The sequence below is a fragment of the Oncorhynchus masou genome, chromosome 17, assembly GCF_036934945.1.
Source record: "Oncorhynchus masou masou isolate Uvic2021 chromosome 17, UVic_Omas_1.1, whole genome shotgun sequence".
Taxonomy (NCBI): domain Eukaryota; kingdom Metazoa; phylum Chordata; class Actinopteri; order Salmoniformes; family Salmonidae; genus Oncorhynchus; species Oncorhynchus masou.
The window spans coordinates 31057927-31130015 of record NC_088228.1 but is presented as its reverse complement, the minus strand read 5'-3'; the positions used below and the strand labels follow the sequence as shown (position 1 = coordinate 31130015).

The window sequence follows — 72089 nt, the reverse complement described above, 5'->3', positions numbered from 1 at the left end:
TCATTGCTCACCAATGGTAGGACCGGTCTGTCGTTGAATGACTGTATTTTGGCCCAATGACCACTGATCATCTTGAAATCTAGCTTGGAAGATAGCCAATGAGCTGAGGTAAATGGCAATATGTAATGGTTATACGTTTGAAGACCAGCCTTTGTCGTAAACTCTGCCGTGAAAGAGGTTCATTCGCCATTGCAAATACTACTTGACGGCGCCACGGGTGTTACGCATAGCATTACATATTCAATAGCATTTTCAACAAGTTTATATGTGTAAAATATGGCGAATAAATCAGGAAAAGTCTAGGTATACAGATTTAACCCAAATTATAGAGGAAATAGATGGATACGTTGTCCGGCGTGTGAAGGATGGTGCCGGGGCATGGACAACAAAAAATGGCCCCATTCCAGCTGAAGGACTACATCAAGAGCATGGGGGGTGTGGACCTGTCAGATGCGCTGATAGGATACTACAATGTTCTCCACAAGACCATGAAATGGTACAAGACATTTTTTGATCATTTCATTGACATTGCTGTGGTGAATGCCTTCATCCTCCAGAAGGAAATGGCTAAGAGCTGTGGACAGCCCCCCATCTCACAGCTAGCCTTCAGGGAGCTGCTCATCCAGGAGCTTGCTAGCTACAGCAAGTCCACTGAAGCGCCTTCTGTCCCTTCTACCTCTGTCCCTTCTGCTCCAACCAGTGGTGATCACCTGCCCAGATTCATATCTGCAGGCATGAATGTGCCTCAGGGCAAAAAGGGCACGTCGTTGTACCCTTTGTAACAGGAAATGCCCCATCACCTGCACCACTTGTTCAGTAAGCCATTGCTTTTACAGCAGAAAGAGACTGCTATGGACCATGGCACCAGCAGCACAATATTGTGTGGAGGACTGAGGGTCTTCACAATATTTTAAATAGAAAATATGTAAATAGTTACCCTTGTTAATTGTTTGTTTTATTATAAGCATTATAAATGTTTATATATATATATAAATATATATATATATATATATATATATATATATATATATTGGGGGGGGGGTGTTAGAATAGCATTTATGTATTTTGTATAGTTACTTCCTTCCAAATGTATCACTGTACCAATTCGGTCACTTGGGTACATTTGTGTGGGACACCTGGGTGACTTCATGATCAATGTTATGTAGCTTGCTCATTTTTTAAGTTATCTGTCCAAACCTTTGCTCAGTTATTCTTGCCATCTTATGCTCTTCATTCTAATCATCCACAGCAGTGTATGTTTGGCTGTTCTTGGTCATTTGAAAGATGATGCAGCAACAATAAAAAACAGAAAACGTTTATTTCCTTGTATTTTCTTCTACCAGATCTATTGTGTTATATTCTCCTACATTCAATTCACATTTCCACAACATTCAGAGTGTTTCCTTTCAAATGTTACCAAGAATATGCATTTCATTGCCTCTGGGCCTGAGCTACAGGCAGTAAGATTAGGGTGTGTCTTTAGGCGGAAATTGAGAAGAAGGGGGGGGGGGGGGGTGCTCCAAAGAAGTTAATATTAGATCCCTCACTTCCAAGGCAGTTATAGTCAATGAACTAATCACTGAGCATAATCTTGATGTGATTGGCCTGACTGAAACATGGCTTAAGTCTGATGAATGTACTGTGTTAAATGAGGCCTCACCTCCTGATTACGTTAGTGACCATATCCCCCGTGCATTCCGCAAAGGCAGAGGTGTTGCTAACATTTATGATAGCAAATTTCAATTTACAACAAAAAAATAAATTTTCGTCTTTTGAGCTTCTAGTCGTGAAATCTATGCAGCCTACTCAATCACTTTTTATAGCTACTGTTTACAGGCCTCCTGTGCCATATACATTGTTCCTCACTGAGTTCCTATCAGACCTTGTAGTCATGGCAGATAATATTCTAAATTTTGGTGACTTTAATATTCACATAGCAAGTCCACAGACACACTCCAAAAGGCTTTCGGAGCCATCATCGACTCAGTGGGTTTTGTCCAACATCTCTCCGGACCTATTCACTGCCACAGTCATACTCTGGACCTAGTTTTGTCCCGTGGAATAAATGTTGTGGATCTTAATGTTTTTCCTCATAATCCTGGACTATCGGACCACCATTTTATTACGTTTGCAATCACAACAAATAATCTGTTCAGACCCAAACCAAGGATCATCATAAGTCATGCTATAAATTCTCAGACAACCCAAAGATTCCTAGATGCCCTTCCAGACTCCCTCAGCCTACTCAAGGACATCAGAGTACAACAATCAGTTAACCACCTACCTGAGGAACTCAACGTAACCTTGCACAATACCCTAGATGCAGTCGCACCCCTAAAAACAAAAAACATTTGTCATAAGAAATTAGCTCCCTGGTATACAGAAAATACCCGAGCTCTGAAGCAAGCTTCCAGAAAATTGGAACGGAAATGGCACTACACCAAACTGGAAGTCTTCCGACTAGCTTGGAAAGACAGTACCGTGCAGTATCGAAGAACCCTCACTGCTGCTCGATCATCCTATTTTTCCAACTTAATTGAGGAAAATAAGAACAATCCAACATTTATTTTTGATGCTGTCGCAAAGCTAACTAAAAAGCAGTATTCCCCAAGAGAGGATGGCTTTCACTTCAGCAGTGATAAATTCATGAACTTCTTTGAGGAAAAGACCATGATCATTAGAAAGCAAATTATGGACTCATCTTTAAATCTGCATATTCCTCTAAAGCTCAGTTGTCCTGAGTCTGCACAACTCTGCCAGGACCTAGGATCAAGGGAGACACTCAAGTGTTTTAGTATTATATCTCTTGACACAATGATGAAAATAATAATGGCCTCTAAACCTTCAAGCTGCATACTGGACCCTATTCCAACTAAACTAGTGAAAGAGCTGCTTCCTGTGCTTGGCCCTTCTATGTTGAACATAATAAATGGCTCTCTATCCACCGGATGTGTACCAAACTCACTAAAAGTGGCAGTAATAAAGCCTCTCTTAAAAAGGCCAAACCTTGACCCAGAGAATTTAAAAAACTATCGGCCTATATCAAATCTCCCATTCCATTCAAAGATTTTAGAAAAGCAGTTGCGCAGCAACTCACTGCCTTCCTGAAGACAAACAATGTATGCGAAACGCTTCAGTCTGGTTTTAGACCCCATCATAGCACTGAGACTGCACTTGTGAAGGTGGTAAATTACCTTTTAATGGCATCAGTCCGAGGCTCTGCATCTGTCCTCGTGCTCCTAGACCTTAGTGCTGCTTTTGATACCATCGATCACCACATTCTTTTGGAGAGATTGGAAACCCAAATTGGTCTACATGGACAAATTCTGGCCTGGTTTAGATCTTATCTGTCGGACAGATATCAGTTTGTCTCTGTGGTGGTTTGTCCTCTGACAAATCAACTGTACATTTCGGTGTTCCTCAGGGTTTTAGGACCTCTATTGTTTTCACTCTGTATTTTACCTCTTAGTGATGTCATTCGGAAACATAATGTTAACTTTCCCTGCCATGCGGATGACACACAGCTGTACATTTCGAGGAAACATGGTGATGCCCCAAAATTGCCCTCGCCGGAAGCCTGGGTTTCAGACATAAGGAAGTAGATGGCTGCAAATGTTCTACTTTTAAACTCGGACAAAACAGAGATGCTTGTTCTAGGTCCCAAAAAACAAAGAGATCTTCTGTTGAATATGACAATTAATCTTGATGTTGTACAGTCATCTCAAATAAAACTGTGAAGGACCTCGGCATTACTCTGGACCCTGATCCCTCTTTTGACGAACATATCAAGACTGTTTCAATGACATCTATGTAACATTGCAAAAATCTGAAACTTTCTGTCGGAAAATGATGCAGAAAAATTAATCCATGCTTTTGTCACTTCTAGGTTAGACTACTGCAATGCTCTACTTTCCAGCTACCTGGATAAAGCACCTAATAAACTTCAGTGCTAAACACGGCTTCTAGAATCTTGACTAGAACCAAAGAATTAGATCATATTACTCCAGTGCTAGCCTCTCTACACTGGTTACCTGTTAAGGCAAGGGCTGATTTCAAGGTTTTACTGCTAACCTACAAAGCATTACATGGGCTTGCTCGTACCTATCTTTCCGATTTGGTCCTGCCGTACATACCTACACGTATGCTACGGTCACAAGACGCAGGCCTCCTTACTGTCCCTAGAATTTCTAAGCAACCAGCTGGAGGCAGGGCTTTCTCCCATAGAGCTCAATTTTTATGGAATGGTCTGCCTACCCATGTGAGAGACGCAGACTCGGTCTCAACCTTTAAGTCTTTATTGAAGACTCATCTCTTTAGTAGGTCCTATGATTGAGCGTAGTCTGGCACAGGAGTGTGAAGGTGAACGGAAAGGCACTGGAGCAACAAACCGCCCTTGCTGTCTCTGCCTGGCCGGTTCCCCTCTCGCCACTGGGATTCTCTGCCTCTAACCCTAAAACAGGGGCTGAGTCACTGGCTTACTGGTGCTCTTCCATGCAGTCCCTAGGAGGGGTGAGTCACTTGAGTGGGTTGAGTCACTGACGTGATCTTCCTGTCTGGGTTGCCCCCCCCCTGGGTTGCCCAACTGCATGGGCTCTGGAAGACTCAGACAGGATGACGGAATTATGGAAAGAGAAGGTTTCGGGTTCCTGGGTAGCAGAGTTCTCCGGCGATGAGGTGGTCGATGGAGATGGACACACGAATCTATGGATTTAAAACCTGAAGGTCACCTCTACAGGCCAGCGCCACCTGAAGTTCCCTGTTGAGCCCTCTTTGGTAGACGGTAAGTAAAGCAGCCTCATTCCATCCACTCCCTGCAGTCATGGTGTGGAACTCGAGGGCATACTCGGCAGCTGAATTGCCAAATATATTGTGTTCGGCCATAGAAATATGCTTGCTGGTGACTCGCAATTAAACTTGTCAATGGATGGGTGCCTGTAGAAGAAGTGAAAAACTAAACTAAACTACTTGGCTTTATGTTGGACTCATTGCTCTGCTGGTCTGATCATATTACATTGTTAATAACATTATTATTAAAATGGGGCGGCAGGGTAGCTTAGTGGTTAGAGCGTTGGACTAGTAACCGAAAGGTTGCAAGTTTGAATCCCCCAGCTGACAAGGTACAAATCTGTCGTTCTGCCCCTGAACAGGCAGTTAACCCACTGTTCCTAGGCCGTCATTGAAAATAAGAATTTGTTCTTAACTGACTTGCCTAGTAAAATGAAGGTAAAATTAAAAAAAAATAATTTATTGTTGAAGTTCTATGCGGAGGTCTCCTATAGGACTACCGGAGGGAGTGTGACCTCGGATCCGAGTTCTGTGCTGTTGGCAGTCCATATTGCATTGGTCCCATCCAGGTCTTTGCCTGTGAGTAGAGACACATTAAAATCCAACCTGCTCTTGTCGGTGGTGAAGTTAGTGGGGTTGTTCTCAATGTATATCAGAAATCCCTTACATTTCCCAGGTGAACCTTCATATTTTCCAGGCATCATTATGAACAAAGGAGGGCTATGGGTTATGATACCTGACATCGGAGGAGTAGGGATAGGCTGTCGGAGAAGATGGCAAATTTCCTCCATAAGCTCCTCTTGCTGGGTTAGGCTCCGCTGAGTCCATTACGTTTTTAGGTGAGGTATTCTGTAATGAATAATTAAGGAGAAAAGGTGTAGATTCACACACAGTGCCAGGCAGATGTTATTTAAGCCTTCGCAGAAAGCAGGAATTGTGGTTACAGGCAATGGTCAAACACGGGTAGGTAGTCATAAACAAACAATACCTCACAACTACACAAACAGAAATAACTGAATCAGGGAGCTGATGAGACTAGGTGAAAAACGAACACAGGTGAAATCAATGAACAAAAATGAAAGACAGGGCTACGTTCCTGAACACAAAGAAACATGGCAATGTTCAAGAACACAAAGAAAAATAACACAAGGCTGACTAAGAAAAGAAAATCAGAACCTTACATATCCGCATGTGGTCAACTATTTCCGCACTGTTTTGCCCTGCTCTGAGACAAGCATAGGGACTGGTCTTGATATAAATCAATTAGATTTTTATTTCACTGTTTCTCTGTTTGGGTGTTGGTTAGCCTACAATTTGGGTGTGGAAATGTTAGGATTATTTTGCTCTTAGTAGCCTACTCCCGACATTGTACAGCGCCATATTTCCCAACAGAAACCCAGAGGGTTTCGTTTTTCATTTTTACAGCAAAAGAAACACCATAATTTGAATCAAATTAATTAAGCTACATTTCTTAAAATCAATCCCATATACTCTGTTCTTACAAAAAAACGGTTTTAAATTCTCTAGTACAGCCAATAGAATACATAATATATAATATAGCACTAACTAGCATTATTGGCAACAATGGCTGACACTTAAATAACGTGCCATAGAATTCTGTGGCAGCTTGCAACGTGTGCTGCAGTGTGACTCAACCTTTACAGGAAGAACCACTGTACGTCCTTAGTACAAATGGCAGATGGTTGGCTAAAAATTGTGGATGACAGGAAGTTAGTGGATGTAGCGTTGTTAGACTTTAGTGCTGCTTTTGATGTACTGTAATTGATCATGAACTACATTAATTGAACTGTATTGATAGGTAAACTCAAGTGTTATGGATTCACATCCACACCTCTATCCTGGATGGAAAGCTATCTATCCAGGAAAAGGCAAAGAGTTTGCTTTAATGAAAGTTTCTCAGACAGTATGTCTAAGCTGTGGTATTCCACAAGGCAGCTCCCTAGGCCCACTCCTCTACAACATTTTTACTGATGATTTACCATCTCTAATTGAAAAAGCACCAGTGGTAATGTATGCTGATGACTCAACAATATATAGTGCCGCATCAGCACATAATGAGTTAACGGTTGTACAGAGCAATGACTTAACAACTGTATCCGAGTGGATTGCTGAGAACAAATTGTTGTTAAACATTTCCAAGGCCAAATATATTGTGTTCGGCCATAGAAATATGCTTGCTGGTGACTTGCAATTAATCTTGTCAATGGATGGGTGCCTGTAGAACAAGTGAAAAAGTAAACTAAACTAAACTACTATGTTGGACTCATTGCTCTGCTGGTCTGATCATATTACATTGTTAATAACATTATTATTAAAATGGGGAAAAGTATAGCTCTGACAATAAAATGCTCAGAGTATTTAACGTTCTCTGCTCTTTGTAAGGTGATTCAATCTTTGGTGCTCTCACACCTAGAGTAGTATCCAGTCATACAGTATGGTTATAAACTTTAGCAAGCTCAAAACAGAGCTGCCAGACTAGCTCTTCACTGCTCTGCAGATGTCAACCGAATACACAATAACCTCTCATGGCCTTCTGTTGAAAGTAAATTATTATCCAGTCTTTAGATTTTTCTCAGAAATGCAATCCTATTAAAAAAAAAACATTATTTCTCAAGAGACAATATCACCAAACAGGCGAGACAGGCTAATTTGTGGCATCGGATATCCCCAGACCTAAAAAAAAACCTCCTCAAATCAACAGTTCTATACAGTACATCGCTGAATGGAACTCCTTACCAACTCATATTTCCCAAGTCAAAAGTGAATTCTTATTCAATAAAACATTAAAAGTACATCTAATAAGACTGGACAGATACTGATCCCTGAATATGTTTTTGAATGTTAAATGTTACCTTTCAGGTTTTTAAAATGTATGGTTTTTAAAAATGTTTTTAAAGTATTTTTGTCTGACCCCAGGAAGACTAGCTGTCATCATGGCAGACAATGTGGATCCTAATTAAATTTAAATTAATTAAAGTACTTTCATAGATACTTTATTGATTGGGGTGTTTTCTTGACTTTTTACAACCTTAGTTATAGGAAGTATCTTCAAGGCATAATATGCTGTCATAAGAAATGGTTTTGGTAGAAGGTACCAGGCTTAAGACATGTCATTTACCTTTTCAATTACAAAGTGAACAGTTTGCACTTTAAAACCATTTAAATTACCTTTCGTCTGACAGTTTTCACATAAAGTTAAAATCACTGTAAAGTGAATGTAAATTCCATTGGAGCCCGTCTCAGTTTTCGCCAAGCTAATCCCCATCACATAATCACCCCTGAGGTTTCCCACTGATCTAACTGTTTGTCGACCTCTGACCTCTCCTGGTTCCCACCAATGCTCTGGGGATTATATAACTTGTCACAACCCTGGGCTGTACACAGAGGGCGCACAAGTACTGCTTTCCTCTACAAATGTTTTTCCCTCTGAAAAACGGTCTAGCTTGTGTTAGCTTGTGGTGGCTAACTGTGGCTAAGTGTTGGTCTTTGTCCAAACCGTTCAGATGCTGCTTTAATTTCCTTAAAATTCAATATGATACAAATTTGACATTAGAGAGACCACCTTAATCCCCCCTATCATTTCCACAGTTTGACCTCTGACTGCCTCATCTACGGGATTAATGTACTGTAGCCATCTACACCTCAGCTTTAAATGTAATGGGAACAAGATTGTCCAAGTTACTTTATTAGGAAGGTCCTCAGTCTCTTCTCCTCTCTTTTCTCATTCTCTCGTCATCTCTTTGCATTGGACTATAGCCCAATTGTTCTCCCAATGCATCATGGGAACATGTCTTTCATCATTGTCATCCTATCAGAATTGTAGGGTCTAGTGTGAGGGTTGTGTGTCTGTAGGGTCATAGAGTAGGCCAAAGATACAAATAGTCCACCCATGTATACTCTCCTCCCACTATTTCTCCTCTGAGACCCGTACAAAGCCCCATCACCCAATAGAGTCTACCTCCATCAGACCAAACCGCAAGAAAGGGAGGAGAATAAACAGTAAAACAAAGTGGCGGATCAGCAGTGGGATCAGTGGTCTAGTGTCAGGAGGACTGACTGGCATTCTAGTTTCCCAGGCAGCCTCCAGCCTGGCCCGGCTCTGCTGGGCTCCGTGCTCAGAGGGGGCAGCTCCAACCAACTCCTGCTGGCTTCTTATGGGCTTAGGCCACTGGACTGGTGGCACCTGTCTCCTCTTCAACGCCAGCCAGGCCGGGGGAGACTGCCCCGCTAGCCCTGATCCCCGCACTAATTACTGCTCAAAGCAGTACGGATTTATTGCGCTCTTCTACAGGCGCCAATGGAGCAGCAGCTCACAGCTCCCCCAGGCAGCCAGGCAGCAGATTTAATTTGCCTCTCTATTTGGCCCGGAGGTGGGCAGACGGATGTGTCAGACATGTGGAGGACACCAGAGAAATGCTTTTGTGCTGTTCATCTTCGATCGTCACTTGGATTTGGATGGTCTGCTATGTCTAGAATATGTGAATGTTGTTCTAATGACAGGACAGAAATACCCTGGTTCATCACACATTTTGAGAGCCCCTTACATGTCATATTCTGATGATACAGTAGCTACATACACATACTTTACCTTTGGAATAAGAATAGCCTGAACGTTAATACCCAATTACACCAATAATAACTGAACAATGATTCAGCTAATACACAATCTTAGTCACGTCACTTTTTTTTAAAACTCCCTTTCCCTGGAAAGAATTACCATAAAGACGATAGCTGTGATACAGGGGCTGGCTAATCAGGCCTTTGAAGGTATTCCAGTAGCCTAATGGGACGGGGAAAATCACATGAAATGCTGTGACAGTTTGTGACTTTTGTAGACATATAAAGATCAGCGTACACCCACACATGCAATACGCATACTTATTTCTCCCCTTCCTTGTCGTACCATTATTACCATACAGTATTAGGGCCAAGTCAATGACACATGACGTATAATCTCTGTGTGTAGAATGACTGACATGCCACGGACCACACATTTAGGTGTAATCCATCCCACTGTAATATGATGATGCACAGGCCGCTATACCCTCACTGACAACACACATGAGCCACACATTTTATCAGATTGTAAATAGGACATGCAAGCAACATCAGATTATATCTCCAGAGGCAAGTAGTGCATTTGATGGATTAATCACGGCCAGGGCTTTGAAAAGTAAGACATAATGTTACTACACTGGCGGACAGGTGGAGGAAAGGCTCCCTGTTCTTCAGAGACTCTTTTACATCCTAACTGGCAAACAGGGCAGCTGAAACATTTTTGTGGACGGTTATAATTATACTAAAATAAGGGGGGAAAACGTGGAATCATCACTTGACTTACTGAGAGAACCTAGTTGGAATAGTGAAAGATGTGTTGACTAAATCAGGTCACTTTCTACTCATGTGATTATCGCTGTGAACCCCAATACAGCAATCACCTGTGGACTGAGACCAAATCTACACAGCAAGTAGATGCTGTCTACAAAACAAACTACGGACAATTTACTGCACTATAGAGGCATCTTCTCTTTGTGGATGTTTCATGGTTTATTGTATTTTTTTTGATTGATATCAATGAACCACTATTACATTTATTTACAGCTGTGTGTATTCTAAGCAAATAAGCACACAGTTCCAGATATACTGTAAATGCTCAAGCCCTACACTCCAACCCGAGCCACCTCTGGTCTCTTGGCTGTTCCACCCCTACAGGGGTTCAGTTCCCAGTCAGCCCAGTCCAAGCTCTTCTCTGTCCTGCCACCCCAATGGTAGAACCACATTCCCCCTGGAGCTATGACAGCTTAGTCCCTGCCCATCTGCAAAAAAAAGACTGACCTTGCTGATGGCTACTTTTTTTTAGGGAAAATGCCCTTCCTACGACCGTGACATGTGGTTTTCTCACCCAGCTATCTCAAGTCCGTCACTTTGCATAAGAGCGTCTGCTAAATGACTAAAATGTCAAATGTACAGTATTTGCCTGATTATAACCAGGTGAAGGATTTGTTCCACTTCCTAGGCAGCTGACCATAAAACACACAGACCCGTGTGCAGTGACCCCTTTCACACAGTAGCCTATTCTCACCAACTCTCTGTTTTGCCCTGAAGTCAGACTAGGTCATTCATTTTACTAGTTCCCTATGGCTTAATACATCCTCTGATGTTTCCAGCACACTGCACTTAACATTCCTGATGTACTTCTGGTCACTTGTGTGTGTTGAAGTGACAAAAAAAGAAGTTATACACCATGTAATGTGCACTTATCCAAAACACCATACAGACAAAAGTTAGAAAAACAAAACTGTCCGTAACTCTTGGCCCTCTGCCATCATATACTGCTGAGATAAGGTCCTTGCTCGATGAAGTCATCGGAATGAGGCAAGCCCTGGGAGGTCAGTGTACTCTTAACCCGGCTGCACTCATGCAACCACATCTACTGAATATAATGGGCCAATTGACACAGGTTCAGGTCTGTGGAATGATAAATATTCCTTCCTTGCCTTTACAATGACAGCACCTGGAGTGGACCATGTGCCTCAGCGGTTCCGAACCTTTTCAAATAAATAACCTGAAAAAAATCATATTGATAACATTGATAGAGAAGTCGGAAGTTTACATACACTTAGGTTGGAGTCATTAAAACTCGTTTTTCAACCACTCCACACATTTCCTGTTAACAAACTATAGTTTTGGTAAGTCGGTTGTGCATGACACAAGTAATTTTACAGCAATTGTTTAAAGACAGATTATTTCACTTATAATTCACTGTAACACAATTCCAGTGGGGCAGAGGTTTACATACATTAACTTGACTGTGCCTTTAAACAGCTTGGAAAATTCCAGAAAACTATATCATGGCTTTAGAAGTTTCTAATAGGCTAATTGACATAATTTGAGTCAGTTGGAGGTGTACCTGTGGATGCATTTCAAGGCCTACCTTCAAACTCAGTGCCTCTTTGCTTGACATCATGGAAAATCAAAAGAAATTAGCCAAGATCTCAGAATTTGTTTTTTAGACCCCCACAAGTCTGGTTCGTCCTTGGGAGCAATTTCCAAACACCTGAAGGTACCGCGTTCATCTGTACAAACAATAATATGCATGTATAAATACCATGGGATCACGTAGCTGTCATACTGCTCAGGAAGGAGACACGTTCTGTCTCCTAGAGATAAACGTACTTTGGTACGAAAAGTGCAAATCAACCTGGTGAAGATGCTGGAGGAAACAGGTACAAAAGTATCTATATCCACAGTAAAATGTGTCCTTTATCGACATAACTTGAAAATCCGCTCAGCAAGGAAGAAACCATTGCTCCAAAACCGCCATAAAAAGCCAAACTATGGTTTGCAACTGCACATGGGGACAAAGATTGTACTTTTTGGAGAAATGTCCTCTGGTCTGATGAAACAAAAATAGAACTATTAGGCCATAATGACCATCGTTATGTTTGGAGGAAAAAGGGGGAGGCTTGCAAGCCTAAGAACATCATCCCAACCGTGAAGCACGGGGATGGCAGCATCATGTTGTGGGGTGCTTTGCTGCAGAAGGGACTGGTGCACAAAAAAAATAGATGGTATCATGAAGATGGAACAATTATGTGGATATATTGGATCAACATCTCAAGACGTCAGTCAGGAAGTTAAAACTTGGTCGCAAATGGGTCTTCCAAATGAACAATGACCCCAAGCATACTTCCAAAGTTGAAATGGCTTAAGGACAACAAAGTCAAGGTATTGGAGTGGCCATCACAAAGTCCTGACCTCAATCCTATAGAAAATCTGTTGGCAGATTGGCAGAACTGAAAAGCGTGTGGGAGCAAGGAGGTCTACAAACCTGACTCAGTTACACCAGCTCTGCCAGGAGGAAGGGGCCAAAATTCACCCAACTTATTGTGGGAAGCTTATGGAAGGCTACCCGAAACGTTTGACCCAAGTTAAACAATTTAAAGGCAACGCTTCCATATACTAATTGAGTGTATGTAAACTTCTGACCCACTGGGAATGTGATGTAAGAAATAAAAGCTGAAATAAATCATTCTCTCTGCTATTATTCTGACATTTCACATTCTTAAAATAAAGTGGTGATCCTAACTGACCTAAGACAGGGAATTTTTGCTATGATTAAATGTCAGGAATTGTGAAAAACAGAGTTTAAATGTAGTTGGCTAAGGTGTATGTAAACTTTCTACTTCAATTGTAAAAGTGAATTGAATAATGTCATGTCATGATTCAAGGGGAAATTCCTTGCTTGATGCATGCATGCAATACATTTCTGTTGCAGCAAGACTCAGCTCACGCCAATTCGTATATATTATCAAGACTTGATTTCTTTTATGTCTACGTAATGAAATATGTGATTTTTTTTCCTCTGTACAGTAAAACGAATGAATTATGTTTCCTATAAAGGTATGCCATTTTTTAAATCAGGTATGGGCCTTGTCACCTCCAGATTTTCATTTCAACATGATATGAGTTGTTTACACTCTACAGATTGGCAGGATGAGAAAGACCAGCTTGTTTCTAATTGACCAACTGGCAGAGGTGATGTAGCTCCTTATTGCTCACAGGTAACAGGCCTTCAAGACATTAACCCAGCATCCCAAAGGGATCCTAGGAAAAACAAACCACAGTGTTTGACCTTTTCAAGAGACTCTTGTACCATCAGGCTCCCCTTACAACTCATATCAGCTTCCATTGAAGTCCAAACAAAGGCTCAGTAATAGTAACCAAATAAGAGACAAGCTCTGAGCAAGAGCCCTGCCACTAGAGCCAAGACACCGAGACATTTTGGGACGTGTGATTGTTGCAATGATGCAGAACCAGCCACCCAGAGCGAACATTTTGCAGTCAGACACAGCCTATACAATAGAATACACTATGTCAATTCAATTGGTGTTCTCATTTTTCATCCTCACACAGTATTCATACACAGACACCACGGTACACTATAGGAGAGAGAGAGCAAGAGTTGTCTTATGTGGATATTATAATTGATTGCTTCTCAGATATACTCAGTTCTGTACTATAAGATTTGCTGGCCAGTATGACAGCCTTAAGAACCTACTTTAACACTATACAATATCAGTGGTCTTTGTGGTATTAAAAGTCTGCTGGATCCTCTCTATTCGTATACATTATATATTGTATTGACACCTAAGGATGGTACTGCCAGGGGAGTAGCCCATTATGACTGATTTTGTAAATATTTAGGCTTAGCCACATTAAGCTGATTTGGGTACTTTACTCTGCTGGTCTGCCATGAACACTTAAGGCTAAATCTCCTTAAATTTGTACTGTGCCACTCCGCGCAAGCTTCACATCCTCCCTGGGACAATATAAATGCCTGATTTGGCAAGTTACATCATCAGGATTTTAAAATATTTAATAGGGGATTTATGGACGGTTTATGATTTTATGTGGCTTTTTAAACTCTCTGCCTTGGCGACAGTGTCAGGGGTATGGCGATTTCTTTTGGAATTGGGTCTGGTGTTTTTGGAGATCATCAGAGGAACGCTTTCTTTCTTTTTTAGAAAGTTGGGAAAAGTCTGGGCAGACCTGCAATAATTGATTTGAGGGGCCAAGGAGCCGAGGGTTTCTGTCTGAGTGTCAATCTACTGGTCTATTTGGTAAACGAGAGGCCCAGTACCAGGTTCTGGTGGCGAGACAGCAGAGATGTTGTGGTGAAGGGCTCGGCTAAGCTCTTTAGGTGAAGTGTAGCTATCCCTGTGGTTAGGCCCTGAAGGAACAATTACTGGAAGCCATAAAAAGGGTTTAGAGAAAACATGATGAGCATTAGGCTAGAAGTTGAAACAGAGATGTTTGTTTTTCCAAAACATTGTCGTCTGTTTTAAATGTTGAGACATTTTTGTGGATCTCAATCAAAACGCGGAATGCAGAAAGAGAAAGAATGCCTGTGGTTGAATCTTTGATCCCTTCTTTCAAGGTGCTACCGCAGACCACAACGTCCAAAATATGGGAAATAGAATTAAATTATGAAGTTATCCTTAAAGGGTTTTGTTTCCTCCAAAACATGAAACAAAACTGACGTTTTGGGGAATACGAGATAAAAAGGGGTTGTCAAAACGTAATCCTGGGAGGGTTTCACCATCCGTGATTTTATTTGCAAAGAACATGGAATATGCAGTAAATGAAAGGGTGACATCAGTGTTCATTTCAATTGTGGTGTCGCCTATCAAAAGCTCTGTCCCCTTCCCATCAACCCCATGTCCAAACATCACGTGTGTAGTGCAACACAAATTAATTGGTTTCTGTGATTCCATCTCCAACGTTAGGAGGGCTGTGTTACCCCAGTAATCCCTGCACTGAATCTTCTATCTCGGGCAAAATTCTTAGCACAAGCCAGCCTGAAGAGCCAATGACAAGCTGGTCACACAAGTATTATGTTTTATGTTTCCCCATTACTGTCTACTGTTTCACATCGAGGTTAGGACCATCAAGCAAACTGCAGCTTACAAAAGAATGGGCCCATTGATTCCCCGAGGAATAATTTTAGTGGAGGGAGAATTTAGCACAGGCCAGCTAAGAGAGGGCTATTAGCTTCTTCTACAGCTCTGTGATCCATGACTGGGGAGCCTCAGTCTCAGTCAGAAGGGAGAAAGGGGACCCCAGCCTGGCACCGATTCATTCCCGTCAGCTCACTCTCCAAGCCAACAGCCAGTGTGTGGGAGTGGTGGTGAAGTCACGTTTAGTGCGGTGTTTGTTTGTTTCATTATCGAGCATACAATGGATATATGGGCTGCCTCCTACCTGGAATTCGATACAAGATAATTCATCAGGGTCTGTTTTCCGATATGCCAAAGATAAGCAATATCTGTGAGATAAATATATATTAAATAGTTAATTTTAAAAAGCTATTATCAGTATTCAGACTGTGGTATTGCATAGGCTATGTATTCACATGCTATAACACTTCCCAGCTGTCCACCTAACAGCTTTATCACACATACAATATACACATACATTACAATCACAATGTGTCCCCTTAACTCTCTCAGTTTGGTCCTGCTGTGTGTCCTAGGTCTCAGAGTCCAATGGAGAGCCCCATCTGCCAGGGTTGGACTGTTAAATTCCTCTTTCTCAGGAGAAATCAAAGTGGTCCATCATTACCTCTCCAGACTCCCCTTTTCCCATTTCAGCACCACACTGAACTGAGATATCAGCTAACACGTTATCCTCTTAGCCCCTGAGACTGATAGCCAGCAAGGGCCTAGAGCCAGGAGTGGCCATAGATGCCGGTGAATAGAGCAGGCGTCACAATCACAGAGACTGTCAATTGGTCACAAATAAGGTTTTCCATTCACACTTACTGGCCAATTGCAATCAATGCATGTTCATATACTGTAGCCCAATAAATCTTACCCATAATGTTATGTCAATTATATATTTTTGTGCATTATTTAAGAGAGTATTTAGTGTACTATTGTGATCCTCACTGTAATTATCACCCAATGGTCAAACAATTTTATGTGACGATGGCTGCATTTACACAGGCAGCCCAATTTTGATCTTTAGCCAGATAATTGGTCTTTTGAACAATCAGGTCAGCTTTTTTGTCAATTATTGGGCAAAAGATCAGAATTGGGCTGCCTGTTTAAATGCAGACTTTGAACGATTATACAATTACTGTGCCATATTAATTATCCCAAAAAATTGGTAATCTATGTATTCATGATGTCACTGAAAAAAGAAACAGACAGGTTGAATGGATTTCCCATATTAATATGAAATGGGGGAGTTTTGCACACATCGGTTAAGTTGTTGAATTCATAAATAACTTCTCTGGCCACCTGTGGTGGATTACGACATTTAGCGGTAACCCATGTATTGCAACACAACACTAACAATGAATAACAAAAAACACCATTAGTATCGTATCGTTACTACAAACCATTACCCCATGGCAATAAATATTGGGTGACATTGTCCCATTAGTTTTGCCTGCCTGGACTACTTTTTCAGGAACATTTGATTGAATACCTTGGCTCACTTCCCCCATGTCAATACAGGAAGCCAAACTCACCAGGTTGTTATGATTAAATGGAGAAATTTGGTGAGGGTCCTATTCCAGACACCTTGCCAAGTCATTTTATATCACTCAAAAGGAGCCAAAGAAGATGGAGAAGAAAAAAACTGTTTACATGTAAAGGACTAACATTAATAGCTTTCAATGTAAAGTCTTCCAATAGCTGTGAGATGTTTTTACAAGTAAATCTGGCGTTTCTCATGTTGCGTTGTCATTCGAACAGGGTTAGCCTAGTTGCGTGAGGTATGTAATAGCTTATCTGAAGCCCAAAAAGTGAGATGTCAAGAAGCAAAAAAAAAACATTACACCAGCCCAAAGTGCTGGCAACTACCCAAGATGCACCTGCACATTCAATTACTCAGAGGGCGAAGGGGGAGGGAGCGAGGGAGCGTTACTCTGTTACTCCTCTCTCTTTCTCTCTGTAATAGTCTAGACACCCAGCACCTGCTACACATTAATCTCTAAAAGCAGCTAGATGCTGGATAACATGACAACATGGACGTCTGATTGACGACACCTTTTCCCTCAGCTCAGTTCCGTCCCTGCAGGGCCGGTGGCATACTCCACAGCTTTCTCTGTGAAGCGTTAGCATGCAGCACCAGCCAGCAGCATGGGTTTAGCCTCCACATCAACTCGGCCGGGCAGGAGGAGGGATGTTTGGGGCTGCTTGGAGGTGTGCTCTTGGGGGAATCTAAAAAGGTGACAGTTATGCTTCTCACGTTCCTGTGCCTGTCATCTTTGCAGGTGCGTTGCCGACTTGTTGGCAGAAGTCAAACAGTGACATATTCTTTACATAAGAAAGGAGTGTGGTTCTGTAAGTTGTCCACCCACTGCAGGGTTGGGGTTGGTTCTCACCAGCCACCTCTTCACCAGCCTGCAGTACCAACATCATTGTTTCTTACAGCCAGAGCAGACCAAGGCACTAGCCCACCCCATTGGAAGTAGTCATTCTCATCTGACCTACTACCAGTTTATGGGACACTGCACTTTTATTTTGAAAGATCTAGCCATGGCTCACACTTGGTCCAGTTGCTCCCTTTTCCTTTGTATATGCACAACATGAAAATGATAAGTGCACTTATAAATGATTCCAATGCATGCTCTATAATTTTCAATTCACATACTTTAATAAACAGTGACACATCGTATGTGTTTAACCCTTTAACCCCCTTGCTGTGTTCTGGTCGAATTGTACCGATTTCCAAGTTTTCTCTCTGACAAATGTAGTTCATTTAATCTGATTGTCATAAGGTTCCATGACTTTGTCCACACAGGGAATCTGAACACACAAAACACCTTTTGATGATTTTCATTACATTTTGGGTGTTTAATTTAACTTTTGTACACCTGTTGTGTTCCCAGTCAAAAATGACCAGTCATTAGAAATTAATGTGTGAGAGTACAATTAGTGTATAAAATTTAGTTCATCATCAGATGGACACACTTCCTCTCCTAGACCCCCACATGCATGTGTGTTTATTATGGATTTATAATCAGCTATAATGGGGCGGTCATTTTGGCCCGGGAACACAGAATTAATTAACAGGAATCGAACATAACAGGAGGGTTCAAATCTACGCCACTTAAACAGCTGCAGATTAGGAGAGCCACTTGTTGTGACACAACTCTGTGACACTCCTGTGAAGCAGGTTGTACTCTAGTGAACTGTCGACACCTGACTAGAGGAAATATGTGCTCTCTGTGTGCATAGTCAGCCAGTGGAAATGTCGTACAACATTTTTGAAATCCCCCCTCTAAAATACACCCATACATCACACTTGAAACATCTTGGATTTCAGAGATCTTTTAAGGCAGAATTTTTCAACTAACACCAATTTAACCTAATGAAATAATGAATAAATAATGAAACCGTATTTTGAATATTTATAGTAGATATTCAAAAGGCTAACCCTTCGCCAGGCTAACCCTTCGTTATGCACACCTGTCACCATCATTACGCGCATATGCCCTCAATGGACTCACCTGGACTCCTTCACGTCGTTGATTGCCCCCTCTATATCTGTTTGTTCCTCAGTTGTGTTCTCCGTGTCAGCATTATTGTCATTTTGTTTTCGCCTGTCTAGACGCTGTCCGTATTCTTTTCCCTGTCCGTGTTTCACCATGTTCACTCCCTGTACTTCTTGTTTCCAGAGTCTGTCCTCACACAAAAGTATAGGCCTATTGTATTCAGGGTTCAAAGAGTTCATAGATCCAGAATTAATTATGTAGTCCTAGATGCCTTTTAAAAACCCGTCCTCAACAGTGTTTGTTACATTGAGGCCTCATCAAAATTGTAACATCTCATGCTTTATGGAGTCGTGGCTGAACGACGACAATATCAATTTACAGCTGGCTGGTTATGTGATGTATCGGTAGGATAGAACAGTGGCGTCAAGGGGCGGGGGTCTATGTACTTTTGTAAACAACAGCTGGTGCACGATATCTAAGGAAGTCAAGAGCTATTTCTCACCTGAGATAGAGTTTCTCATGATAAGCTGGAGACCACACTACCTACCATGAGAGCTTTCATCTATATTCCTTGTAGCTGTTTACACATCACCACAGTCAGAGGCTGGCACTAAGATAGCATTGAATTCCGCCATAAGCAAACAAGAAAACGCTCACCCAGAGGCGGCGCTCCTAGTAGCCGGGGACTTTAATGCACGGACTTAAATCCGTTTTACCAAATTTCTATCAGCATGTTAAATGTGCAACCAGAGGGAAAGTAACTCTGGACCACATATACTCCACACATAGAGATGCATACAAAGCCCTCTATTTGGCAAATCTGCCCATAATTCCATCCTCCTGATTCCTGCTTACAAGCAAAAATTGAAGCAGGATGCACCCCTGACTAGATCATTAAAAAAGTGGTCAGATGAAGCAGACGCTAAGCTACAGGACTGCTTTGCTAGCACAGACTGGAATATGTTCCTGGATTCCTCCAATGGCATTGAGGAGTATGCCACATCTGTCATTGGCTTCATCAATAAGTGACATCGATGATGTCGTCCTCATAGTGACCGTACGTACATACCCCAACCAGAAGCCATGGATTACAGGCAGCATCTGCACTGAGCTAAAGGCCAGAGCTGCCACTTTCAAGGAGCGGGACTCTAACCTGGAAGCTTATAAGAAATCCTGCTATGCCCTCCGACGAACCATTAAACAGGCAAAGCGTAAATACAGGACTACGATCGAGTCAAAATACACCGGCTCTGCCGCTCGTCGGATGTGGCGGGGCTTGCAAACCATTACAGACTACAAAGGGAAGCACAGCCGAGAGCTACCAGACGAGCTAAACTACTTCTATGCTCGCTTCGAGGCAAATAACACTGAAACATGCATGAGAGCACCAGCTGTACCGGAAGGTTGTTTGATCACACTCTCCACAGCTGACGTGAGTAAGACCTTTAGACAGGTCAACATACACAAGGCCACAGGGCCAGACGGATTGCCAGGACGTGTACTGCGAGCGTGTCTTCACTAACATTTTCAACCTCTTCCTGTCCGAGTCTGTAATACCAATATGTTTTAAGCAGACCACCATAGTGCCTGTGCCCAATAACACTAAGGTAACCTGGGTAAATGACCACCAACCCATGGCACTGGCGTCTGTAGCCATGAAGTGCTTTCAAAGGCTGGTGTTGGCTCACATCAACACCATCACCCCAGAACCCTAGACCCACTCCAATTTGCATACCGCCCCAACAAATCCACAGATGATGCACTGTCATGGTGTGCTTATTTTTATCCATATTTTTTGAAACTGCACTGTTGGTTAGGAGCTCGTAAGTAAGCCTTTCACTGTAAGGTCTACACCTGTTGTATTCGGCGCATGTGACTAATACAATTTGATTTGATTTGAACACTTCATTCCAAACAAACAAAATATTGACAAAACGGCTCCACAAGACCTCATTCGTCAGCCAGATAATTTGACTAGTGTTGTGGGGAGCTTTCCCAAATGATGACCCGCGGTCATTGTGATCAGAGAATGCAAGGTGCACCCAGCTAACTCCCGGTCCCAAATAGTTACAGCCGGAGGAATGGAGAGCACACAAAGAGAAGGCACGGACAGCTGTGGAATAGTGATGAGTAAAGTGAATACATAGGAACACACAGCGAGACAGATAGTTGCTCAACCTGTCAACAGAGTCTCCGTAATTCAGTAAGTCAAGGTGGAGGACCATTCCTGTGTGACTGCAGCAAAACCATAAATAGCTGTCAGGCTTGTGAGTTTTTTGAATGGTAATCTCACCTGTCTCTCTCAACAGGTCTAGCTGATGTAATTGAAAACATTGTGAAGGAAAACGAGAACCACTGACACACGGAATGTATCTTTGTCCTCGTCTGTTATGTATGTGTTTGCTCTCCTGTTTTAACACGTTGCAAGAATCTCCCAATCTGTCTACGGGTCAATGTGTTTGACAATGTACCCCTTGTTCCTAACATTCTCTCCAAATGAAATTATCTGTCATTATGTTTGTGTTTGATACAAATGACAGTGTTTGAATGTTTAGCATCGCTATGGAAAATATTTTTGGGGTGGTATGTTTTGACAATAAATATTTGTAAGAGATGGCAATATTTGATTGCTTGATTTTTTTTCCCTCAGTCAATTTGTCTTTTTGACAATTCGTCTAGTCCAGTGGTTGCCGAACTTTTTATAGTCCCGTACCCCTTCAAACATTCAACCTCCAGCTGCGTGCCCCCTCTATAGCACCTGGGTCAGCGCACTCTCAAATGTTGTTTTTTTGCCATCATTGTAAGCCTGCCACACGCACACTATATGATACATTTATTAAACATAAGACATTAAGAATGAGTGTGAGTTTTTGTCACAACCCAGTTTGTGGGAAGTAAAGAAAACTTTAATAAGCTCGTCTCTCAATAAAAACGTTGCCCCTTGATAACCAGCGCACTTCTGTATGTTGTAAAAGCGTTACATGGTCGCTGCCCATGTCATTGCATAGTGCAGAAAATACACGAGAGTTCAGTTAACCATTTTTACTGTAGTGTCCAAAACGTCTTTCACGCTGTCAGGCATTCCCTTGGCAGCAAGAGCCTCTCGTGGATGCTGCAGTGTACCTACCGTAAGTGGCATCGCGAGAAACTGCTTGCACACGCATTACCACTTCACTATGTCTCCCTGTCATTGCTTTTGAGCCATCAGTACAGATACCAACATGAGCAGCAGCTATGTTTAGCTACAACGGTTAATGTGATTGGATGTTAATTATTTTACTATGTTACCTGTATTTGACATTGTGTTGTTAATTGCGCAAGAACACTAGATGGTTTAGTTTTATTTCTGGCAATGAAACGAGGATACTCAGGTGAGAGAAAAAACTCACAGAAATATATAGCCCCTTTGGAAAATATATATGGACTGTTTGAAAATGTGAGATGTTTTTTTATTTATATATACACTACAGCTCAAAAGTTTGGGGTCACTTAGAAATGTCCTTGTTTTACATGAAAACATGCATGAAATGACTTCCAAAATGAATAGGAAATATAGTCAAGACGTTGACAAGGTTATAAATAATGATTTTTAATTGAAATAGTAATTGTGTCCTTTTGTCAAAGAATCCTCCATTTGCAGCATTTACAGCCTTGCAGACCTTTGGCATTCTAGTTGTCAATTTCTCGAGGTAATCTGAAGAGATTTCACCCCATGCTTCCTGAAGCACCTCCCATAAATTGGATTGACTTGATGGGCACTTCTTACGTACCATACGGTCAAGCTGCTCCCACAACAGCTCAATAGGGTTGAGATCCGGTGACTGCTGGCCACGCCATTATAGACAGAATACCAGCAGACTGATTCTTCCCTAAATAGTTTTTGCATAGTTTGGAGCTGTGCTTTGGGTCATTGTCCTGTTGTAGGAGGAAATTGGCTCCCATTAAGTACCGTCCACAGGGTATGGCATGGCGTTGCAAAATGGAGTGATGTCCTTCATTCTTCAAGATCCCTTTTACCCTGTACAAATATCCCACTTTACCACCACCAAAGCTTCCCCAGACCATCACATTGCCTCCACCATGCTTGACAGGTGGCGTCAAGCACCCCTCCAGCATCTTTTCATTTTTTCTACGTCTCACAAATGTTCCTCTTTGTGATCTGAACACCTCAAACTTAGATTTGTCTGTCCATAACACTTTTTTCCAATCTTCCTCTGTACAGTGCCTGTGTTCTTTTGCCCATCCTAATCTTTTATTTTTATTGGCCAGTCTGAGATCTGGCTTTTTCATTGCAACTCTGCCTAGAAGGCCAGCATCCTGGAGTTGCCGCTTAACTGTTGACGTTGAGACAGGTGTTTTGTGGGTACTATTTAATGAGGCTGCCAGTTGAGGACTTGTGAGGTGCCTGTTTATCAAACTAGACACTCTAATGTACTTGTCCTCTTGCTCAGTTGTGCCTCCCACTCCTCTTTCTATTCTGGTTAGGGCCAGTTTGCGCTGTTCCGTGACAGGAGTAGGACACAGCGGTGTGCGAGATCTTCAGTTTCTTGGTATTTTCTCGCACGGAATAGCCGTCATTTCTCAGAACAAGAATAGACTGATGGGTTTCAGAAGAAAGTTCTTTGTTTCTGCCCATTTAATTGAACCCACAAATGCTGATGCTCCAGATACTCAACTAGTCTAAATAAGGCCAGTTGTATTGCTTCTTTAATCAGAACAATAGTTTTCAGCTGTGCTAACATAATTGCAAAAGGGTTTTCTAATGATCAATTAGCCTCTGTACGCCTATGTAGATATTCCATAAAACAATCTACCGTTTCCAGCTACAATAGTCATTTGCAACATTAACAATGTCTACACTGTATTTCTGATTAATTTGATGTTATTTTAATGGACGACAAATTTGATTTTCTTTCAAAAACAAGGACATTTCTAAGTGACCCAAAACGTTTGAACGGTGGTGTATATATATTTTTTTTAAATGTGAATCACATTTTTATTTGACATGCCCCCGATGGCATTGCGCGTACCCCAGTTTGGGAATACCTGGTCTCATTCAACATAGTTTAGATAACCTTGATTACAGACATCTGACAGCCTTGTCTGATACCTTATTCTTTATATCTTATATATACACTTCTTTTCCATGTAAACGTGTAACAACATTAACTACGTACGTTAACTAAATCGCTAACAATGATTTTCAACTAAATTGCATTGATCAGATGGAGGAGATGAGGAAGAGTATCCATGGAGTTGGTTTTAGAGTGAAACAAACCTACCGCAGGCCATCGTTCTAATTTCCTCTTCAAAATGATCTTCAAATTCCCTCTTTTTCTCAAAGAAAAGCAGCATTTCAACTTTCCCACCATCTCCTCTCAATATCTGTCCTCCACTCTTCATTGTGACTTAAGTCTCACTTGGACCCGGGCCAGTGTGTTAACTCCTGCAAAATCAATGGATTAACACATTTCACCCCACTAATCTTAAGGGGCCGACCTCAGTCAACAAATGACCAAATTCACACAAAATGGAGATCCGCCCCTCTCTCCATGTTTTTTCTTCTTCTAGAATAGTTCCCCCTTCTTTACGAGAGGCTCCCATTGAAATCCAGCAAGCCACTCTTGTTGAGCTCTTTGTGACAGATCTTTAAGTGCCTCTCGGTTAAACAAGACCCCCCTATCCACTGGGATTCAATTTGGTTGGCAAACATGGGCCTGGCTGAAAAAAACAGCCAGGGTGGGAATTCACACTAAGACAAGCTATCTAGCATTTGTGGTTGGGATTACAACAGTAGCTAGGGATGGAGGGCTGTAGGGCTCAGTGCATTCCTCAAACTCAGTCACACATCTACCACGTTTCATTATGTTGATTCACTATTGGTATGTCTTAAGGTGTTAAAATACTCGGGAAAGAAAAATAAACTCACGGGGACGGACCCTTATTTGCACAACAACGTAATTAACTATAACACTGTTGGTTGAAGATTAATAGACACGGTTTTATTCAGTAAATTGAAAGTGCTTGAATTGGCATCATGGACTCTGACGTTGACTCGAATGAGTACAAATTGTGACAGTGCTCCACGAGACACTCTATAAATGTCGGTAGCTAAATAGACTGTTTGATTTGCACAGCTGGTGAGACAGAGGGTGTCTGCCCACAGCCTCTCACCCCCAACAGTAAATGTCTGTTCTGCTGCAGCTCTACAACGGTTTTCCTTATACAGTACAACTACTTAATATTGTTTAATACTGTTGATAGACCACCAGAAATACTTTGTCATCAAGAGAGTGAGAGAGATAGCAAGAGTGAGGGAGGAAGAGAGAGAGAGAGAGAACGCGAGAGTCAGAGGGAGAGAGAGAGAGAGAGAACGAGAGAGTCAGAGGGAGAGAGAGAGAGAGTCAGAGGGAGAGAGAGAGAGAGAGAGAGAGAGAGAGAGAGAGAGAGAGAGAGAGAGAGAGAGAGAGCAAGTATAAGTTAGCGGCACTGCACTTTCACAGGTTGAGCAGAGAATATTTTTGTTAGAATATCTGATTTTACGGGCTACTCAAATGCTTTCACTACCTTACTTTAGCTAACGCCGGTTATGACCCATGAGGTCAGCGTTTCTGTTGACTCTGTGCCATAGTGTCTGGTAGTGTGTGTCGACTTCCTCCACCGTGTGCAGCTGTGCAGGGCTCTGAGCTGGAGGGATGCGGCGCTCACAGCACGCACCACGCTGTCACACTGTTTGTCATTCCACATGTCAGTCAAAATTGAGCTCTCAGCCAACATGAACACATTTTGGTAAGAGGATACAGGGGGAAAGCTAGAGTTCTTACCGTTAACATCAATGTTTCCCATGTTTTCAAACTTTCCCATGCTTCCCATCCGGACCTTTGTCGGTAGTTATTTTTGTAGAAATCAATAACTTCACAAGAATTACTCTTCAGTGAGAACATGTATTAGATGTTTAATTATATGCAAAGGGGTCTTCTCATTTATGGTCGTTTGGACTATATTAGAATCAACACATTCATCTGGGTGATTGAATTACGGTCACATTTTAATTTGAAAAGAATGTACCCCATTTTTCTAGATTTATTTTATTTAAATTTATTTTGGTACATCTTCCCATTCCAAATAAACAAATATCGTGGCTTAAAGACTTTAAATCATTTTTACCATTATGATGACATTGTGCCATCATTGTGCCATATGGTAACATTTATGAAGGTAACACCAATGACACATTTTTGGTAAATAAGGATTTTCTGAAATGGAAGCCACAAATGATTAAATCTAAGGTCCTCAATCCTTTATAAATAATTTGCCAAAGTGATATGATTAAAAAAATTGCCCACAATTGTTATTTCCCTTCATTTAAAATGACTAACACCAAGTGACACTTTGGATTTAGACAAACCAAATTTTGAATGGAATCCTCAAATTTATGACATGCTAAAAGGGTGTGATTAGCTAATAGACCCCTCACCCAGTAACAGAGAACGCTGAAGGTCCTTGTGTATCTTTGCAATGAGTGACTTGCAACTCAATATTAGGAAGGTTATTTTTTACTTATCAATTTTTTTACATAACACTTATTTTTCTTGAAACTGCATTGTTGGTTAAGAGGTGTCGAGTAAGCATTTCACTGTAAGGTTGTATTCGGCGCATGTGACAAATACAATTTGATTTGATTTGATGTGTTCTTAATGTTTTGTACTCACTGCATTACATACTTCTGTTCAATTTCTGGCATTCAAAATAATAGACAGATTTCTCTAAATCTCCAAAACATGTCACTACAACTCTAAACATCACTACTGGGTACAAGCCTTCACCCATCCCATGTCCCATCACACATTCCCCGGGTGGGCCAGAGGCGCCTGGTCTAGCCACGGTGCCATGTGGCCTAATCACATAAGCACACAGCCTAATCCTTGGGACAGCTGGGGAATCTTTACTGGACAAACGTTAGCAGGATCTCACCATCCCCATCCCACAGAACCGCCTGTTTCATCAGGCTGACCAACAGGCTGCAGGCAGACACCCCGATATAGACACGACCTGATATCCCATAGTCAATGATCATGTACGTAGAGAGCAGAGCCACGATTCTATGTTCACTAATTGGCAACATGCTAAAGTGGGTATAGAATTTCACCAATGTTTTTGTATTTTATTTTGACTAGACGTTTGCAGTAAATTGTGTTATACATTATTAATGTTTACCATGTTGAACCTTACCACACCCTTATGTACCTAATTCATCCCGGCCTTTGGTCATTGAATTTTTTTCTTTTCTTTTTTATTTCACCTTTATTTAACTAGGTAGGCTAGTTGAGAACGAGTTCTCATTTACAACTGCGACCTGGCCAAGATAAAGCAAAGTAGTTTGACACATACAACAACACAGAGTTACACATGGAGTAAACAAACATACAGTCAATAATACAGTATAAAAAAGAAGTGTATATATACAGTGTGTCCAAATGAGGTAAGATAAGGGAGGTCAGGCAATAAAATAGGCCATAGTGGCGAGGTAATTACGATATATCAATTAAACACTGGAGTGATAGATGTGCAGAGGATTAATGTGCAAGTAGAGATACTGGGGTGCAAAGGAGCAAAATAAATAAATAAATACAGTATGGGGATGAGGTAGTTGGATGGGCTATTTACAGATGGGCTATGTACAGGTGCAATGATCGGTGAGCTGCTCAGTACATTCAGTACAGTACAGCTGAATGTACTGTAGAGTACCTGGAAATTTTGTGAGAATGCACAGCCTCTCCAACTAGTCAATATTTTATGTTTCCCTGATGTAAACAACATATGTTTATAGGTCATAGGTCATAGGTCCGGTGAAGGGAGTTTTCCCTTTCGTGATAGCAAGCATTTGTTATAGTCCTTGTTTTTCAATACTTATCCCAGATACCTCTATGCTGTTGGAAGGCACTGTTGGAAGGCCATACTCTGAAGAAGGCACTGTGCAACTATTGAGTGATGAAGTCAATAGGAAGTGTGTATCCCACATATCCTTCAGCTCTGACAAATAATATGCATTACTTTCCTGGTTGGATATCCATGGGGATGAAACGTTTTTATTCGGACTCGTCTCTGCTACAGCATTTAGGGCATCCAACCCCTCAGAGAATAGGATGAATAACGGAGTAATAGGAGGAATTTCCTCTCAGAATAAAATTCTGCTAACCCTGCACCTCTCCTGGCAAGTGCACCAATTCCCCCTGTGAAATCGCGAGCACATCAGCCCTGCCAAACGCAAAGGCTTCTACACAGCTCTATGTTTATCCCATCCCTCTAGAAACCCCGCTATGGGATCTCCAGGGCTTTCCTCACTCCCCAAGTATGTATGCCAATGAAAGAAACACATGCTCCACTATTATTTATAGATTTATTTGTTTATTTATTATGATTATAGTTTTCCTGAAGGAAAATGTTGACTTAGGCCCATCTGAACATTATAGAATTTATGTTCTATGTTAAACTATTCTCCTGGATTTGGGTAGGAGTGGGAGCATGTGAAAAAGGTGGGGATTTTGAGCGATTGGCTTTGTCATGTGAAGTTGACATTTTTATGATTGGGAACAACGGTTGAAAACCTCCTGAGCCAGTTATGATCCTTGTCCAGCTCATCTTGCCTCAGACAACGTCTGCTAGGGTTCTCCTCACGGTGGGAAAGAAAGTGCTAGCAGAACCTCCTGACTAGTGGCAGAGCGGTTACAAGTGGACACACTTAAGGCTGTATTCAATCTGTGAAGCTGAAGTGTTACATCGCGATAGAAATTTGAAGGCAATTTCCGATTGAGCCGACGTAGGCAGCGTTTTAACATGGATGCAGCCTCAACTATGTCGGGAACATTGCCTTTCAATTTCAATCATGACGTAAAGCTGAACATCCGTGATGCGGATTCAGTAGAGACGTTACTGTCTCGACTAACTAAAAGAACATTGCCGAACATCTTTAAAATAAATTGTCCTTGCCTTGGACCTTTGCCTCTCGACATACGACGAGTAAAGGCAAAAACAAACACCCATCATTAGTCATACGTGTTTACTAACTATTGATCCTCATTACCATGGTGTCAGGTGCCATGAGTGATATAGGTTGCTAGTAGCTTCAAATTGCGGAGTATTTATCAGTTTGCTCAGACAGCTAACTGACAGAAAGATGCCAATTCTATCACATAACACGCCAGCATTAGAGGTTAAACAAAGGAAGTCCTTGTCTTCACAGCAGATACCTTAGCAGGGGTCACAACCAGATGCGCAAGTCATTTTCCTCTGCCTGGTGCATTTTATTTTGCTCCTGTTTTGAGAGATGCTGAGCTCACATGTTTTTCCAGGCGTGGGGGACAAGTGGGAACCTTGACAGGTACTTGACAACAATCAAAAACAGTTGTAAACAGGGGACGTTATTGGGCAGGGTGCAGGAAGTGAGCGAGCTAAGGCAGTACTGCCTAGCACAGACCCCTCCTATCACACTTTCCAGACAGGAACTAACTTTTTCCCAAAGAGCTAAAAAAGACGAAGAAAAAAAATCTAAATGCACAGACCTGTATGAGCTAAGGTGTTTTTACAGGGCAGGGAACTCACTTCCTGTTTCATCCTGAGATCGTCCTTGGGCAAAGAATGTACGGTTGAGGCATTCTGATGAACGGTCTGAAGTCATATGGACTGCTGTGTACTACTGGTAAAACTCTGCATTTTTCTGGTAATTGTTAAATGTCTGTTACTGACCAGTCTCGACAGTCACTTTTAGGTTGCATTCTAGCTCTCCAAGCAGCAGTAGCACACTTAGTAGCAGCTAAGCGGTAGCTATGGCCATGCACCTCTTTGGTCTCAACACTACATTTAATTACAGAGGAATCAACTAAACCACAATCAACAGTCCTCAGTAAAAACTTCTACAAACTATAAGAAGTACACTATCCTCTTGTAGGATGGGGGAGGGCATGATGGGATGTAAGCATTTAACAATTTTATGCCATTTTCAGCAGTTCAAAGGGTTTTCAGTTAACATTATCTCATAGCCTTCTTCACTAAGCTTTGAGCATCTTGGGCCTATCCGCCTATCCTATTGTGTGCCTCAGCAGAGCAGAAGGATGAGAACGATGGAGAGAAAGAAGGGGGAGGGGGTGTATTTGAGGCTTGTATTCGATTTTTGATTTTTGAGCCACAGACTCGATTTTTGTTAGTCTGTGCTCTAGTGGCACCCACTTCCTATATGGTAGCAGCTGTCAAAACGTTGCTTGATTACAGCACACCACAGAGCTACAGCTCGTATTAGAGCCTGGTACTGGGCAGGAAGTATTGAGGGGTGGGGCCGAGTGGGGAATATTCAGGCCACACTGTTCCTCGGGGCAAGGTGAGTAGGACCCTGGGGAGGCACTTCTAACACCAGGGCCCTCCTGCTTGTAACTTTAGTGGCTGGGTAATACAACTACACATGTTGAGGATATCTCTGGGTTTTTCCAGTGATGTTTTAGGTATTAGAACAGATACACTCCCCGTAATTGAGTTTTGTTTTTCGCACTCTGATGTGAGGTTTTTTTTTTTTCACTGATGCAGATTCAGGGACTCTAGGTCTCTTTCTTTTGGATTAAGTCAGGACTTCCAGGCATGTGCGCATTGAGCCATGAGAAGCTTCGTCCACGTAGCTTGTTGAGAAAGAAAACTCCCTTAATTCTTTACACATCTGGTAGGGGAATTGAGTTTGTTTAAATAATACTAGTTCAACAGGGAGATTGTATCAGTTTTGGCAAATGTGTCCAGTACGGTTTAATCCAAAAGAGAGTGAAATGTTTATGTTGATATCCTATAGTAATGAGCTACAAAATAAATGTGTTTGACTTTCTGGTAAGCAGACACCATGACAGATTGATAATGTGTACTGTACGATGAAAGACTAGGGTTGTAGGGCTTGATAGTCTCATGCTACCCTTGGGCGTCGAAGGAAGACATTTGAAATGTCCTAGCAAAAAGAGGGTGCGTCTCCATGATGTATATGGCAATCCAACAGGAGTCGGTATCAGATTCTAATGAACACTTATCTCAACATGACGTAACACGTCGCAGACATGGCCTTTCTTGTCCGTGACATCAGTCCACGAAAGGGGATGCAGAGCGTTTTCCAACTGAGAGTGGCTCTAATAGCCGGACGTACTTGTCTTGAATTTGATGACGGAGGTGTGTACCGCTCCCTCTATTGAGCTCCACTACTCTTAAAACCCCTCCAAGTCTCCAGAACTCTTAACAGCTTGGAAATACTATTGCATATTGGAACCTATATCAACAAGTCGCTTTGAGTTATGGGTAGAAGGAAAGGTGGATTATTAGTGGTGTAGAACTTTTACTGTTTGCTTGCTTCGACTTGGACCAAACTCCTCTTAGCAATGGCTATATAACCACTGGGTATGAATGAGACCAAACATTCACATAATTTAAAAATTCATTTATTATTTCAGGTTTTCTTGCCTTTGTTATACAAAGATGTTAAATAACTTAAATACATTCTTACCAGTCATTCGTGATCTGTTTATACCTACAAGCTATACACATGAGGTAGAGGACAATAATTTAGGTTCCCATAAGACATGAATAAGTGAACATGGACAAAGCTTTGCTGGTATAGTATTATCACAAAGAGGAATAGATGTTTGTTTTGTTTATTGGCAAGCACAGCACAAATCCTAAAACAAATGTACACAGTGAATGTGACCCTCTCATCAGAGTATACCAAAAGTTGAATGAGTTCACACCAATACCACTCTGCGTTTGGTCAGTATGTTTATCTGCACAGAAGGTTATGTTACGGGGTAGAGACAGAACCCATACACCTCTCGCCAACCCCTCAAACAAACTGATCACGCTACAAATCGGAATGCTAGAAAAATACTTGCGAATGTACTGTGCGATGTCAATTACATAAAAGCACCCAGCTGATTACGATCGTTTTAATTGCCTTTAGAATTGCCTTCAGATGTGTTGTATATAACAGTTGAAAAGGGGAAGAGAAGTGTTAAGTTACTAAATTTGTAAGGATTTGTTTTGTGCTTAGGAACTGCAAATGTTAGAGTTATCTATAGAAACTGACTTATAGAACTGACTTATAGAATACACTGCCTCTTGAAGCCTCCACCCCAAAGAAGCAAAACACTCATACAAGCCTAAAGGAGTAAAAAAAACAGGTATATAAAATCAGTTTTGACTTTACGTTATTTACATTAAACACATGCTCATAAAATATCTCAAAATAATTTATCTTTCTTTTATTTTCACTTTTTCTACAAAATAGATTTTTATACATGATCCACTGACAACTACACAGTGCAGAGCTATGAGTTCAAAAATAGAATATGAAGGACTAAGACAATGACAATTGAGATACAACCGTTGCATCATGCCGTCCTTTGTCTTGAAAAAGAAAATGTGTGTGTGTATATGTACAGTATAAAACATACAAAATACATGCAATGTGCATCCTGTATTCCTCTCGTCATGACTCTGTTGACCTTTTATATACGTTCAATAAATTACCACTGTAGAGAACCAGTCTTGTGCAGAGGAGCGTGTGTAGAATACACTCACCAGAAGCTGTGAGAAGCAGGCATTTATGCTCGGGCTCCTTAGCAGAGCCATTATGGATTCCATGTAACGTGCAAAGTTCTATGTAGGTTTTGACCATTCATTATTTGGCATGTTTGGAATCCAGCTCTAGAGGATGAACCAACCAACCTTCGCTAGGCTAGACGCCCTTCTCAAAGCATGCTGCTTGTCCTTGATCAGTCACGGTGGGTTGAATCATATATCAATCCTGTGAGTGTCACCGCTTCTAACGCAGCATGCCAATGCCCTCGAAAATAGCTCGGACCACAGCTATCTACTAATGTTTTTTCACTTACTGATGATCACGTACAATCAAAAGTTTTCAGCAGCAATGTACTCCATATTCATGATTTAGCCGTAGGCTTATGCATCAACTTAAATTTGACCACTTGCCTTTCCAGCATCAAACGTCTTGGTCCTAACCTCCTTATTGCTACCAACTTCCTCTTTACTTGCCTGTGAGATTTTACCATGTGCCTCACTCTTGTCTCTATACCACAGGAGAATAAACCATTGTTATTTACAACAAGCAAAAGGAAAATACAAACATATGCACTGTTTATACTCATAAATACAGGATCTTTAAATACTTTAAAAGGGGAAATGATAAATGACTTCTGGGGCTTCAGTGCGTGAATGGGGCTATCTTACAATGTCGGGTTCCTCCCTCAGTAGTTCATTCTCACCCACTTGAAACAGGCAATGGTTGTATATCTAAAGGGAATCTAAGGAGGACTTGGCATCTCATGAGTTATTGTGGGTGTTTTAGAGGGTTGGCTCTGCCTTTTCCACCAGTCATTTGAAGCGTCAAGCATCCAACATTACATTTTAGACATGTACAGCATAACAGTAACCTGCCAGAGAGAGAATTACTGTCAAAACAACACGAAAGGAGATTGTACCTTTGCAGTCGTGGAGTTGTGGTAGCCATGCCCCAAAAACAATGGATAGACAATGCATAGGCATACAGCTAGAGCATACATTTGCTTTGTCGTCGCAAACACATTTTGTCACCTTGTTGTTGCGAGCGTCAGCGGGACTATATCTAAAATACCAAATTTGCTTGAGGGTGTAACTGTGTAAGCCATTTTTCCATTGGACCATACTGTTCATTTTCAATCTCCACCGTTAATACTTGAATGGGGGGGTGTAGAGAGAGGAAGGAAGGATATGAGAGAATATTGTTATTATAGTATTATTACAGGCAAGATTTGCTTTTCTTTTTTTAAATAGAGGGCTAAGTACCAAGAAGCTGTTATAGTTAGAGCACTATTCATCTGATTGGAAGATGCATTCTCCACTGGTCAGGCGGTCTCCTGTTGTCACGGTGACAGCAGTAGACACTAAACTCAGAAAAGCAAGTCCATTCTCTCACTGAACTTTCATTACATACAGGTTTTCATTTTTCTTTTTACCATCAGTCTAAATAAGATATAGTGGTTTCAGTTATTCCCTGAACATTAGTTGACTTCGCTCAAGGCCAAGAGTAGCCTAAAATGACTGGCAAATGTATTCACCAACAATTTCACTCTAGTGTAAAAGAATCAAAGACAAATGAGCGTGTTTTCTCTCCTCGTGAAGGAGTAGTCCCAAAGGGTCCATAAATGATCCACAGAGTGAGACAAAGGACACACATGTGCTGCTTTCCAAAGGGCCTTGTCAAAACAAAATAAAAAGCAGAAGAGAGCGTGAACACACAAACAACAAAGCATTTGTGTGGTTAGTGGTTTGTTGAAACATATTCAGATAAGTAGCAAGTGTATATAATATCATTATAATACAATTTAATTTATTTACATACATATGCATACACACAGGGGTGTGTGTGTGTAAATATGTGTGTGTAGAATTCCTCTTACACCCTGTCTTCTTAACAGTTTCTGAATATGGTTACCATGACTGCCATATGAGTTGTAATTTGACCCACCTCTTCACCCTCACTCGCTAACACACACACACACACACACACACACACACACATTTCTACATTGGGCAAGGCCCAAAAGCCAGTCTTTTACCATTACGGTCATTCTATTGGATCCTCATTAACAGCATGCTAGCTGGAGACAGCGGCCAAGTGCTGCTTTTTCTCACTGACACATCTGACTGCATGTTGAATAGGTGAGGTAGCCTTACTCCAAAGCTCCAACTCTGCAACGAGAAAACATGAGACTCATGTTGACCCTGTTGTCAGACAAGGCCAATCTCCTCCTGCAACCCAACCACCATTGGCTGGGGCCACAGGGTATTAAAACAAAACCCATAGAACAGAAAATCCCTCAAAGTGCTTATAAAGGTCCTCCATCTCCGTCGTCTCGCTCTCTCCTCTGCCGCAGAACTCTCTCTCTCTCTCTTTATGACAGTCACAAGGGGGTTGAGTGAGAGTCAAACCTCTGTCCTAGAACACCATTCACCCCCCCCGCCCCCCTTCACCATCAACAACCACCCTCCACTTGCTGAGTCCGGTCAGCGGCAAGGGGCGAGCAGGAAGCTAAGACTGGGCTAACCTTTACAGGTGTAGACCTCTTCTCTCTGTGTGCACTGCTTGCATTCAACGTAGCAGCACCAGCGCACCTGACACTGGCATGGCCGGGTCACCACGCGGCTCTGGGTGTTGTGGCCCCTGCCGCAGCATATGGCGTCGCAGTTCTTGTCCTTGTAGCACTTCCTGGCCGAGGTGCCCGGCGAGTACTTACTGGGCCGACAGAAGCTGGGCGAGTCCTCGATGTGGAGCAGGTCCATGGTGCGTGGGATCGGGTCGTTGCTGGGGCCCGTTGAGGGGTTCTGCTGCTGCTGGGGCCGGGCCTGGGAGATTTCCCCCTCCCCCGTGGCCTCGTTGGTGGAGCTGCCCACCTTCAGTGAGGTCTCATAGCGCTGTTTCAGCTGCTTGCCGATCTCGTGGAAGGGCGAGAGCTGCCTCCAGCACGTCTGGACGGTGCAGGAGCCCGAGACGCCATGGCATTTGCAGGTGGTCTCCACCCCTGCTTTGATCACCTGGTGGTGGGAGAGGAGAGGGACATACAGTCAGCCGTCACAGGGCATCAAAGGGACTACCTGAAATGACATAATATTAACTTTGACCCATTTTGCACTTTGTATGGACAGCAAGGTTTCAAAGAAGAAGAAAATGACCTAGACTCCCCTGTAATTTCTGCAGCACAATGGGCCTATGTAGTAAGTCCTAATTTCATAAGAAATGTGTCCAATATGAAGCCTTTACGCACACAGAACATCAGTGTATTAAAATGTGAAGAGAACAGAGGCCATGATTATCTTCTCTGTGTATACTCATACATACCACAGAGTTAGACGATCTAGAGCCTCTAATTATTGCTGATATACTGCCATTAACATAATACAACATTGACATGACAACAATGTCACATTGTTGTCACTCCCCAACCAAAGAATCTTAATAAAAAATGTGCTACACTATAAGCAATAGTTTCAAAGATAATGTTTGTGGGTGGGAAGGTGTCGATACGGACTGCTACGATAACATTCGGTAATAGAGTTTGATTAAAGTCATCATGGTTATTCCTAACAGTAAGTGGAGGACACGCTGAGAGGCACTTTTTCAGAAGAAAAGATCCATTGAGTTCCTCGGCCATGGGAAAGAAGGAGACAGAAGACTCAGACCCTGGCCCCTGTTCTTGGTTTGTTTTAAGGTATGCGGGAGTCAAAAACCCCCAAGGTCCATCTCTTTCACCAGGCCAACTTCATAACTCTCCTGTTTCGATTCAAGTGGGGGGGGGGACTTTAGGCTAGCAAGTGTAAAGCTAAACAAATCCATTTTTTATGTCAACTATGTTGAGGCCTGACGATTTCTCATAATACATATAACGGGATCTACCCAACAGACGACACGGAATGTGGACTCGAGTTGAACTTGAGAGAACACCTCTGACCATTAATGCTCGACCAACTTTAACTTGTGGGGGTGTGAACGGGTGTGTTTAAGGCTCCTTGTTTGGCCAAATACAGCACTGCACTGAATAGTACATGTTGCGACGTTGCTTGAAATCTCTGTGGCTGGGAATGGTTCATTTGTGTACAGCTCAGTCAGCATCGGCCGACCACAACGTTAAATTAAAGGTTATGTGTTAAAATCCATAACGTGTATTCTCCAGAGGAGGCCTGGAGTGGACAGACGGTCTCTCTCCGGTTCTGTTCTCACACACTGGGAAACAGATGGGGGAATATGAAATAAGTGCTGCATTATTCGCCGCACTTGCAGTTTAGTTCAGGGAAATGTGAAGTGTCAGCTTTAAATGTTCTAGGAATTCCAGAGGCTGGCACATTCCAAGATTTGTGCTTCATATGGGACGTAGTACACCTCACTAAATCTGAAAATAAGAAAAAACCTGGACCAAAACAGTGTTGTAAATCTTTTATCACAAATAAAAGAACCTGAGAATGGCTTTGGAGAGCCAGGCTGAAAAGGAAGAGCACACACCACGGGTCTTCGGGGAGAGGTTTGTGTCTGCTAACATTTGGGGAAGTGTGCTTCTGCTATAATTTATATTCATGCTAAAATTAAAATGGCTACAATAGGAGAAAATCTGAGTCAAAGTAGCGGCTGCCAGGACCTTGAGTTTGCTTTGGCTTGACATTTTAACACCATTCTCTCTTCTTTTTGATTTTACTATTTTAAAATCACGTCCAAGTCGGGGAAAAAAAAAACTCGCTCCCTCACCTCAAACAATTGTCGAATCTCGCTAAGGCACAAACAAACGCAATTAAATCTCTAATTTGAGAGGGAAAACCAAAGTTTGATTAACGTGTGGCCTCTTGACTTTAAGCAGTCAATTTAAGTGATTTAATCTGGCCTTTCATCTCACCATTAAGTGGGATGCTTGAGGATCTGTAGTATTTGTTTAATAACCACAGCATGTGGGTAAACGATTCTCTGTCGACCATGGGAACATAGCTGTAAAAACTCTTGTCATTGTTATTCCTCTCGTGGTCACATTAAATTCCTCTCTGGTCATTTTCACTGGTTCTGGTCATTTTGCTGTGTCTTTAGAGACTGAGGTAAATTTGGAGAACAATAATTTACCAACCCTACATTATATAGTTGTCTGTAGGAGATTCAGAAAATATTCACCCTAGAATACACCCACGGATCTTAACCATCTCAAGACAGGACAACATAGGCCTACGTCCTTAAAGTAGCTGTACAGGGCAAAGGTATAGCAAACTACACTGTCAGTCAGTCAATCAATCAATCAATCAACCAGCCAACCCAAAAAATATTCATTGTTTTTGTTTTACAGGAAAAGTTGTGACAGAAGGGCTGTTAGCGGGATACACTAATTACTGTATCCCATAATTCAACAAGATGAAATGTGCCGCGTCATCCAACACGGCTCCCCTCCACACTCACCTTCATGCCCACGTTAGTGTTGTGCATGTCCACGCGGGCACGCAGGTCCTTGTTGGAGCGTTTGCCCAGGAAGTCCTTGACAAACTTGTTGCTGTACTTGAGGTTGTCACCACAGCCGCCCCACTGCCAGGCCTTGCGGTTCTCCAGGTCTGGGGCTTCATCGCAGGTGCAACGCTCCATCCGCCCGGCGCTACACGCCTTGGCCATGGCGTGAGTCAGGCCTGCTGAGGAGACGGCGTACAGGAAGGCTGTCTCCTTAAAACCTAGAGTGAGGTGTAGAGCAAGAGGAGGGATATCAGCTACCAGCTTCCTAATGGACACTCAAAATGAGCAATTGAAAGTTGCCATTATTGTGAAAATACACTTCAGTTTTCTACTGTACTATCTACTATGGCCTCTCTCTACTGTACTATCTACTGTACTATCTACTGTGGCCTCTCTCTACTGTACTATCTACTATGGCCTCTCTACTGTACTATCTACTATACTATCTACTATGGCCTCTCTCTACTGTACTATCTACTATGGCCTCTCTCTACTGTACTATCTATTGTGGCCTCTCTCTACTATGGCCTCTCTCTACTGTACTATCTATTGTGGCCTCTCTCTACTATGTCCTCTCTCTACTGTAGTATCTTCTATGGCCTCTCTCTACTGTACTATCTTCTATGGCCTCTCTCCACTGTACTACCTACTATGGCCTCTCTCTACTGCACTATCTACTATGGCCTCTCTCTACTGTACAATCTACTATGGCCTCTCTCTACTGTACAATCTACTATGGCCTCTCTCTACTGTACTATCTACTATGGCCTCTCTCTACTGTACTATCTACTATGGCCTCTCTCTACTGTACTATCTTCTATGGCCTCTCTCTGCTGTACTATCTTCTATGGCCTCTTTCTACTGTACTATCTACTATGGCCTCTCTCTACTGTACTATCTACTATGGCCTCTCTCTACTGTACTATGGCCTCTCTCTACTGTACTATCTACTATGGCCTCTCTCTACTATGGCCTCTCTCTACTGTACTATCTACTATGGCCTCTCTCTACTGCACTATCTACTATGGCCTCTCTCTACTGCACTATCTACCATGGAATTACAAAAATGTATCTCCACCTCCACCCATGAACGTCAGAAAGGAGTTCTGTAAGTTGAAAACATAACATTTATACTTCTCTATGAAGTTGGAATGCTTTACTTTCCCTACCTCTTTTCAAAAGGTTGGCTCTGTAGCGCCCCTCTAAGGTGCAGTTCCACCTCTCAAAGCGGAACTGGTACTGGCACTCCAGGGCACTCATGCTGATGGCCTCCATGAGGGTCTCGGCCACGCCCGGGTCCCGTCGACACATCCGCCGCTGTTTCTTCTCCAGTTTGAGCCGGTCACACAGCTTGTAGTGGGCCCTCCCCACGTTCTCCTCAGGTTGAGAGCTCAGCGGTAGAATGGACAGGGGTTCATTACCTGTCAATCTGGGGAGAGAAATAGACACCCCTTAGATACTGTCAAATGCTGCTGCAGTACCCAAAGGTCTACCTAAGGCTCATTACAGGCATTACTTGTCAATCTGGAGTTGAGGGGGGGAGATGTTGTACTGTAACACACTGTTTGGAGGGTTCGGAGAATGAATAATAATTTATGGGAACACTCAGTCAGTACAGTGGACTGAGAATATGTGGAAATGGTATGCTAAGTCCCAAACATAGAACGCTGACCTTTATGGTCTAAGTCAGAGCTGGTTAATGTTCGAGGGAATTTGGCTGCAATTGTTTGAAGGTTGCAATCGACTTAATGGTTAATGTGCAGGGGACTGCAACGCTTTCTAGAGATTGAGATCAACATTCACCATATGTGTGGTGTGTCTGGGCCTCCCGAGTGGCGCAACGGTCTAAGGCACTGCATTGCAGTGGTTGAGGCATCACTACAGACCCGGGCTCGGTCCCAGGCTGTGTTACAGCCTGCTGTGACCGGAAGACACATGAGGCAGCGCACAATTGGCCCAGCGTTGTTTGTGTTAGGGGAGGGTTTGGCCGGATGGGATTTTCCTCCTACTGTGCTCTAGCGACTCCTTGTGGGGGGTGAATGCCTGCAAGCTGACCTCAGTCACCAGCTGGATGGACACATTGGTGTTGCTGGCTTCTGGGTTAAGCGAGCAGTACGGCTTGGCTGGGTGGTGTTGTGGAGGATGTGTGGCTCTCAACATTTGCCTCTCCCGAGTCCGTAGGGGAGTTGCAGCGATGGGACAAGACAAACCACTAATTGGGGGTAAAAGTAAAATAATATATTTAAAAAATAAAAGGATAGGCGTGGCTGTGTATATAGCACATTCTCAGAAGGTGAAGAGCGTTCTGTGCTGATTTGTCTCTTTTTGGGTAGCTACCAATAAGGTTGCTCGTCATAGCATCGCTGGCTAGACAGCTAGCTAAATTGACCCAGGTTGGTTTAAGGACATGCGTTTGTAAATTCACTCAAGGGTGTCAGAGTGAGCTCAGAGTGCGCTCTGGGCGTTGGTAATTTCAGTGTGCTGTCAGATTGTCCGTTAGTAAATTCACCGTGTTTCGCTCTCAGAGTTTTCAGAGTGCACACTGGCGCTCTGGCGGAGTAGGGTTGATTAGAACGTTCTGACCTCAAAACGGAAGTCAAACACCCAAGCTAACTGGCTAAAGTTGGCTAGCTTCCTAGCTAATTCCAGACACAAATGAGAACACCTCACTCTGAACATTTGACTTGCCATACAGAGCTGGTTAGAGTGTTAGTGACTGTAACTGTGTATTTTTAATGACGTTTTTTTTTGCCAGTACAGAGCGTTCGGATGATATGACAGATTTAAAACAATGGTCCCACACATTCAATTTGTCCGTCACATCACAGGCATGCTAAACAGTAGCCACAAACCAACAGATACATTGCTTAACATTTATATCATATCCCGGGGACCGTGACTCACGGGGACCAGCGGTGTTTAGATGTAAACATGATCACACAGCAGGCTTTACACTCATTATAGAATCTCCATACAAACGTCCAGTATTCAGGACCCTAAAGCTGCAATTCATTTGAAATATAATGAGTATAAGCTTAGTTTCTAAACACGGTATAGGAGGAGAACATGTGGTAGAGTTGCACTCCTTTCGTCAGTTTATTTAAAGGAAGTGTATATAAAACACACAAGCTAGCACCGGGTCTGCCACATAGCTGGCAAAACCCTCCCTGACCAACTAGTTTTCTGAGGTTGCGATGGATGGGGAAAGCAGAAGCATTACTTTCACAAAAACACGCAGGGGACATGACTGTCAGCCATTTTGGTCACACCATCTGACAGGATTGGCAGGGTAGTTGCTCATTATGTGCAATTTCAGGGCCTCTTTTTACACTGTTAAAGTAAAAGAGAAGAATACATGGATTTACAGAAGAACTCACAAACACATTCCTGCAACGGGCCCGGGCACATAACGCCATTACTGAAAGAGTTTGATGCCTTTTAAGTGTCAACATTTCCCTGCTAATATTGACACCAGCTAACAATCTGAGGTTGCCCTGACAACAACCGTAAACAAGGGATAAACTTATTAGATGTACTCTGGAGATGACAATGGGAGGTTGTTTCTTCTTCTCTCCTCTATATAACTGAACTGCTCTGCTCAGTGACACACGGTGACCTGTCTCTGGCCTCTGCCATCAAAATGTTGACATTTATGTTGTTGAGCTTAAGTGAATATCCCTTCTATCAATCTTTGATAAAACAGGGGAGGTTTACTTTATCTGACTGCTTTAGCATGTTATCAGGAGAGCTGAGGAGGAGAGGATCCTAGTTTAATTGTCATGTCTAAGTGAATCCTGCTGTGTCTCATTCACAAAACAAAGCTCTGATTATGCCATGTTCAATGAGAGGCCCATGCAGATCTCACCAGTCACATGGCCAGAACAGGAAGTGATAGCTAGTCTAATAAGTAACTATGAACCGAACAGTAACTTTTCAGTGAGGAAGGATTCAGGCCAGATCTGCAAGAGTAGGACACAAGCTAATGAGAGAGAGAGTGAACAAGACACAGCCAGCCAGTCAGACACTATTAGCATTTAGCTAGCGTGTTACTGCTGCCAATGAACCAGAAACCTATTCAATTCCATTTCCAGCCCATGAGTCATTTGGGTACAACTATTAACCAAATCACAGCCATAGAGCTTCCTTCCAGATGTCCCAGGCATGGACCGTGTTGCAGTGAATGTGAACGCTGATTGATTCACTGTCTGTACCTCAAGAGAGTTACTGTGTACTTCTCCGGTCTGTGTACTTCTCTAGTCAATGGTGCTACACGTTCACTTACGACCTAATTTGTCTTCTGTCACCATTCAGAACCAAACGGCCTCACTGAAGAAGTCACAGAGGTCATATTACAGAGAGAGAGACATATTTTAGATCTGATAATAACTGATTGTGAAGTGTTTCTCCTGATCCAAGATGGCAGCGTACCTTTAGGGAGATATTGTGTTGGATATAAACCGTTCTTTTTCGCACATTGTATCGCCGGAAATGACTGGTAATGACTGGTAAAGGCATCCAGATTATAGATTTGTCTTCGGTGAAGGGAAACGTTTCTGTGGAATAGGTCATCCAGAGGGATGGTAAATATGTTTTTGGGTACGGGATGTCATCTTTAGGCAGGGAAGATCAATGTGTAACATTACAGTCAAATGGCTCGTCTCTCTTTTTTGCCTTTCCTAACTTGTCTGACTACTATAGATTTCTTAAATGGAAACCTGGCAAGCTGTGTCTTGACAGAAATGGTTCTCCTGGCTGGCTTTAGGGAGGAAAAGAGCTCAAATACATTGTAGGGTACTCTGGTCTGACTGTGCCACATTCTGCACTGTATGTATAGAGACACTCCATACATACAAATGCTATATTTATCCATCTTAATTGTTATTCCTTTTCATTCTATGTGTATCCACTATGTATACAACACCGTGAGGAGAAAAAGAAGGAACTCGAGCAAATTGTACCAGTTGACGAACTGTTAGAATCGTGATTGACGAACTGTTGTAATCGTGACTGACAACATTTCCGCAACATTTCTGCTGTGGGCTGAGGCTCAATATTTGATTGATTGCAACACCATTTAGAGTACCTGGCTAATTAATTTCGACATGTCATCAGGAGAGCCAAGATAATGTAAACTCCAGCCGTGATAAACTCAAGTCCTATGATTGATGCCTGAAATGCAATAACATACAAACTTAACAGAATGTAGATATCGCTGGGGAAATTAAATCAGCAACGTTACCCAGGAGATGCAAAGTGGAACAGATTATTTGTGAAGCTTGGCAGCCACAGTAAATGAAGCATATATTTTTTTTTTATGATTTAAAATTCCTAGAGATTTTACAGTGGTATGAATCCTGCTTCTGAAGAATGTAAGAGCAATAGAAACAGTAACCGGGGGCTGAAATATAGTCTATGCGTTGTATAGTACGCAACGATTCAATTATGTTAGGTACATTTGTTGCTAATGGCATAACTCTAGAATGTTTACTACCTGTTGCACTAAATATACATAGGCGTGCCATTATTATCAATAACAACAGTGGTGAAACCCCCACGGACAAAAAGGTTTTCTTCATGTTCCTGAATCCTATCACCATGGCGTGATACATTCCTCAACCACTACTGTCACTATCACCGTCTCCTTAGTGTTACCTCTCCATAGATCACAGATGGCTGCCTGTCTGGCCCTCCAAAACAAATAAAGTCAAATAAAATGCAATTTCTCAAAAGTGTCTTTGTGCTGCGACGTCTTTGTCTGAGGGAAAAAAAAGATACTCTGAAGCTGGAGGGAGGCCAGAGACAACATGAATCTTTTGGACTACTGCTCTGCTGTTACTGACTTCCATTTTTGTTGTTGCCAGTTACCAAGAAGGCTGGGGGGCAAAGTGTGGATAGGAGGAGAAATTTCAGAGAATGGAGAAACACTTCTTCAGGTCTCGGGAGAATAAGCTACTGTGGCTCCATTCTTGTGCATGTTTCCGCTCTGTGGCAGACCAGTGTATAGTCAAATGATATCACAGATGTGCTTTAATTTCAGTTTCCCCCGTCTTCTAAAGGATTTCTTATATCTAGCTGTGAGGCTGTATTTTAAAGGTTTTACTTTTTGGGCTTTTAGAACACTGACGGAAATTATTATTTTACTTCTTAAAGCTATCCTAAATATGCACAATGGTAGTTCTAGTGCTTTGATTAATTGTGCCACTGCATATTTCCTAACAAGCACATTTGACGAAGTGTAAGACGAAGAAGGAGAACAAAAAAACATACAGGTAAATCAAGTAATCACTTTACCGCCATAACGTGACCAAAAAGAAACCCAACGTCACACATACTCAGACAATGCTGAGCAGAACCCAGTGTCACACACTCAACAGGACCACTGCTGGCTTCTGCAGAGCGAACTAATCTATTTAAACTCACTTAGAGCACAGGATGGAATCAAAAGGAGAGTACGGTGCACATCTTTAGTCAAAAAGTATTTATTCTAAATCCATTTTGGACACAGGACCTCATAGCTTCTGGTTAGGAATAATGGAAAGCCTAACCACAATGCCTTAATCTCTATGGTCCTGAAACATATGAACTAAAGGGAGTATAGGTTGCAGGGTACGGTGCTACTGCTAGGTCTATGTCTTACACATTAGAATGTAAGAGCATGTAGACCTGTGTTTTTCTATCATGAAGCGTTTTAGGAGGCTGTTTTTGTTTGAGGTGTTGGCACAGCAACACACATGGAACATAACACCAACAGAGACATAATAAAGTTCACTATTATCCTACGTGAGGTAGGATTCTTACTGCTGTTTTCTCAGCTTGGCTTTTTAAACTCACTCACTCACACACTCACACACTCACACACAGACATCATCGACCCGAGACTTCAAAGGAGAATAATCTCACTCATTGCCTTGCCTTTCCCCTCCCTGCATGCACCTTTCACTGGGTAAACGAACAGTGGAGTTTGTTTAGGCATTTCTCTCCACCTGTCAACGCTTCCCATTGCCCGGGACATTTACTTCATATTAATGTTTCAATGCACAGAATGGCAGAGTGAAAACAACTCAAATCATCAAATCAAGTAAACGTTCATTGGTCGCATACACAGATTTGCAGACGTTATCGCAGGTGCAGCGAAATGCTCCAGAATGAGCAATGTCAGGAATATAAGTATACATACACTATATACAAAAGTATGTTCACACACATTCAAATTTGTGGATTTGGCTCTTTCAGCCACACCTGTTGCTGGTAGGTGTATAAATCAAGCACACAGCCATGCAATCTCCATAGGGAAACATTGGCATGTGGAATGGCCTTACTGAAGAGCTCAGTGACTTTCAACTGCCACCGTCATTAGACCGCCACCTTTCCAATTTCTGCCCTGCAAGAGCTGCCCTGGTCAGCTGTAAGTGCTGTTATTGTGAAGTGGAAACTTCTAGGAGCAACAACAGCTGAGGCGCAAAGTGGTAGACCACACAAGCTCACAGAACGGGACCGCTGAGTGCTGAAGCACGTGGCGCGTAAAAAATCGCCATCTGGTTTACGCTTAGTGTGACTATCATTTTGTTTTTCAACAGGACCCAATACACCTCTAGGCTGTGTAAGGGCTATTTGACCAAGAAGGAGAGTGATGGAGGGCTGCATCAGATGACCTGGCCTCCACAATCACCCAACCTCAACCCAATTGAGATGGTTTGGGATGAGTTGGAACGCAGAGTGAAGGAAAAGCAACCAACAAGTGCTCAACATATGTGGGAACTCCTTCAAGACTGTTGGAAAAGCCTTCCAGGTGAAGCCGGCTGAAAGAATGCCAAGAGTGTGCAAAGCATTTTGTTGACGTTGAGGGTGAGGTTATTTTCCTGGCACCACTCAGTCGGGGCTCTCACCTCCTCCCTGTAGGCTGTCTCATCATTGTTGGTAATCAGGCCTACCACTGTTGTGTCACATAGAGATGAGCTTGGGGGGCAGGCACTATGGTGTTGAAGGCTGAGCTGATAAGTTCTAATCGTCACCATGGGAACAACATCCTCTATGCTCTTCCTGAAGAACCCAGTCACCATGTCACTGTATACGCTGATACTATTCTCAGAGGCGACCTGGAACATTTCCCAGTCCACGTGATAAAAACAACCTTGAGGCATAGATTACAATTGGTCGCCTCAACATTGAACAGTCCTTACCACGGGTGCTTACTGTTTAAGTTTCTGCCTATAGGTGGGGAGGAGCCAAATGGAGTCGTGATCTGATTTGCTGAAGGGAGAGTAGGGGAGGGCCTTGTACCTGTCCCGGAAGGGTGAGTAGCAATGATCAAGAGTTTGTTATGTCCGGGTAACACAGGAGATGTGTTGATCAAATTTCGGTAAAGTTTCCTCCTATTTTCTTTATTAAAGTCTGTGCTGTTTCCAGTTTGCACATAGTCCATTGTAGTTCCTTGAGAGCCATCGCAGTGTCGGCTGGGGAAAAGTATATTGGGAGGTAATGCATTCAGCATTTGATGGTGAGGTATTCCAGATTGGGAGAACAAAAGGACTTGAGCTCCTGTATGTTACCACAATCACACCATCAGTTGTTAATCATGAGAAGAAAAAAACCTGGAGAGTTCTTTCTTTTGCGCAATGGATGTAGAACCCCACAGCTAAATGGATGGGGAGAGAGACAATATTCCGTAAAACACAGTATGTTACAGTTCCTGATGTCTCTCTGGAAGGAGATCCTCACCCTGAGCTCGCATACTTTATTGTCCAGGGACTGAACGCTAGTGACAAATACACTCCAAAGCGCTATTCTCTCCGGCATCTGCGATTTTGTGCAGCCCCCAGGATGACTAGAGCTGCCTCAAGTTTTAAAAATGGTCCAGGTCAGGGAAGTGGAATTTCTGGTGACCGCCAATCTAATGTCAAAAAGTTATTTTTGGATGTAAGTAATCATACAAAAAAATGATGTAAGAAATAACACGCCAACAAAAAAATACTGGGAGCGAGAAACAGGGTGACCGTGTCTGTCGGTGACATCTTATTGACTCATTACTGTAACGCTCGTCAAAATGTGTAGACCAAGGCGCAGCGTGATTTGAGTTCATCATCATTTTTAAAAATGTGAACCAGCAACAAAACAAAAAAGAGAAACAAACAAACGTACAGCCTTGTAGGGCTCAAAAGCAACAATACAAAAACAAGATCCCACAAACAACAGGTGGGAAAAGGCTGCCTAAATATGATCCCAATCAGAGACAACGATAGAACCATACCAGGCCAACAGAGAAATCCAAAAACTAGACTACACATAGAAATAATAAATTAGAACACCCCCCAGTCACGCTCTGACCTACTCCACCATAGAAAATAAAGGCTTTCTGTGGTCAGGACGTGACGATTACGCAGGGTGTGTTTGTGTGTGTGTGTGTATTTGTGTGTGTGTGTAGCCACACAGCCCTGGGTCCCTGGTGGAAATAATGTATTCAAACTAAACGTTGCCGTCATCACCCTTCTGTGTTCATGTCAGAGCCCCTACCATGACCCTGGCCTGCACTGTCGCTGCACTGGTTAATATTATGGCTGTTAATGTCGCCCTTCATCTGGGGTTTATAAAGGGTTTTGAAAGTTTATTATGGGTTACATGTGAAGGGGTAGTATAAGAACATTCAATCACATATTAGCAGCTTGATAATCCTTGATATCACATAATCTTTGGCCTAATATAATTGCTCATATTAATGAGTATGTAATCACTAGGGACGTCAACGTTAATGTGTTAACGCATTACATGTTTCTTGCCGTTTGTTTTGTTGACGCCATTAATCGCCTCTCCATTTCTTCGCTGCATGGAACATTTTAAGCACAGAACACAACAAGGAACACAGCTACAAACAAGGCTAGTCCCTTTCTATCTCTGGGGACCGTGTGCTTCTAGCTAAAATCCGTTTTGCCCAATATTACAGGGAGCTATCGTTTCATTCTCAGACACAGATTCTTGCGTATGTTCCTAGCTGCTTTAAATGACTCGTGGGATGCTATTCTTTGGTTTGATAACAAACAACATTGTTTTGCCAGTCATGTTACCTACTCAGCCAGCTAGCTAGCAACGTGATAACTTGACCACTAACCAGGGCTAGGCTATGCACACATTTGGATGGCACAGGGGGAATTCAAAAGGAATAGGCTACTCAAAGAGATGCTTCATAGAGTGGAGTGTGTATGTGTGTGTGTGCAGGAGTACGTGAGAGAGAGAGAGGGTGTGGGAGGGATGTAAGGGTGTTGTAGGCATATAAGTGTGTAAAGTTAACTGAACAGTAAAGATGGTTACAGTGTTTTCATAACATTGTTGGATTCAAATGCACTTTGTATTCATAGAGCCAGTACTTTTTCCTGTAGTCACATTTAGATGGCCTGAAGCTGTAACAGTACTTAAAACTGTGTGTGCATGTGTGTCTGAGAGAGAGAGAGAGAGAGAGAGAGAGAGAGAGAGAGAGAGAGAGAGAGAGAGAGAGAGAGAGAGAGAGAGAGCGCAAGTGTTAAACTTCAAGGACATTGATAATAGGGAGGAGGCCAACTTAAACATTGGGAGCATTAATAGCTTTATGTTACAGTGTCGTTTATGGTGAAAACGCTATTAAAACCTTCTAATATAGATAATTTTGTGTTTCCGTCCCTCACGATCAAAGTATGCCTGTAACTCGGTGCACTGCTCCTTAAATGGAAAAATCTTTCTTTAGAGCCAAATTTGAGCAAATTCTAAAATTGTGATTAGCTACAGAAAAGCATGCGATTAATCGGAAATATGCAAACACATGCAGAGATTTTGGCTCGTCAGTCACACGTCACAACAACTGTATGTAAAAAAGGGCCGCTCAGTACAAATTCTGCAGTCACATAAAAAAAACATGCGGTGACAGGGAGAGCTGCAGTGCAACACACTGATCGCTCTGTGACAAATACGCCCTTTCTGTTGTGAACTACATGATGACTGATGAACGTAAGACGGCAACAATGCCTATTGCTATTTAGATCTCCACAGATTGCTCAGTAACAGTAACAACAAATGATAACTGACCCCCCCCCCCCACCACCACCACCACCACCACACCACCACTCCCATCAGAGCAGTGTTTTTTTAGACTGCACACCATTGGTTGTTTTGAGAGTTCCAGTAGAGATTCGGGACAAGGCATTTCATACTACACTTGAGTATCATTGTCTCCATTGCCCATGCATGGTTATTCTGGTTGCACTGGTTGGTCAGCAACATTGGTTGAAAGTTTTGTCACAAAGCTGACAGTCAGACAATACACTAAACACATTCCTACATGTACGTGTGAGGGAGTTTGTTTTGTGAGGAGCACAATGGCACAAATGAACTGGGGCATATACTGTATGTTAAAAGTTAAAGGTCTTGAGTACTTCAACTCTCCACTGCTTTTCATAGTTGAGGTCAGGTTCACTACGGCTTCTATATATCAGACATAGGCTATTGAAGGTTTGACAAATGTGCAGCTAGTGTGTACCCTTTCACCATCTCCACCCCACTTGACCAACAGGTTCTGTGCAGGTACTGTACATGTGACTGCGTGTCTGCGTTTGTGTGTGCATGTGGGCGTCATACGCGTGTGTGCAGCATTTGTACGTTTGTCTGCATTTTGTGTGTCTGTGTGGGTGTGAGTGCATGTGGGCGTCATACGCGTTTGTGCAGCATTTGTACGTTTGTCTGCATTTTGTGTGTCTCTGTGGGTGTGAGTGCATGTGCTGCTACCTAAAGTCAAGATTCAACTTTGGCTGAACCCACCCAATCAGCAAAATCAAGAAAAAAACATCTCAATCGTTATCCCGATTTTCATACGCCATAGCGTTTCTGTACCACACTGGGGTATACACTATTACAGAAGGTGCACACAAGGGGTGTTATTTCCCTAAATATATATACAGTACCAGTCAGAAGTTTGGACACACCTACTCATTCAAGGATTTTTCTTTATTTGTACTATTTTCTACATTGTAGAATAATAGTGAAGACATCAACACTATGAAATAACACATATGGAATCATGTAGTAACCAAAAAAGGTTTTAAACATATCAAAAAATATTTCACATTCTTCAAATTACACAACCTTTGCCTTGAACACTCTTGGCAATTACAATTGTTTCACCTTTATTCCACAAGGCAAGTCAGTTAAGAACAAATTCATATTTTCAATGAGAGCCTGGGAACAGTGGGTTAACTGCCTTGTTCAGGGGCAGAACGACAGATTATCACCTTGTCAGCTCAGGGATTTGATCTTGCAACCTTTCAGTAACTAGTCCAACACTCTAACCACTAGGCTACCTGCTGCCCCAATCTCTCAATTGTTTTTTTTGGGGAGGGGAACAATAATTTAGGCAACAGGGATCTTGATCCAGGAGGAGGGAATTAAATATTTGTGCTGTAACCAAGAAGGTTGACCTTGACATCTAGTCACTTAGTAAGCAAGTCCGCAAACCAAATGCAGAGATAGAGCCCTGAGCTGGATTTAATTTATTTGACATATCTTTGATTTCTTATAGTTATACGTAATTCATAGCTAGCTATAAGCAGTGGCGTAGCACGCACTCCCATTGGTATTTCAAAATACCCCGGTACACGGTATAAACGGTATACCGTCCAACCCTCGTCTCAACTGGCTGGTGTCCCTAAGGTCAACTCCCTCCCTGTCTCCCTTTCCTTCCCTACCCCCCTAGCTCCTCCACCTTTCCCCCCCTTTCTCTCTTTCCCTCTGCCACCCCCTCTGCTCTCCCATCTCCATCCCCTATCCCTCCCTCCGCCCTCACAAGGCTGCCTCCCCCCTCCTCTCCCCTTCCTCCTCCCTTCCTACCCCCACAGGCCAATTTACTCTAAACAAATGCCAATCATTCCCTCCAGCTGTTGGCTCAAAACAAAGCCTGCTCCCAGACAAAGCGAACCACCCAGCTGTCTTACTAAAGGTAACCCAATGGCAGGCAGCCAGACAGACGTGTGAAAAGTGTGCAAGGAAAGCAGACACAACCATTGTAAGCACTCCCCTGTCCATATAATCTTAATCAATATGATCAAAAAGGCCAAACTGATCCCATATCAGCACTCCTGTAAGACTGTTTGTAAATACAAACCCTTGGTTAGTCAACCTTTCTCCTCTGACAGTTAGGGACAAACCACCATGCTCACCTCAGAAACATGTACATGTTGTCAAACCCTATGGTGGTAGCCAGGTAAAGATGTAAGGGGGAGTTTTGAAATGAAAATCTGGGCTGGGTGTGACCTTGCCCTGATCCATGTGTGTGCCTGTTTATTCCGTCCCTTCCTCCCTCCTCCCCTCCTACCATTCCCCTGCTTGGTTTTCCCTTCCCTCCTCCACAGTACGCTCTAGCTAAATGCTTCCTGCAGTAAAAGAAGTGTCCTCCTCTCCTCAGAAAGAAAGTTTTGGATTCACTTCAGACCACCCTGCCCAAAGCCCTCGTCCCATCTGGTGTCTCACAGGCCCTGCCAGAGGTAGTAGGAATGTCAGTGTGGTATACTCCCTCTGGCCCAGCCTGAAACCAAGGCTGCTGCCTAGACTATGTCCTACTACTGACTGAACTGAAGCTTGAGTAATGGGGAGAAAAAAACTCAATTTTGATTGGGGCATCCAGGTCATTGAAAATGTTTGGGTCTTTTGATCATTTGATCTGTGCTGGTGGAGATTAACAACACGTGGTTCATTACAACTTGACGAACTCTACCAATTAACATTGCTTTGTAATTGTTGTCATCATACTTTGCATCATTATGTCCAAGTTGAGTCACAGTTCGGACATGTCCCATATAGGAAAGTGACTAGAGGGTCAGAGATGACATCATGCTTGGTCACGTCCTTTATGGATCAGCCGTTGAAGATTCCGCTCTCACCCCCTCTACGACTTAGTGAACAAGATTGTGTAGTGTTAACAGACTATGCATCATGTCTTCCTTATTTCGGGAAGGTGCATTACTCAAACGATAATGACTTACTGAAATGTGAAGTTATATTGGTCTGTTTTGGCACAGAGAGAATCTGTCATGTGTCCTGTAAGTGTACAGTATCAATCTCAGGCTATAACCATATCACTCAATCCTCTCTCGACCAATGGCTAATCTCTTCTCAATAACCATTTACTCTTTCCCTCATATCTGTCTGAAATGACATGTGAAATGGAAACCGTGTCACTAAGGTTGGCGAAAGAAGGTCGCATATCTCCATTCTCAACAGGGCGCAGCACTGCACTGGCCTTCCCGTACCCTCTATACAGATGTAGGATCTGCGTAGAGCACTCTTTTGAATTTTGTTTTACTTTTTTTCACCTTTATTTAACCAGGTAGGCCAGTTGAGAACATGTCTTCATTTACAACTGTACCCTGGCCAAGATAAAGCAAAGCAGTGCGACAAAATTTAACAACACAGAGTTACACATAAACAAACGTACAGTCAATAACACAAAAGAAAAGAAAAAATAGAAAAATCTATGTACAGTGTGTGCAAATGTAGAAGAGTAGGGATGTAGGCAATTAATAGGCCATAGAGGCGAAATAATTACAATTTAGCATTAATACTGGAGTGATAGATGTGCAGATGATGACGTGCAAGTAGAGATACTGGGTTGAAAAAGAGCAAGAGGGTAAGTAATAATATGGGGATGAGGTAGTTGGGCGTGCTATTCACAGATTGGCTGTGTACAGGTACAGTGATCGGTAAGCTGCTCTGACAGCTGATGATTAGTTAGAAAGGGAGATATAAGACTCCAGCTTCAGAGGTTTTTGCAACTTGTTTCAGTCATTGGCAGCAGAGAACTGGAAGGAAAGGCGGCCAAAGAAAGTGTTGGCTTTGGGGATGACCAGTGAAATATACCTGCTGGAGCGCGTGCTACAGGTGGGTGTTGCTATGGTGACCAGTGAGCTGAGATAAGGCAGGGCTTTACCTAGCAAAGACTTATAGATGACCTGGAGCCAGTGGGTTTGGCGATGGATATGTAGTGAAGGCCAGCCAACAAGAGCATACATGTCACAGTGGTGGGTAGTATATGGGGCTTTGGTGACAAAATGGATGGCACTGTGATAGACTACATCCAGTTTGCTGAGTAGAGTGTTGGGGGCTATTTTGTAAATTACATCGCCAAAGTCAAGGATTGGTAGGATAGTCAGTTTTACGAGGGTATGTTTCGCAGCATGAGTGAAGGAGGCTTTATTGCAAAATAGGAAGCTGATTCTAGATATAATTTTGGATAAGAAATGCTTATTGTGAGTCTGGAAGGAGAGTTTACAGTCTAACCAGACATCTAGGTATTTGTAGTTGTCAACATATTCTAGGTCAGAACCGTCCAGAGTAGTGATGCTAGTTTGGCATCGGTTGAAGAGCATGCACTTAGTTTTACTAGCATTTAAAAGCAGTTGGACACGGAAGGAGTGTTGTATGGTGTTGAAGCTTGTTTGGAGGTTTGTTAGCACAATGTCCAAAGAAGGGACAGATGTATACAGAATGGTGTCGTCTGCGTAGAGGTGGATCAGAGAATCACAAGCAGCAAGAGCAACATCACTGATATATATACAGAGAAAAGAGTCGCCCGAGAATTCAACCCTGTGGTACCTCCATAGAGACTGCCAGAGGTCCGGACAACAGGCCCTCCGATTTGACACACTGAATTCTATCTGAGAAGTAGTTGGTGAACCAGGCGAGGCAGTCATTTGAGAAGCCAAGGCTATTGATCAATCTTTTGTTGCTGAGAATTATTCTGCACAGCAGCAAATGCAAACTTGTAATGTATTCAAGTTTTAAAAAGGCTTCTAAAGTTTGTAATTTCCACTTTAAAATGTCTGACTTTATTTGCCCTAACGGAAAATGAATCAACCCCTACAAAAAATGCCCATTAATTATAATCCTCATAATAATTCCTGTTGCTGCAGGATTATTTTCCTGCTGTAGCAAACTGTCTCAAATTAAGTTCCTACATCTGTAGGATGTGCTGTACAGCAGTCAGGACACTCCCCCCTACCAGAGACTCATTATGAACCTGACCTACTGTATACTTTTTAATCCAGCAAATTAAATACATCACCTTTTTCTAGACATCAGCAGAGTATTCTTTCCCAACCTTTTATTCAATATGCTACCCTGATCTTAACTGTTGGCTCTGTTCAACGTGCAATTCTGAGTGCTGACTGCCATTGAGCGATTGGTAATGTATTTATAAAGGGATGGTTGGGGAATGGGAGCATGGAGCTTGGTAAGAGGTTTAACTACAATGTGAGAACTCAAGTCTCCAAGGGTCAGCGGCTCAATTGTAGTCACTGTGTGACTGGCACAGATTGGGCGCAACGCAACAGTGTCCGCATGACTCCCCTGTTCTAGCCTATGCCATGGTACAGAGCAGCGCAGGGCACCCCTGTACCAGCACACTAACTGACCGACGCACCAAATACGTTCAGTCACGGCACACATTCATACACACCCACCCCATTCAGACACACACACCCCAGTCACACAAACACACACACACACACACACACACACGAGCCATGAGAATCAGATAGAAAGGGAACCTGTGTATTTTAAAAGTGTACTTTTAAATACTCTGTACAACAAGTAATTGGTTATGTAGGTTATAGATTTGTAACGCACATTTATTAATTTACTCATACTGTAGAGTGAGCACTTCCCAGGGGTAATCCAAGCATGTAAAGTCAAACCACTATTAAAAAAACAGTAGCTGCGGGCCTCCAGAGTGGCACAGTGGTCTAAGGCACTGCATCACAGTGCTAGAGGCGTCACTACAGACCTGGGATCAATCCGCAGCTGTATTCCAACCAGCCGTGATCGGCAGTCCTATAGGGCGGCGCAGAATTGGCCCAGCGTCGTCCGGGTTAGGAGAGGGTAACGCCGGGGGGCTTAACTTTTCTCATCGCATCTAGCGACTCCTTGTGGCAGGCCCGGCGCCTGCAGGCTGACTCCGGTCGTCAGTTGAACGGTGTTTCCTCCGACACATTGGTGTGGCTGACTTCCGGGTTAAGCTGGCGGGTTTTAAGAAGCACAATTTGTCGGGTCATGTTTCGGAGGACGCATGACTCGACCTTCACCTTCCGAGCCCGCTGGGGAGTTGCAGTGATGAGACAAGATTGACATTTGGGAGAAAAGGGGGGTAAAAAAAATAAACCAACAGTAGCTGGTTTCAACCATGCATTAGTAACTGCAAGTGGCTAAAGTTTAGTCATATTATTAACGGTTATTTACAGTTGCAAAGGAAAGATTACAGGGTTTCCTTTCATCTCTCTCTCTGGGAATTCAAATTAGAATGGCAGAAGGGAAATTCAATACTCGAGCTGTAAAGCCACCAAGGGTGGTAGTGGTACAGTATATTGTTTGCACTGCAGTCTTAGTAGAAACATGAATGAATGAATGAATGAATGTGATAAACTACCGTCCTGTAGCTACACACTGGTTATAACATCAAGGTACTAACCATTGGTTACAACTGGAAGAGGTGTAATTTTGTCTCACCTGTCTCATCAGCCTGCATTCAATCTAGTCATAATGAGATTCTTACGGTGTTCCATTTTGGCAAGAATCATCACACACTGACACTTTATCACCCAATTAAATACAAATTTCCTCTGCGCTGACTGCCTGACTGTGATACATGGTAAGACTGCATGTATCACACACACCCACACACACACACACCCCAGCATGCTCCCACAGACTAGGGTAAAGGAGGAAATTGGCCTGTGGTTAAGGACGGACAACATATGACATGGCAAACCCGCCAATTAACGTCAGATCATCAATCTCAGGCCCATAAAAGTATTATGATTCTATATTGGCTTTCCCGTTTTTCAAATGATCCCTGTCGAGGCTATGTCCCAAGTCCCATCTGTAAAGGACATCATGTGTCTAACTCTGTATACCTTCACTTACCAATGAGAATATGTTTCCATTCCATATCTGTGGACTACCCAGCCATGAAGTACACGGCTGACTGGCAAGGGCTGGATAGAAGCAGGAGCCGCTCCCTCCTTTTAAAAAGCCAATATTTCTTAACTGTGGTCGGTCTCGGCATGCCGACGATACCAGAACCTTAAGCCCTTCGGATGTGAGTGGGCCAACGAGCATTTTAAAGACCTTCCCAAATGCAATAACAATGTAATCTTCAACATATACAGTAGAACCATATCATTATCCCGCACAGTGTGTATCCGGACTATCCACTGCCCAAGCCACTGCAGACACCATCCATTAAAACCTTCACAACAAAGGTATGTGAGTATATAAACTTCCAAAATAATTCATCTCTAAAAGAAAATATAATTAGAATCTCACTCCAACAGGCAACATTTGGTCGAGGTACCATTTCCATGGCAAACTGCCTTAACCTGCTATTCAAGGAGCAATCGTGGAGTGAAATGAATTATTCCTTTCACAGCACAATACAGCAAGGCCCTGCTATGAGTGAGTAAAGTTGAAAGACTTTGGGCATCCAAGTGGATCAAATAATGCATTTTGACCACAACTAAGCATACATGAAAGCATTTTATCCTGAATTTGAATTCACACAGTGTCCGTTGCCTTTAGATTTGGCTGTTTTCACATCTCATTTCCCACTCTCCTAAGGTTACACAAAGAGGGTATAAAGTGCTGATTGAGACCCATCCTGGGCTCCACAAAGAGGCTGCTCCCCCTTGTGGCGGCTAGCACTCCTTTCACCAGGTTGACTGAGCAGACATAGACCAAACACTATACACAGTGCAAACTCTAACTCATAAGACAAGCTTGCAACAATACTGTGCCAAATATATCAGGACGGACAGAAATACAAAGATAACAAAGCTCTCTCTCTCTCTCTCTGTATTCACAAAGGGCATAACACAAAGGGTTTTAGCTAAGCCTCCAGCAGGTTTGCGTGGTGTGATCTCACCACCAGCCAGACTCCATGTGATCACAGCTAACCCCAGGCATCCAGCGGTGAGAGAGAATCCTATCTTCTTGGCTCACGGTAAGGTGATACCCTTTGAGGTGTGGCTGCAGCCACAGGATATCCTCTGATGTTGGGAAATCCCTCTATCCCAGGCAGGGAGCCGCTCCCCACCCTGCCTGTGAGCTAGCCGAGCGTCAGGGCTAATCAGTGCTTAAGGCATCTGTAATGAGAAGCCCGCCACCACTGTCTGCCAGCCTAGCCCCACGCCAACGTCATCCCTGAGCCCACACTCACTCTTAATGACTGGTAATCACCCGGCATCTCTCCACAAACCACTGGGATACTAGCAGCAGCACTCCCATTAACCAGTAGACTGGGGTGGGAGCAGGAGGGAAGTGTTTAAATGGAGACTGGCTGTTGAGTAGACTATAACCTCTTGTTTCATCTCCATGCAACACTGAAAACCGACCAACTGGGGTTCAAACCCGGGTCTTCCGCCCACCACAACTGTTTTAGCACTCTGAGCTAAAGCCTAGGCATTAACACTGGAGACTGTAGAGAAGCAGAACAGTGAATCTATTGCAGGCAATGAATGAATCTGCTTTATGGCATTGTATTAGGCATATTACCACTTTTTTAATAATGGGGATGAAAACTATAGGTGGACATGACCTTTGGTAGCTTGAACTGAGGGCAGGGTACATGAAGCTGTCGCAGAAAGAGTGATTGGTGATTCACCATACATAGCATAGCTGTGGGTAGGATTCCTGTATATGCCGCAGCATGTGAACTAAATAAAAACAACGTTGGTTTTAGTCCGTTTAAGACTTGCATTGAACGCAGTTAACAAAACCACATAATGCCTTTATATGGGCCAAAAGTAGCGTGTAAATGAATGGAGTTCGCTTGTTTAACAGCATCTTGCCGAAACTCCTTAACATGAACCCTTCGGTCGGGGTTAACTAAGTGAACAATCTCACTCTTTTCCCTTCCTTCTTGAAAATACCACCCAACAAAGAATATTCCCTCAAGGTACAATTTGGTCAAAGCCAAAGAATGAAACTGCAGCAAACTTCCCCAATAGTAAGCCTAATGATACTGGGATGTGAGTGAGAGGCAGCACCTGCCACAACAGGCTGAACAGGGGAAAGTAAATGAGTGCTCACATTCTTGTGGCAAAGGATGACAATTTGAGCGGGTGCTTGACTACGCTAGGAATCCCGCCCCGCCCTCTGCCGCTGCAAACTACAGGCAACAGAGACGGTGTTTATGTTACACTTACGCTCCACCGCACTCTGGAAATTGGGTATGCAACATCGACCATCTATTTTGAGTAAATCAGTACCCAGGAAGAGGGCCGGAGGATGTGCTGTCCTCGTGCTCATGGCAGATATTTATTTGAACAAGTGTGTGTTAGTATGTATACTTCACTCAATGTCAGCCAGCCCAGGGCGGAGCCTGCCTGCCTGTCTGTCTGTCTGTCTGTCTGTCTGTCTGCCTGTCTGTCTGTCTGCCTGCCTGTCTGTCTGCCTGTCTGTCTGCCTGTCTGTCTGTCTGTCTGTCTGTCTGTCTGTCTGTCTGTGTGTCGTATGTGCGTATGTGCGCGTGTGTGTGCCTGTTGCACAGTGTCAATGGTGTCTGGTTTCTGGCTTAGCTTTGGGGAAGTAGAAGTAACATGTTGCATGTATCCATGTCACCTGGGCCGGGTCTCTCTGTTTGTCTCATGATCTCTGGCGTAAAGTTCTAAATCACCCACTGACAATCATCTCCATCATATTCTATCCTCAGGACATAAGTCTGGACTTCTATCCTCATACCAGATGACCCTTTGCACTTCCAAGGCCACAGATCAGATTGATTAGAAGGAATTGGAAAGCTCTACCTGAATAAGTAGACATGCTTTAAACGGAGTGCCAGTTTTGCACTTCTTAATTGTATGCAACTGGTTAGTTACTGAGGGCCATTGGTGATGTTGCTGGATGGTTATGATCTACCACTATCACTAAGTCTCTAGGCCTCAGACAGACAGACAGACAGACAGACAGACAGACAGACAGACAGACAGACAGACAGACAGACAGACAGACAGACGGCGATAATAACTTCCTCTAGTACCTATCAGGGGACATAACCTTTTGAGAAGTGACACATTAGGACTAAATGGACACCCCTTATTATTTCATACAACTTCCGGCAACTCAAACCATGAACGTTCTCCAAAAAGTCATTATTTCCAAACAGAACTATTCCTTCCACCCTTAGATGAGATCTGAAAGATACAATTCAGCTGTTCCGGAGGCCTAACAAACCAGTTTACAACTGTATAATGTCCACAACAGGTCCTGGGGGGCCCGTCCCTGTGTTCCCCCACTGGTTCACAGCTAAATGATGTCCTTATCGCCGAATACCCCTGGAACTACTGCTGGTGTCATCACTCACTCTCATCACTCTACAATTAAAACAGCCAAAATATTTCGGTGCTGCCAGTCGTTCCAATGTGTTTGGGTGCATGACTCACCTCGACTTCATAACAAGTACTGTTTGCAACACGAGGGGGTATTGATTACCGCATGCTGCAGACAGAATGTGAGAACGATATATCTGTGTTCGTTGGTAGAATAAAGGATCCATAAATAGAATATCAAGGATTCGAACTGAACTCTCTCATAGTTGCTGTGAGATTGCAGGTGCCGCTGGAAACGGAACACAACCTGGGAAGGAGCCGTCTGTTATAGCATATCCAAGCTATAACATGCCTGCTTGCTGTAGGCAACTTGTATACTTTCACACCAGAGCTTTGAAGACCCTGTTGATATTGCATTAATTTGAGCTCTCCTTAGGGTTCATTGACAGGTTAATAGTCTTCAAAAGAAGTCTGAAGGATAACGAATGAAATTCGTCAGACAGGACAAAGGCTGCCAGCAGCCTCGGTATATTGAGGTGCAGGCGACACCTGACAAAGACAAGGTGTTGCGTGGGAATAACGTTTTTTAACTGCTCATTCAATTAAAAAAAAAAAAATGCTGTCCTTGACATGAGATTATCTCCTAAGATTTGGAAACAAACTATACATTCAGGACACATTATTTAATGTGTTTTAAACTGTTTTTAAACTTAGTGGGTGTGTGAACCCTACACCAGAATTCTCTCTATCCCGATGTTTATGCTGGATGGGGAATTTTCTCTGCAAGCTGAAGAGACGTTTCATCCACCGGTTGAGCTGCATTTCTTTATTGTTACCAGCTGTTGCGACTGAAGCCTACACTCACCTTTCGCTCCATGTCTGTTTTCAGTGCCGACTTACAATAGTATTACAAGTGTTTCAACAAAATATTCACACAGATGTCTGCTACCAGTCATTTAAATATGCCTGGTATCAATGTCTGAGTAATGAGCATACCTGTATCTCTCGCTTTCAGGATCACCTTTCTGTTGAACAACACTTAGAGCCTAAACGGGTTGTCAAAACTAGTCTCGGGGGAACCCCTCTGAAAAAGGGTCTTCGAAGAACCCCTGTGTGAAGGTTCAAACCGGAACCTTTTTGTGATGGGTGAGATTCAATTTGGAACTTTTTTTATAAAATATTGTAGATGTGGCAGCCTATCAGAACATTGGAGCCATGGCTTATTTGAGGCGTGGCTTTCAGACAGTTATTCTTGGCCACCCGTTAGGGTGAATGTCATTCCTGTTTACTATGTTAAGTTTGTACACTGCAATTTGAAATGTTCCATGAATATGAATGCATATGACATATTCTAATATAATATTAACAATGCTGATTACATGTAGTAATAAATCATTAACCATTCCAACTGGAGGATTTGCATAGGAACTCATACACCTCTATAAACATCAAGTTGAAGCTACAAAAGTGTCAGTGAGTGTTCACCATTAACATGTAATGACAATACAACAGAACAGGAATGACATTTACTCTAATGGGTGGCCAAAATAGATCTATCTAAAAGCCACACCGCTACTAAGGCAAACCGCCAGTCCAGGGTTCCTCCAGGAACACCCTTCGCCACATTGAAACATTAAAGGTTCCCCCAAGAACCCCTCAACTAATGGAAGATGCAAATATGAACCACTGGCCAGTGTTCCTTACGGGAACTCCAGGTGTTCCTTGAGGATCTCCAGGGTTCCTCCAGCCGCCACTAATTCTAAGTGTGTTTGAGAACCCCCAACCCCTCTCTATCCCCTTAAAAATCTGCTTCGGCATACACTTTCGGTAGCCTGAGCTATTACACTGGTCAGTCAAATCAACCATTTCAACGCGACGGAATGATCTCACGTCAACCTGCTCTCACCACCGGTTGTGACAGCCGACTGCGCTACACAGGTGCTATTGAACTGTCAGTTGGTGCTATGCAACAACATTGCAGATACCTGAAACAAATCACAACGTAGCGACAAGGACACCAGTATCTGATTCATTTGCACCGCATTTGATTTTAGAGGAAATATTAACAGTGATGAATGTAAGTTTCCTATTTTCGGACATATTTAGGACTACGCGATACGAAAGTAGAAACATTTCAATGAACGGTAGGCTAATATGAGGAACGTAATTTATCCGGTCTATCAAAGTTGATCTAAGAGCGCATGACATGTCTCGTAACAAACTCAAATCAATGACAGTGTCATGAACATGTGGATGGATCCAGTGCCTACCCGAAATACGCTGTGGTCGGTCCGGGCAAGTTGAAGAGGTACACTATAACTATGAACGATAACCATCCCAGGAGTAGCTGTCCATCCAGCATTTTGCTGCGGCTCCAAGGCAGATCATTTCGTTTCTCCTGAGTAGCTGTGTAAAATCCCTTGTTGTACGTTCGGCACTTCTTATACAGAGAAGAATTTTGCGCTCCTCCCATTAGCAAGAGAGCAAGTCTGAGTGAGGGAGAGAGGAGTGGGTAACAGAGAGATACAGAGAGAGAGAGAGAGAGAGAGAGGACTTGCTTTGTGGAGCTGATTGTTAGAGATTATAATTATGCATGATGTTCAATATTCAATATTTTACATTGTGAAATCAATGATATTGTCAAATGTTTCCAAATGTGCCCAGGCACGAGCGTGCACACACAATCACATCCTTACTTTACAGACTGACAATATACCTTCTAATTGAAAAGTATTTGTTATAACCCAACAATATTATTTTTATGGAGTAATTTCCTTGCATACAGACAGTCGGCCTAAGGAACTCTGTGAAACTGGGTGAACTTGTCAAGAGCATGTTTAGGACCTTTGAGGTAGAGGCTAGTGAAGTCAACAACACCTGATTTTGACATTCATGAGCTGTCCCTCTGTGTTGGAAGGTGTCCAGTAGACGTTGTGCAGCATGCTAACTGAGGTCAGCTGAGCAGAGGTGTCAGTCTGCTATATCCTTTGTTTTTTTTTACTGCCAATTGGTCAATGACATGTCATTTCTGGAATGGCAAGCTAGCCTTTAGGGGCTAGGGGTTGTGCAATAGTTGCATGTAGCCTACACCACTAAATGGCTTGGCTTGGAAAAGTTTATGCGTTACCTATTTTTCACTGAATCATCACTTCTACTGCTACAGTATTCTGTGTAGCAGTGACTACACTGAGTATACCAAACATTAGGAACACCTTACTAATATTGAGATGCCCCCCCTCCAATGATTTCCACGGTTGTGTCAAGTTTGCTGGATATCCTTTGGGTGGTGGACCATTCTTGATAGACACGGGAAACTGTTGAGCGTGATAAACTCAGCAGCGTTGCAGATCTTAGAACAAACCCGAGGAACTACTACCATGCCCCATTCAGAGGCACTTCAATATTTGGTCTTGCTCATTCACCCTCTGAATGGAACACATACACAATCCATGTCTCAATTGTCTCACGGCTTGAAAATCCTTCTTTACACCCGTCTCCTGCCCTTCATCTAGACTGATTGAAGTGGATTTCACAAGTGACATCAATAAGGGAACATCGGTGATCAGCTGGATTCACCTGGTCAGTCTGTCATGGAAAGAGCAGGTGTTCTTATTGTTATGTATTCTCAGTTGGCACTATATGCTCATTCAAAATGTGTTCTGGTGCTGGGAAAATCTGTCAAAAAGACATTATGGACAAATATAATCCCCCATGTTGCTCTGCTCCCAAAAGTGAATGTATTGGCTACATGGAGAGAAACACTGTTTAGATCACCTGCAGACGCCTTGCAGCTGGCCTGCATATGTTTAGCGAAAACATAATATATCACAGACAGTGTAACCATTATTCATTCTTTTTGGTCAAATATTCTCCACCTACATCAAAGATCAGTGTATGTGCCTATAGCATTTGTGGAATATCCTTTTCAGTGTTATTTCTCACAAGATAAGAAAACTTAACTAAGTTTGAACTGAACTAGGTACAAACTGAACTAAGTACGGTTCATTTGTAGTTCGCAAACTGCATGTGCAAAGCATATTTCTTTAGGCTAATATTTCGCAAGAGCGGAAGATGGAACCTTTTATTAGTAAGCACAAATTCATACTCAAAGCCATAAATCAATAGGATTTTGGCAAGCATGCTTAGGAAAAGATTGTCTATGCTCGTTCTGGTACTTCTATTCCGATCTATAGTGTTGGGTTGCATAATAGAAACTTTCATGGTCATCATTTGACACACATAATCAATACATTGCATGATTCTCAGACACATTAAGATCGTCGTTTCGTTTTTTAACAGTAGCCTGCTGCCTGACATATTGTGCGCACGCACCTTAATCTATGAAGCAAGGAGTAAAAGATAGATATGGATCTGGACTTGGGAAGGATCCAGCTTTCTTCTCCTAGCCTGCACTCGGGGAAAACTCATGCCAGAACCAGGGATGAAGTCTATTCATCCCCCAGAATTAAACAACACATCCCCATTCATCACAAAGATCACAGTAACGTTCACACCTGTACCAGGAACAGCCAAGCTTCTGCCAAGTTTCTGTTTACCGATTGGCCAGTTCTGCTAGATAGACAGCATCACAAATAGGGGATACGAGTGAATGAGAAATGCGTCCAAGGAAGTGTTGTGCTTGGTATGACTACATACAGGTGTCCACTTGCATCCCACTTTTTTCAGTCAGTTCAGTTCTGAATCTGCGCCCCAGTAAGAGAGAGGTCCCTGGTCTGCTTCTTATTCGCACCTGGTTTAAAGGAGATCAGATGGAGGTTTTGTCGGTTACAGTACATGACAAGAATGAACAGTAATCCTGGCAGGCATTACCCACTGGTCCTGCATGTCTGGTGAGTGGGGTATTTGATTCCCACACCCTGCTTAAGTTAAATGCTCGCCCTTCTCATTACACCAGGCTGAGAAACTAGGAAAACAGTCCTTTGGTGTGTGTTTGTGTGTGTCAGTACTTTTCCCTTCAACTTGTTGCAACTACTCTACCCTACTCCTCTGTGCTTTACGCCTCTTGACTTTAATCTCTCTGTCTCACACCTCTGATATGGCGGATATGATGCCTGACTGAATTTTTTCATCAATTTGTTATGCATTTTGCATTGAGGAACTTGAATAATATAAATGATTTTGTATGCCGAAATATCAAATATCACGTGAAAGGTATCCGTAACTAAATGCGGGTGTAGCTTTTGTCTTTTCTTGTGAAAAAGCCAACCTGGTCTCAACTCATAGTGTGACTACAATGCTCAGACAGGATTAGGAGTTAGCCTGCAGTGTTGCATTTCTTTGCAATTACAATGAGTTTCCTCTGGGCATTGAGGTTAGGAGCACTTCTGAGCACAAACCATTCAAATGAGCTGGAATGTGCTGTAGGATGTTGATGAAGTTCGAGGTATTTCTTTCAGCACGGGCTAAACCTAAACCTGATGGCTGATGTTTGCATGGCCCCAGATATCTTAACACGTGTAGACTATCTGCACCTTTTTCAGACACAATTGTTGCCCACAGTAGATGCCCTCAACAGTTTGCCCTTTGTCAGTCCTGTGACTGAAACAGTGAGCTCAGGACACGCCAGAGAAGTTCTAACGTGGGGTTTCTGGTACTACTACAGTACTTCCAGTCTCTTGCGTATTAGCCTTGCTCTGACCTTGTCTTGATACCGTATCTGTCCAATCCGGCTCTGCTACCACCACCACCAACCTCCTCTCTTGCTCTCACCACCCCTACTCTGCCCGGCCAGCCCACAAGATCTTTTCCATGCCCCAGACATAATTTGTGGCTTGGGATGTAGGCTGACGGTGCGTCTGCGCTCACTGCTGTTTCAGGCGCCCGGTCGTTCAGGTCGCACCATGTGCACTGTGCAGTTCTCAGGACCAGCCAGCCAGTCCACTCTTCCTTCGGAACCGGATAAGTAACTGTTGTTTTTGAAACGGCAGTACATGCACTGTCAATCCCTGGATTGTTTTGATTGTGTCCCTGGGTACACTCTAAATGACATAACTCATCCACTTACCCAACACTGCTAACTGGGGAGGAGTGAGGTAACTATGTGGGGGGAGGGGAGATACCCTCATCAACTCTGTTGGTTACACATTATTTAACCACAGACCTGCGGATGTGATTGAATATCATAACAAATAATGTAATCAATCTAGGGGGCCTGGATTTGGAGTAGGCAACAGGTATTTAGTCCTGTTGTAAATTAGTGACATCACCAGGATCTCCCACATGCAACGTCACCTCATCATCTGAACTCCCCAAGGATGTACTTATTCACAGTACAGGTTTCTGGCATGTATGACATAATGAAATAAAGGTCAAAAGGAAAGCTTACAATAACAAATACTGGAATTAACGTCAGAGCTGTAGCTCACTACACATGTAGTATACAGATTATGCTGAGGTCTTTGTTGATATTTTTCACAATGGGACAGTACTGTATGATCTGTACATTAATTCAAATCTATCACATTTATTTTAGAAAGCCCTTTTTACATCAGCAGTTGTCACAAAGTGCTTATGTACAGTACTAGTCAAATGTTTCGACACACCTACTCATTCAAGGGTTTTTCTACATTGTAGAATAATAGTGAAGACATCAAGACTATGAAATAACACATATGGAATCACGTAGTAACCAAAAGTCTTCAACAAATCAAAATATATTTTATATTTGAGATTCTTCAAAGTAGCCACCCTTTGCCTTGATAACAGCTTTGCACACTCTTGGCATTCTTTCAGCCGGCGTCACCTGGAATTTTTTTCCAACAGTCTTGAAGGAGTTCCCACATATGCTGAGCACTTGTTGACTGCTTTTCCTTCACTCTGCGGTCCAACTCATCCCAAACCATCTCAATTGGTTTGAGGTTGGATGATTGTGGAGGCCAGGACATCTGATGCAGCCCTCCATTACTCTCCTTCTTGGTCAAATAGCCCTTACACAGCCTGGAGGTGCATTGGGTCATTGTCCTGTTGAAAAACAAATGATAGTCCCACTAAGTGCAAATCAGATGGGATGGCGTATCACTGCAGAATGCTGTGGTAGCCATGCTGGTTAAGTGTACCTTGAATTTTAAATAAATAACCAACAGTGTCACCAGCAAATCAGCCCCACACCATCACCCCTCCTCCTCCATGCTTCACGGTAGGAACCACACATGTGGAGATTATCCGTTCACCAACTCTGCTTCTCACAAAGACACGGCGGTTGGAACCAAAAATCTCCAGTTTGGACTCATCAGATCAAAGGACAGATTTCCACTGGTCTAATGTCCATTGCTCGTGTTTCTTTGCCCAAGCAAGTCTCTTCTTATTATTGGTGTCCTTTAGTAGTGTTTTTTTTGTTGCAGCAATTTGACCATGAAGGCCTGATTCACTCAGTCTCCTCTGAACAGTTGATGTTGAGGTGTGTCTGTTACTTGAACTCTGTGAAGCATTTATTTGGGCATCAATTTCTGAGGCTGGTAACTCTAATGAACTTATCCTCTGCAACAGAGGTAACTCTGGGTCTTCCTTTCCTTTGGCGGTCCTCATGAGAACCAGTTTCATCATAGTGCTTGATGGTTTTTGCGACTGCACTTGAAGAAACTTTCAAAGTTCTTGACATTTTCCAGATTGATTGGACCCACCTACAGTACTCATTCCAGGGTTTGAAAGTTTCTTCAAGTGCAGTCGCAAAAACCATCAAGCGCTATGATGAAACTGGCTCTCATAAGGACCGCCACACGGAATGAAGCCCCAGAGTTACCTCTGCTGATGGTTTTTGCAACTGTACTTGAAGAAACTTTCAAAGTTCTTGAAATTTATCAGATTGACTGACCTTCATGTCTTAAAGTGATGATGGACTTTCATTTCTCTTTGCTTATTTGAGCTGTTCTTGCCATAATATGGCTATCTTTTGTATACAAACACAATTGATTGGCTCAAACGCATTACGAAGGAAAGAAATGTAACACGGCACACCTGTTAATTGAAATTGTATTCCAGGTGACTACCTCATGATGCTGGTTTAGAGAATGCCAACAGTTTATATATATATACAACAGTTTATATATATATATATATATATATACAACCATTTTTATATATATAGTTTATATACAGTTTATATATATATACAACAATTTAGAACCCTTGAATCAGTAGTTGTTTCCAAACTTTTGACTGGTGCTGTGTATATAAAATATATATATATATATATATATATATATATATATATATATATATAGTCAAAAGTTTGGACACAACTACTGATTCAAGGGTTCTAAATTGTTGTATATATATATAAACTGTATATAAACTATATATATAGTTTATAACTATATATATAAACTATATATATATAAAAATGGTTGTATATATATATATATATATATATATATATATATATATATATATATGATTGTCTATAGCTTTTAAGATAATACAGTAGGTTATATGGCAGCATAAAGTGGGAGCTCTCCAGTCCCAATGAATACCTTAATGGAACTTAATCCCAAGACTTCACTTGTGACATGTAACTTATGGTCCCTGCACATTTTCTAGTGAAATGTTATGACATAATTGAGCCAAATTGTATGTGCATGTAGTGGCATGTCCATTCTCGAAAATCCCTGTCTAAATGACACCTTGCTATGGAGACTTTGCTAATGGAGGACTCCAATGTTTTTGAGTGAGGGTTGAGTTCAACTGAAAGTGCTAGCCTTTCTTTGCCTTGTTATTCTTCCAAGCAAAGAATAACAACATCAACATTGCGAGAGTAAACATTTCCTTGTGATAGTAAAGTTTGATCTTATTTCAACAAAGTCCAATATTGCAGCACGTTATCGTAGACAGTAGAGAATTACACTGTATGCGGGTTAGCCTAGGAAGCACAACAACAAAGTATATTTGACAAGTTGATGTCGCATTTCAAAGGTCTATTTATTAACAAAACACTATATCTTAATGTGTGGTCTGTTTAAATGGACAATTCACTCAATTGACTACATTCCGTTTCAAGCAAGTGTTACTCGTTATGCATTATAAACCCAGAACATATAGTCTGTAATTTGCATTGACCCCCCATCGGACATAGATATTATTCAGTTATTCACCAAAACCACAAGATATGATCAGTCCAGTGGTTGCCAAGCAAACAAGTGAAGACTCAGGGTAAACCATGTATACAGAGTGACAAATCTCCAGGATCTGCTATTTTCCTTTACTCTCTTGAGCACCCAAGTACATTTTTTTAAACAGGAAAAAGCATTGAACTTTGCGGGATGTCATTTAATTTTATATAGTTCATGTGTATCCATTGGAATGTGTTATGGTGTTGACAAGATTCTGTTTTATTTTTCCTTTTTGAATAACTAAAGGAACAGCTGTGGTCATTGGTGTCTCTCTTAGTCAGCAATGATGACCTGGGATGACCTGGAGATAGTGTCATTGTCTGTAGGGAGGGAGGGAGAGAGGGAGGGAAAGAGCGAGAGGGAGGTAGAATACGTGGAGGAGAGATGCCTGTGTCCCTGCTCCCTGTGTCCGTCCTGACAAGCTGCAGTTGATGAAAGCCATTCTGTCCTAAGTTGACAGGGAGGGTGTTCCTGTGATGTCAAAACATCCACTGACTGACTCTCCTGTTCAGACACTCCACTGCTTTATCTGTGACCTCAGGTCTGACACAACTGTCCAAGTGCCTTAGAGGAAGAGCCCAGTGATCAAAGGCCAGGGCTGAGGCGACTCATGCAGATAAAGGGTATAGCAATGGGTTAAGGCCAGTTGCAGATGAAGGGCACAGCAATGGGCAGAGTGAGGCTGTACAGGCTACCTACAGCTTTCCTCCCTTCCTTCCCATCCGGATCATAGCTCATCCTGACACATACACAGATCCGTGCGCACACACACACGTCTGCCTGTCAATTTGAGTCCTTAGTCCTCAGAAACTGGAAGTACAACGACCATGACCTTGTCCATCCGTCCTGACATAGTATGATGTCATACAGATCCAGTCCACAGATGTTGGTGACTCTACTGTCCTAGAGACTGCCCAGAGAGGATGTGTCCAGAGTGGAGGTCACCTTCAATGCTGTCTTATTAATATTATGTCTGACAGTCACTCAATTAGCCCTTTGAAATGAAAACGTTTCTCTCCTCCATTAAAGAGGGTGGCCACTAAAATGTTTTGCCCGCAAGGCAGAGGGGCCCCCTGACCAAATCTCGCCTAGGACCCTCAAAAGGCTAGGGCCGGACCTCAGAGGGAGACATAGTGGTATCAACACCAAATGGCAGCGCCTATCCTGCCAAGAATAGCAGCGTTTAGCATGTCTTTAAGTGAAGGGGAAATCGATGGGTAGTTTCCAGGTGTGAGCTGAGCTTCTCTTGGGGTGTGTCCTGACGTAGACTGACACTTATCAAGGCACAGCTAACTCCCTTCTCTCGTTTCCTTGGGAACTTGTAATGTAAACAGAGCAGCAGCACTGGAGGAATGGCTGGCTGTATTTAATCAATAGGTTGTGTCTCCCTGGCCTGGCCCGCTGCTATGTGTTCCTGTTGACTGCATTTGAACTCACTCACAGTCAGGACGTGGTGGAATTGTGTTCCAGACAAGAAACGTTTGATCGTGCCGTTACAGCTCAGATGGGACACTGTACACATCTTGGTCAATTGCCGTTGTAGTTGTCAATGTTTGTGTTTGAATGCTGATTTTGCATAAGTATGGTTTTGTAACTGAACCTGAAACCAATTTTTGGGAGTTGGTGATTGACATGCAGTTTGGCTAGACTTGTAGCTTGACCTTTTGTTTTGTTATCTTGTCTGTAAAAAAAAAATCATACTTTAATATCTCTTTGTTAGAGAACACATTCTATTGGAAATTAGCAAATACTTAATTATCCACTACTGATTGTCAGATCTGTTTGTTTTATGTCTGATAATTGTTGCCAGTAATCTAAATATAGTCTATATGACAAGAGGAGCCAAGGAAACACAACAGAACAATACTCAATGAGAGGTGAAACTATCATTTCATTACACAATGCTGACATCTAGTGGTTGACATTCTTGCACAATTAATCTTATTCAAGTGCGCTACAAAAATACTCAGATCGCCCACCCAGCTATTGGGTTATTTTCCCTGGATAGCAAATAAAGCAGATATTCCAGTCTATGAGTCAATGTAGACTGAAACATGAACATTAATAGACCGTCAAACTGCAGAGAGAAATGAAAACCGGGAAAAGAAGGAGAAAAATGTCCTCACTGCAATAATTTTGACTCTGTACACTTTTGAGTTATAGTTAAATAACAGTGGCATGTCACTGTTCTGTAAATGCATAACGGATTGACTGTAGGCGCTCTGAATGAATGCAGAGAATCATGTTGTTAGAATAAATGAATGATGTGTATGAACATGTGTACAGTGTGTCTATGGAATCAACTAACGCACGTCTCAATCCCCGTGTCTGAATGGCACAGTGTAATCGTTTATTTTCACGCCTCAGCTAAAGAATCACATTAGTAATGAAAATAAAAAAGTATGATTGATTCAATGTTTTCTAAAGTCATGTCATTATAGTGTGCTCTGCTGTCTTTTGTCAACGAGAGGCTGAATGAGCCATGTGCAACCGGAGACACATACAGAGCTGGCTGGCCAGGGTCACTCACTGCTATGGACATGGCTTGGCCTTGACATCATGCTGGATGACATCAGCATGGCAGTGAGGTCACCCTGGCCACATAGAGGTGCCATAGTGGCCAACTGACACAATGTCGCTCTGTTCCCCTCTGAGGAAAAAACTGAATGGGCTAGCACTGCTGCTGCCGGAAAAGTAGCAACAACGACGGATGTATAACACCCACGGAAGAGAGGACAGGGTCACACTTTAAATCAACTTGCACGGATACTGTTTACGTATATTTGAATGTATTGGTGTGATTAAAAAAGTAACTACATAGTAGCTAACTATACTAAGAGCCACTGGTAATCTGAAACATGATTTGATCTGTTATTTCAACTCAGTAAACAGTCATCATTCTCTCGTAAACCTGAGAGGCAGCTAGGACTTGGAGGGCTCCAACACTTCAACCACGACGTCAATCTGACATTCAGCTGTGCTTGTACGCAAGCTGATTCATAAAGACTAATACTGGCAAAATCATATCACACAGACTTCATGCAATATAAATGGTGTGATCGTCACCTCCTGGCTGTGCTCTTACACCGCACAGACGTTCACATGACATGCCATGCTATTACTGTAAACTGAGAAGACATGTGTTTTCCTCACCACCCCTGACTTAGACCGCATGCCAATGCTGACAGCAGTTGGAAAAAAGGCACCGTTCACACTTCCTCCCTGCCAGTACCCATTGACATATGGTCAGTACCCCCTTCCTTCTGCCTGCTTCCAGATTTTCCCTTCTATCCGAGGCAGGTTTGGCACCTGGTTCTCTCTGCACCTGTTAGCCCTCTCTAGCTGCAGCCGCTTGAACACCTTGGCTTCAAACTTGAACACCTTGGCTTCTCTTTCAAGAGAGACTATTTATAGATGTATTTCAAAGTATCTGAAATCTGGTGTTTAATCGAGTGTTCATGGTTAAATATGACTCACCAAGTACAAGAACGACAATTTTCAACACAACTCATTTTTGTCTTGACACATAGTAGTAAAGGAAGGAATCACTTTCCCGTGGAGAAATTGTGACCTATTGTCTTGTCTATCAACAAGACCCCCTTAGCTCATCAGAACTGAACCACAAAGCATTCTATGTCAATCAAGTGGTCAACTGTAGTGTACCGGATACAGACAGTTTAGGATGCATACAAGAGCAATCATTGAGAAGACGAACGTTTCTGCAGCCCGTTCTAAGCAGTGTATGTCTCGAGGTCCTACTACAGTGACATTATCTT

At 42.6% G+C, this 72089-nt stretch overlaps 1 protein-coding gene across 1 annotated transcript; it reads right to left on the bottom strand.

Annotated features, from left to right (window-relative positions):
- Positions 1–31259: 31259 nt before the first annotated feature.
- On the bottom strand, positions 31260–61661 carry LOC135558846 (protein Wnt-9a-like). Its single transcript, XM_064993015.1, has 4 exons — positions 61459–61661; positions 39029–39288; positions 37815–38077; positions 31260–35422 (listed from the first exon to the last, which is right to left on the bottom strand). The coding sequence occupies exons 1-4, from the start codon at positions 61659–61661 to the stop codon at positions 34931–34933; spliced, it is 1218 nt and encodes a 405-aa protein (XP_064849087.1). The 3' UTR covers positions 31260–34930.
- Between the last annotated feature and the right edge of the window lie 10428 nt (positions 61662–72089).

Excerpts from the sequence above, each read along its gene's own strand:
- LOC135558846 (XM_064993015.1), bottom strand. The coding sequence starts at position 61,661 with ATGGGAGGAGCGCAAAATTCTTCTCTGTATAAGAAGTGCCGAACGTAC. Across the intron at positions 39,289-61,458 it reads CCGACCACAGCGTATTTCGG|ATTGACAGGTAATGAACCCC; the intron begins GTAGGCACTGGA and ends TTCTCTCCCCAG. Across the intron at positions 38,078-39,028 it reads AGCCAACCTTTTGAAAAGAG|GTTTTAAGGAGACAGCCTTC; the intron begins GTAGGGAAAGTA and ends ACCTCACTCTAG.